Source organism: Lycium barbarum, chromosome 7 (assembly GCF_019175385.1).
Source record: "Lycium barbarum isolate Lr01 chromosome 7, ASM1917538v2, whole genome shotgun sequence".
Taxonomy (NCBI): domain Eukaryota; kingdom Viridiplantae; phylum Streptophyta; class Magnoliopsida; order Solanales; family Solanaceae; genus Lycium; species Lycium barbarum.
The window spans coordinates 91,682,209-91,732,798 of record NC_083343.1 but is presented as its reverse complement, the minus strand read 5'-3'; the positions used below and the strand labels follow the sequence as shown (position 1 = coordinate 91,732,798).

General features: G+C 33.0%; 2 protein-coding genes and 1 long non-coding RNA gene across 4 annotated transcripts; 1 reads left to right on the top strand and 2 right to left on the bottom strand.

Moving 5' to 3' along the window:
- Window positions 1-9,936: 9,936 nt before the first annotated feature.
- Window positions 9,937-13,447, bottom strand: LOC132603554 (uncharacterized). Of its 2 annotated transcripts, none has more exons than XR_009568390.1 (4): window positions 13,328-13,447; window positions 13,004-13,093; window positions 12,689-12,771; window positions 9,937-10,420 (listed from the first exon to the last, which is right to left on the bottom strand). It is a non-coding gene; the product is annotated as an uncharacterized LOC132603554 (long non-coding RNA). The 2 variants fall into 2 exon arrangements; XR_009568391.1 differs by having other exon boundaries at window positions 13,219-13,358.
- A 16,860-nt stretch (window positions 13,448-30,307) lies between these two features.
- LOC132603553 (uncharacterized) lies at window positions 30,308-32,663 on the top strand. The gene is made up of 4 exons (XM_060316684.1): window positions 30,308-30,357; window positions 30,449-30,600; window positions 30,885-30,951; window positions 31,784-32,663. The coding sequence occupies exons 2-4, from the start codon at window positions 30,470-30,472 to the stop codon at window positions 32,075-32,077; spliced, it is 492 nt and encodes a 163-aa protein (XP_060172667.1). The 5' UTR covers window positions 30,308-30,357; window positions 30,449-30,469; the 3' UTR covers window positions 32,078-32,663.
- A 5,674-nt stretch (window positions 32,664-38,337) lies between these two features.
- LOC132603552 (kinesin-like protein KIN-14P) lies at window positions 38,338-46,550 on the bottom strand. Its single transcript, XM_060316682.1, has 20 exons — window positions 46,416-46,550; window positions 46,181-46,338; window positions 45,987-46,097; window positions 45,628-45,772; window positions 45,154-45,281; window positions 44,982-45,065; window positions 44,811-44,888; window positions 44,641-44,733; window positions 43,253-44,128; window positions 43,083-43,164; window positions 42,862-42,957; window positions 42,596-42,775; window positions 42,357-42,463; window positions 42,096-42,274; window positions 41,725-41,889; window positions 40,773-41,026; window positions 40,214-40,377; window positions 39,647-39,767; window positions 39,075-39,137; window positions 38,338-38,626 (listed from the first exon to the last, which is right to left on the bottom strand). Exons 1-18 carry the CDS (start codon window positions 46,516-46,518, stop codon window positions 39,648-39,650), a joined length of 3,123 nt encoding a protein of 1,040 aa, XP_060172665.1. The 5' UTR covers window positions 46,519-46,550; the 3' UTR covers window positions 38,338-38,626; window positions 39,075-39,137; window position 39,647.
- Window positions 46,551-50,590: the final 4,040 nt, after the last annotated feature.

Sequence of the window (50,590 nt, the reverse complement as noted above, 5' to 3'; positions counted from 1 at the left end):
TATTAAGTGGGCCAGCGTGAATTCCTTCCCTGAGTTGTTGGCCACCAGCCGGAGGCAGGCCACGGCCCTCTAGACAATCGGACCAATCTGCGCCAAGGTTACGTCATAAGTCCAGCACATGTCTAAGATGACCGGATCGATCGGGGGATCGAGTTTGAGGGTGAAAGGGTAAGTATAGACATATAAGAAGCCCTCCCGATGGTCGGTGACTGATTCGTCTGGCCCGGGGGCAAAAACTTGAACTGAACGGGTGTCCTACCCACAGTCAACCCGGACTAAGTTGACTTTTTCCTCAGTGATGGATGAGGGATATCGTCTCACATCGAACCCTCTATCGGATACCGGAGAAGGTTTTTCGACCTCAAAATCTTTGTTGAAATTGGGTTTGGCTGGTATTATATCCGAGGCTGTGGGCTCGAAGGTGCTCTTTGCCTTAGTTGGAGATGCAGGCTCGGTTCCTTGAGACGAAACCCAGGGAATATCATGGGAAGTGGTTTCAGACATTTGGAGATTATGAAGAAAGATTTGGCAAAGTTCGAAGGAGGGCTAAGAACAGAAGTGAAGGGACTGTCAAATAAGGACTCGCAGTGATAAAAGAGTAAAAAGAAGAAGCAGTAACACACAAGAGCAACACACAAGAATGATTAGAGGGGAAGCTGGCAAAGTCGTTTCTTTTCACGCACTGTTAGCAGCGAATCAACAAAAAATATGAATGAAGTGTGAGTTGAAAGAAAAGTGAAGAATGGAAAGCAAAAAGGAAGTGAGTTGAAGAAGTTGAAAATGTTCAAATGGAGAGGTGAAGGGCCTTATATAGGCATGGGATCGAGACGGTTACCGATCCCAGCCAACCGGGGAGAGCCACGTGTCCCATAATTAATGAGGAATGACTTGAAACGACGTGCGTTACGGCGCTTGTCAGAGCTGACCGTTCGGAATGAGACACGTGGCCGATGAAGGTGGGACGTGACGCAACTGTTCCCGCCAAAATGAAAAGATAACAACGGACAAACGGAGCCGCCGATTTCTTGATTCATCCACTTCCCGATTACTCCGATAAAACTTCGGTCCGGAAAGTGTGGGGACTATCTGTATACGGTAAAAATCGGATATATGTTAGGCCGGTGAGACCTGTGAAGGAAGAGATCAACACAGGTATGGAGATCTACTTTCAGGATCGGAGGAGTGCTTGAGCCGGGGAAAGAGAAGAACATTATTTGGTCCGACTTTCCCATAGCCGAGTCGATCGTGGTCGTTTCCCCGTTAGATCGTGGTCGTTAGTCCATTTGATCGTGGCCGTTAGTCCGTTTGATCGTGGTCGTTAGTCCGGGAAGGTCCGTTACGCGATTGCCACGCGTCGATAACGTCCTGCCATGATCAACTGCCAGCCATACGGGTGTCAGACCGTACGGCCAACCTAACCCAACCTAATCTCAGAGTGTTTTCTTTATTTTTTAGTTTCTCATATTGTATGAGGCCCATGGGGTAACACTATAAATAGGGCTCATTGCTCTACCTTTAGGGGGTTGGCTTCCTCATATCAAGAACATTTTGTACTAACAAATATATGCAAATCTCTCTCAAACATCTGATTTTGGTCCGGATTCGTTGTGTTCATCTCTTAAATTTGTTCAATCAAAGCAATACTCATATATTATTATTAGACACATAGGTCTATAGTGAATCTCTGGTCATCATTACTTCCTTCATTTCGCATCTGTATATATCTTTTCCCACCAAATAGATTGAGGCTTAATCACATATCTTATACCTACTCACAAATTTAATTAATTATCCAAATTCGGGGTAAACAAATATACGTACATATGCACTACCTATACATTCGAAGTGTATAGGAAGTATATGCTTCCGCCCAGTAAACTAGATGGCCGAAGGTACATTTATGTAAGTTTTCCGAAATAAAAATTACCTTTTGTCTCAACTCTCAAAGGGGTTGGGTAGGAATCCTTACTTGGGCTTCTTCAGTTAGAGAGCTAATATGTCTTGGGTTTCTCTCTCTGTCCTTGGATGACCAAGCAATCCAGTGAAGCACTGGTCAGGAAATGGACTTCCCAGTGGCCATTAGCCAGTATTTAGCTTTGCTTTTAAGTTGTGTACAGGGCTCAATATTTTTTATTTTTTTTTGAGATACTGACATATATATTACCAGTCATAACAATTACTAACACTAAATTAGCCAAGGACTAAACTTAGAAATTGAAGACCAAAATAAATGGTTAGCACATGAGTCAAATCTTCCAAAATCTGAATATTCTCACCCTGAATTCACTTAATAACCCGTAAAATTTTGAAGGTAGTCATCTATAGGCAAAAGAAAAAAAGGCAGGTTGATGGAAAGTCCTTTTCCGACACATTTTCTGTTAAAAATTGATTCTATTTTTCCATTTAAATATACTTTTCCCTATTTTTTAGGGGGTGTGATTGAAATTGGTTGGAACACCTAGACAAGGCTACACACAAACTTCAAGGAAGATTAGAGGTGATTTGGACTGAAACGTCAAGTTTGTATTTCGTGTATATTAATATATATCACACATAATTTTCATAAATACACACTGATATACAGGACATACACAGATATGCAGGTGAGATATGGATATATACAAAGAGATATACGGATATTGATATTTGGCACAAATATCATGTTTTGTGTCGTATTACAGCCTACTCTTATGACTTTTATCGCTTAATTCATGGCGTAACCGTCTTATTTTAACTCATGTCGTTGTATTTCATGTGTATAGGTACGATGACGACAAATGATGGAGACTGTGCTTAAAATGACTGGAATTCGTAGCATATGGCGATTAGATGAGGTGACGAATCGAAGACCACAAAGGCTGAACTAGAAGGAGATTGAATCGACTGAAGAAACCCCGCTTTTCTTCCGCATCGCGGAACCATCGCGGGAAGCCTCAGAACATCAGGCCATCCAGTCGCATCACGTGAAGAAAGCGGACCAACCAACTCAGTCATCAGCATCTCGCGATCCTTCCGCATCACGGAAGGAAAGCGAGAAGCCTCAGTACTCTGCGCGATCCTTCCGCGATGCGGAAGGAAAGCGGGGTTCTGCGGAAGTTATCCCGATTAGACTAGGAATTGGATTCCTTATATGTTATTTTTACCCTAGCCTATATATAGACGTTTTAATAGCTGAGAACGGTGTGCTGGGATTATTCAAGGACTTGTAAGCCACCGTTCTATTTTTCTCTCTCTAGGTTATTTTCTTTTTCATCTTCTTCAACCCTAGTTTATTCATGGCTTCTTTTGTCTATGATCGAATCATGAGTAGCTAAACCTCTTAATTCTAGGTTTGTGGCGAAAGACTTGAAAGTTGGTTTGATGACAATTATTATCTATTGATTTTTCATATTTTGGGTTGCTTATTTATTCTTGATTTTAATTGTTTGATTATCTGGCCAATAGTTAGACACTATCTGTGGTGCGTGAATTGAACTTGAGAAAGGGAATTCATGTACGTAATAAGAATAAATAGAGTTTGTTCGATTTAATCGTTTCGCTAATGAGGATAGAGATATACCCTTTAGCCCTACTTAGTTGAATACGGAGAAATAAATGTGTTCTTGTTACCTCTGATGACCATAGAGATATAGGCATTATAGTAACATCTACAGGCTTGTGAGTAGTTCGAGAGAATATCACAAAGCATAATTAACTCGTTAACTAGTAACCCAGGAAATAAAATAGGTGTAATTGTCTGAAGATCAACTGAATTTTCGAAAGCCATAACCCTAGATCTTTCTCTCATCTGATAATTCTTACAATCTTTGTCAACATAGTCCCAGTCATAAAAACACCCATCACAAATTGTTTACTTTTCAGTTTTAGTTTAGTACAACAACCATCTTGATTTTCACTTTCTTGAATAGTTTCATGCGAATTTGAATTAGTTTAACAGTAGAATCTAAGTCTCTGTGGGATCGATATCTGGACTTAACAGTCTATATTACTTGTACGACCACGTATACTTGCGTGTGCGTTTGGGAGTAACAGATATACATGGTATACACATAGATATACACTGCCACAACAACTCTTTTCGGCTCATGTTCACACCGCTAGCAAAAACTACCATCGCGATCAGTCATTTCACCATAACAATACATAATACGGTATCAATCAGAAAAGAACGATAAGGTCGTCGTCAACCTCGAGTTATTTATATGAAAATCAGCTCAAATCCGCCTGAAATCATCTTCAAACACCTTCAAGATGAACAAACATTCCTTAAGATGTTTCCAACACCAATGAAAATAAATCATAATTATACAAACCAAAATTTTGAACAAACTTCAACGGTGTTCAATATTGTTTAATAGTCCTTCAAGTTTCTTCCACCCAAATCAATAGAGAATTTTCCTTATAAGCACCAAATAGTAGTTTTTAGATGATCTTAATAACAATAAAAGTGGTGATTGAAGCAGTTGTTGAGTGAATTTGTCATGACTTGGATTTTATTCAGGATTTAGTTACAATAATTGTCGCGTGGAGGGTCGAGATTGATCACGAGTTATTGAGCTTCAAGGACTAGGATTAATCAGTTTTGCCAGCTCAGCCAATTTGATTACACAGTATATGTAACGGACTAACAAAGAAGAGAAGGCATCGAATTTGCATTGATATTCTCTCCTTCTTCTCAATTTCTCTCTTTCTTCTTCTAATCCTCTTCTTCTCAAATTCTGAAGATCACCTCGGCTATGGCGGATTAACTCTATCCATTAGTTTAGTTTAATTCAGCATTTTCAGATCTATTGTTTAAGTTTCATTTTTCCAGTTTTATATATAAGAGAAAATTGTCCCAAAAAACATTGTTGTTCTTCATTTTCGTGATTAATCGAGTAATTTGAGTCGAGAACATTACAGAATTTGAGGTTAAAGAAGAAGTGTCAATTGGAGAACGAGCCACCGTTGCTAGATTTTGCTCTGAATAGTGAATCCTTTTATTTTGTTTTCTTTTGGAGATGGATGCGTATAATTTGCCATATGTTTAACTAAACCCGTAACCAATAAGAGTATGGGTTTGTTCGATATTGAGGAAAACAATTTCTGGAAAATACTTTTCAAATTTCTCATGTTTCCTTGTCAAAAATTTTGAAAAATATTATCTATAGAAAACAAATATTTTAAAAATGACTTCCTTAATGGAATTAGTGAAAACAAGTCTCATAAGTGACATTTTATATTAATGGTCTCCTCCCACGAGGCGCAGATCTAGGTTGAGCCCAGAGTGTTCACCCGAACCCCCTTCGTCAAAAAATTACACTGTATAAATAGGATTAATTTTTTATTATATATATATATTAAAGAATGAACCCCTTGAGAGCAATTGAAACCCCCTTCAAATCGTTCTTCTCTTTTTGTTTCGTTTCTTTTCAGAAAATGTTACAGATTGAGATTTGGGCTAAGTCTCTAATTATTTAAATCAAATTTTGCAAAAACAGAGGCCTTTTGCTCCCTGCTTCACCATAGGCCCCTATTTGCAGAGCTTTGAAATGGTTCTCACTTTCTCATAACTCAAAATTTGCAAAACTCTAAAACAACAGATGACTTTTTAAAGAAATGGGTTAATCACAGAGTATCTCAAGAATTAATAGAGTATCATTATTTAAGAAGATTTTGGTTCATATCTGATCCGACCGCTCATATTTGATTTGATCCGCTTATATTTGCTTTGCCCGCTCATTTACTGGCACTATTTAGTGTGCTTACATTTATTTATTTTTTGATCCCCTCGATGAAAATTCTGTCTCAGTCACTGCCTCCCACCCTCAAACGCACCTCATTTTCGCCCCAACCCTATCCCACCACTATATATATATAGTGTAGAATAGGGGCATCTTAAGCATTAGGCCAATAAGGCCATTGCCTTAGGCCTCGTAATTTGGGGACCCCACTTTTTCCTATGTATATATTTGATATGTATTAATTATTTTTATTTTTTATTTTTTTTTTATAAAAAGTACTACTACTTGTTGGGTTCATTTTTCACTATACAGTTAAATCTCTCTATAAGAGTATTGTTGGGTCCGAACTTTTTGGCTGCTATAACAAATAGTTGTTATACACCTATAATAACAGTGAGGTTTTAATAATATTTTGTTATTATAGGCAAAAAAGATGCATAAAAATTATTTTTTCATGTTTAATTGTCAAATTCTACATTTAATCACACTTTGTATAACGATGAAAAATCATTTAATGAGTATGTGTGTGTGTCTATATATATATATAATATAAAGGTAAACATAAACAAGGTGATGTGGCACCTCTCAATGGCCTCCATTCCTATTTATCTATTTTCTCCCTTTTTGTAATTTTTTTCTCCTATATCCTATTAGTTTAGCTTATATAAAAAAGCCTGAAAGTCTTGTCTCATTATATAAAGCTAGGCATAGACAAGGTAATGTGACACCTCTCTATGGCCTCCATTCTTATTTATCTATTTCTCCTTTTTTGCAATTTTTTCTCCTCTATCTTATTAGTTTAGCTTATATAAAAAAAGCCTGAAAGTCTTATCTTTAGTTAAACTGAACAATTAATACGTAATCATGATTATGCTTTTTCATCTTCTTCATCGGTTTTGCTCTCATCTCTTCCGATCATGGGTCAACAATTAGTTAGTCTCCCATTAAACTTAACAATTAATTCATCTTAATGTTTATGCGTTTTAGTCTTCTTCCATATTTGTTGGTTCAGCTGAAATTTTTCATTCTCATGTCCTGCCATGCTTCAGTTTTGTAGTTTCAGCTTATGCCTTCTAATTTTCACAATTTTTTTGTTTGCTCTCTCTTTCCCTCTCTGTATACTTATGGATGATAAAGCATCTGTAGTTGCTTTAATCGGTTGTTTGATTTGTTTTCAATTATTGTATTTAAATTGATATATTATGTATTTTGTACAGGAAGACATAAAACCAAAGGATGTCTCTGTATACTTATGTATGGTAAAGTATATGTAGTTTATCTGTTGTTTGATTTGTTTTCAATTATTTTAGGTTAAATTGATATATTATGTACTTTGTACCGGAAGACATATAAGCTAAATGATTTTTTTATTTTATTTTTACTTTGCATATTCGTTGTATTTCGTTTTTACTTTGTATAGTCACAATATGTGTCTTGTGAGATTCATGTATTATTGAATATTTTATTTTGATTGTACTTATTTGTTTGTGCTATCTTCTCAGCATATTCAAATGGACTCATTTACGGGCAAAGGTATGTCAACTTTTTGGTTGAACACTTTACCCTTTTGAGTACCATAATTATTTTTATTCAACATTTGCTACAAAATATTATTTGGTGCAATGTCATCTACATCGAAGAGTTTGGTAGATTCAGTAGTAGCTACCTCAATATTTGATGCATTTCTCCTAGGGTAAATAGATACTCTCTAAATTCTAACTTCTTAATTATTTTTACTATCAGCTTACTTATTTTTCATTAATGTATTGATGTCTTTAATTTTAGTTTACTAATTTCTTCGTAAATGTATTGATGTCACAATATATTGAGCGTTATTCTGAAATTGATACTGTTATAACAATTCTTTCGTAAATCTGAATCAGCTAATGAAATTGAAATTGATGCAGTATAAGTGATTCACTCTTTGTTTTGTGATTTTGTATTCGTAGGATTGGGAAGTAAAGATTTTATTTTCAGTCTAGGCTCAGTGATATGTTATATAGTTTAAAATTAATCATTAGATAGGGTGGACCAGTATGATGCTTGATCTCAACACTAAGTGCATCGTTTATTGCAATTTTCACATAAACTTTTTCTTTATTATTTGATTTTGTGCGAATTGTGAAATTTATGCTCTATGTTAAAGTAAGTTGATTGGTTCAAGCTTTGAATGGCATTTTCTAGCCAAATATATTTCGACGTATTACTTTAACCAGACTTATCATGTGACTTTAAATTTAATTTTTTGAGTTAAAATTTTGCTTAGCTTACATTGCAAAGTAGAGATCAGAAAAGTGATAGCTATTGACATTTCTAAGACACCAAAGGAATTCCCATTTCAAACAACAGGTAAACGTGAGAATAGCATGTTTAACTGATTTAATTAAGTTTTAAGTTTGTTTCCTTTTTTCTTTTTTCTTTTTTCTTTTTTTCTTTTTTTGCTCTTTTTATTTTTTCAAACTTTATTTTAGAAATCTCAAAAAACCTCCACATACTATTACTAAAAGTACTAGTTGTAATAATTAGTAGGAATAATACTTATGAACAACATGAAAATTACAATACCAAAAAATTTATGATCAATATTTCTTCGAAAATTTTTATGATCAATATTTACTTCTAATTACTGTTATTAGTATAATAAATTCTGTTTATCAACAACATTAACTCGGAAAGGAAGCAAAGAATGTGTTACCTAATTTTTTTCTTAGTGTAAGGGCGGATTAGAACTTTGCCTCATAAACGATAAAAATTATTTTACCCCGCGCTTTGATTAACTAGTGTGTGTGTATATATATATATATATATATATATATATGTGTGTGTGTGTGAGTGTGTGTGTGTGTGTGTGTGTGTACTAGCAAACTATGCCCGTGCGATGCACAGGCCTAACATGATTAATTTGGTTACTCAATTTAGTTAATCTTTATGATTTGTATATTTTGCAAGGGATATCGTGATTCTCCTTAGTGAGTCTCCATATTTTTTTTTTCTTTTTGTCTTATTTTTCCCCTTAATTTCTCAATTGTTATTAAAATTTGTCTTATTTCGGTTATGTCCGCCTCTTTTTATATTTTAGTAAGTTGACAATTCAAATATCTTACATGTCAAGTTTATAATCACAAGATTCAAAGGATATTTGATCTGTGTACATTTTACATTTGGAGTAAGACTTAGAAAAGCTTTTGTTGCATGTGTTTTGCAGATATGGAAGATGTTTTGTTTCATTCGGTTTAATGCTACTCCAAGTTAACATGCTTGCTACTACTGTATGCAACTGCCTCTATATTTCAACGCCCTGTTAAACTTGGTCTTGGTTTATTCATAAATCCATTTGTGTCTGTTTTGTCTATGGCTCTATGTTCCTGTCTTTCTCACTTATACATGGGAGAAGTTCATTCATTCTATGAAAGGATATGATGAAGGATCGGTTCCTTCTTTATAAGATTATTTTGAATTCCTTTGTCTTTCCTCTAAATTTTGAAATGTATTTCATCACTTAGAATCCCCCCCCCCCCCCCCCCCCGTCTTCCCTCTAAATTTGCTACTGGTGAAGATTGGAATATATTTTTGTCGAAATCAACCTTCTTATAAAGACTACTGTGCAACTTATAGATTTATTGAACCAACCAAAAACGGAACTTATAGATTTTTTAGCAGGTTGGTCTTCAATTGTTGCGTGTGCACATAACTTTTTATGTAAATCTCTTTTTTACATAAACGTCCTTACAATATTGGGCCCGTGCTAATATCTAGTCAACTAATAAATAGTAGTAGTACAATATTTAAGGATTGTGGAAAAATGTCCGCAATCTCCTCGGTGGTTTGTGAAATGGTCTACTTTTACCATATGTTTAAAATTGGGGTCAGTCGTTGTCAGAAAAATGTGGCACTTTTGCCCTTATTTGCCAATTAATTCTAACTGAAACATTACAAAATAATTATAAAAATAAAAGAAGGAAAAAGGACCAAAATTACCCCTGTTATTTGCAGAATTCTCCAAAAGTTGCCCCTTAGTTCACGAGTTGTTTTATGTGGCTGATTATCTTACTTCTTGTGCAACGTATGTACTGATGGTCTTTAGAGAGTTCTATGATAGATCCTCGAATATCTTAATTTAATCTTTTAGGAATTACTTTTGGAGCAATTCCTTGTTACCATATCCCCAACTTATGTAATCTGTGCCAACTGATTCTTCAAAAGCACTGCACACAGAATGAATGCTTAGTCTGCCATACAATATTTAAAGCCTAACAGTCATGCATACACCATTTTCCATGAGAGATGATTTCTCAATTGTTTGTTTTGTTTCAGTTCAGAAGCAGAGCGCCCTCCATACTTCTCAAACCAGACCAAAGGATATACTTTTCCATGAATCTTTCCGTCTTACATGGGCCCAACATGACTTATTGCTTTTAGCATTATCACAAATCATTCACAACTTTAGACTTCATACTGCAGCAGAGAACAATCTTCGTGAATAACTTAATTCTACCACATCAAATAAAAGGCATCATTCAGGCATTCTTCTTGAATTTGAATCTAAGCAGTTGCAAGTGGATTACTTTTACATAAACTCGCATGGCCTTCTTCGCTTCCACCTTGGCTCTTGCCTCTAACTTCAGTTCAGAATAACACTTTATGTAATCATTTGCTAACTTTGTTTAGCTTCTTCGGACCATCATCAGCATAGACACCTAGAGGGTGCCATATTGATATCACATTAGATGAAGGCAATGTGTAAAGTCAACAAACTTACTGAACAGGTAGAGTTTATAGCAGTGCGTTACTCTATATTTATTCATAAATGCAAATTAATAGCAGAACAGTGTGGTACTCAATATGTACTCGAAAAACATTGTGTCATTGAACCTTATTAAACATTATTGGTGGACTCATAAACCTAAGGTCATAACTATCCAACATGCTAGCATCCACCACCTTTGTCACCCTCAAATTAAAGCTTTCTGAAGATTTAGCTTCCAGTTTTGAGAGCTAAGTAGCTAATTATTGCTACCAGACTGGTTGTGTCATCCACTGTATGAATCACTTACATCCATTTTGCCCGCAGATTTAAATAACTCAAAGCATGACCTTATCTTTCTTATTTATCTTAGTTGTTAGACTGAAATCAGTAACAAAGCATTTAAGCATAATAAGTTATATGAGTCAATGATAGAAGCAGGTCTCCAAACACCATACCAACCAAACAGCTCACTGAGATCAAGCAATGGAAACTCATCCATTTTGACAACTTGTGATACTTTTTTCAGTTAGTTTTAACTTTTTTAACTACTATATCTCATAAAAAACTGCTGCTATTACCATAAAGATGATACCAAAGTTGCTGTTGTGCAACCAACAGCCAAGTTATTAACTAGTACATTTTTTTACCACATGGAACAACCAGTAGCTAATCTGTTTCTTCCTATCAGTGCAGAACCAAATTGCAATTAGCAGATCAAATTTGCATTGATTAAATAATATCCACCAAGGCAAATAAATACATTGTAAAATTGCACATACCAGATGATCAGATTTCAGCAATTAAAAGTAATCACTGTAGGATTCAATTGAAGAAAAGAATTAAGCACATTAATCAAGCACCAAATGAATGAGAAATTCAAGAGCAAGAAGAGAAAACAAATTCAATAGAACAAGCCCCCAAGGATGTGTCAGGTGATTATTCTCACATACTAAGTTAGCGTTTGGACATAGATTTGGTTGAAATTTGAAAAAAAGGAATTTTCGAAGATGAGATGAAAAATGGCTTTTGAAAGTTGAAATTGTGTTTGGACATACATTTTACTTGAAAAGAAGTTGAAGTTTTGTAAGTAGAAACCTGAAAATTCATCTTCAAAAACTGCCAAGAAACTGGTTACTTTTTATAACGAAACAATGTCAACAAAATATTTTTGAAAAAAGTGAAAAAAACTCATGGCAAAACAGGAGCTAACTTTCTATGGATAGAGTTACCAGTACTTGTGATGGCGAGAGTTAGCACGTAGGTACCTCATGGATTAGACTCCACCCAAGCTAGTATACAAACAACAACATATCCTTATCTAGACATCAAAACATGATATCTACAGAGAAGAAAAATTAACATTCTACTCCATTCACACAGATGTTTAATCCTACCATAGGAGTTGTTTATGAGAAAAATTAACATTCTACTCCATTCATACACAAATTTAATCCTACCATCGTAGTTGTTTATGAGAAACTATTTGAGAAAATTAACAAATTAGCCTATCAACAACTATATCTCAGTTCCAAATCAGTTGGGAACCACTGTATGAATCATTTAGAGTATGGGCGAAACATCATCCAATTTAAAGTATCACGAGCCTCAATGTAGATACTGAATTCTCTTTACAACATTACTGACCTTAATAACTCATAAGCTTTGATATTGGCATACCTTCTCCTGCACTCTCCCTCTGTCGAGTAGAAATTGACCATTTTGCTATCAGAAATTTAAAATGCAAAGGATGGAAGCCTGCAACTCTTATTAGTAGAATGTTCCTTTTTAAGAAAACATAAATATTCCTATAGTATGTTAAAAGTCTTTTCTGTTCCTCCAATGGCAGACATTTTTCTATCCATATAGTCTAATAGCACTTGCGTCAATTATAAAGCTTCACAATCAGGCCATGAAAAAGAAGACACCACAGTGGTAAGCTCAAGCCAACCAACATTCTAAGTTTTTAGCAATAAAAAATGACTTGATGAAAGCACAAACCAAAAATAATCACATATTTCAAATAGTCATTGAACAAAATCACTAATTAAACAGAGTGGTAAAATCAAAAAAAAACTTTCATTTCTTGTATTGTCAACTTTTATGTGTTCTAACTATCACCCAGTGTGCATCTGAGAGGAAGCAACTCAACAAAACAGAGAGATTTGATACTAAAAGGGAGAAGATGAAAAGGAGCACAAAACAAAGTCAAGAAACTCACCAAGATAGAGAGATCCAACTTTGAAACTTAATTTGTTTTAACTTGAAATGTCCAGTGTCCAACGCCCAATGCTTCCTATTAAACTTGAAATGTCCAACTTTAAATCAGTTTCGTCACGAATTCAACTTTAAATCTTTTTCACTAATGTTGCTAACATTTTGCTGCAAACTTAAACCATCCGAAATAAAATAGGACACAAAAAGAAAGACCCTTTTTATTTTGGGCCAAAATATCACGACTTCCTACAATATTGAATCATAATGCATCTAACATTTTTACCGCATTATCAAATATAGCGTGTAAAGAAGAAATTACCGTGTGTGGAAAGCATAGAAAGAACTCAGGGATAATGCTTCATCCATCTTTTTTCCTCTCTTAAAGTTAATGCCTTAAATATTGGCTCAACTACACAACAATAGAGACAAAACAGAGAAAAAAGATCAGAAAAAAAGAAAGTAACACACACACACATCATAAGAACTATAAGAAGGGATCATACAAATGAACCCTGAAGAGAAAATGAACCATACCTCTGACAGTAGTGTATACTGTTTGCTTTCTTGTGAAAGAGTGAAAGACCCATATTCTAATAACGAAAAAGAAATGCAAGAAACACAGAGAGATTGCAGTAAAACTCACCAAAGTGAAGAGGTTAATTGAAAGAGGAATGAGCAGACAGAGGAGGAGAAATGCGAGAAGTGATGATGGAATAGATCAAAGTGAACGGGGATAGATGGGGTACACGTGTGCTCCATTAATGATCTAATGAAATTACTAATCTAGCCCTGTCTAATATCCTATCATCATGTATGCCCCACTTCGTCCCTTGTTCGTACCTTTAAACTCCCATTTCTAATGTAGTAATAGATGGGCCATGCGCACGGGGCCAACACTTCGGATTATAGTGTATCTATATATACGTAGTTGTGTTTAGATAGTGATAATATATATATATATTCAAAATACGATTAATATAACATTGTAGTTGGTGCTCCGTATCTAAAACTTTATTTTATTCGTGTTTGCTACGAAAATTTATTAATACTTTTTAAAAGAGAAGACTTGTTTAAAAGAAAACTATTTTTCTCTCTTTGAGATAAAATAATAGCAATATTTAAGCATCAGTTGATACTTTCAATTTTAATTCAATTAATTTAAAAGTGTAAAATACTTATTATTTTTTATCAAATTTTGATTTGGATAATTCTAATTCAAATTATTAAATTAATTTTACATGTTTAAAACGAAACAAAGTAGAAATTAATTTTCTATTTAAACGAAGAACTGTTATTTTTTAATTTTTGGTAAATATTCTCGTTTTAACTCATTTTACTTGTCATGTTGTCTTTTGCATGGTTTTTTAAGGAAACGTGAATTAGAATTAGAATTTGACTAATTTACCTTATTCATTATTTGATCTTCATTTGATATTAATCTCTTTTCACATTTATTAGAATAAGAATAAAAATAAAAAAAGTAATTAAATTGTATCTTATTTTTTAAATATATATATTTTAAGTATATTTATTTTAGTAAACATAACAAATAAATGACATGGCGGAATAGCAAATACAGCAATTAAATCTTTTGAAGAAAAGTAATAATATGGGGTCCATGTTTTTTGCTGTGCAATAATTTCATTTGCTCTCACTAATGGGTTAATATGCATGTGACAATGAATCCACTATTATTGACTTGATGGGGATACTTTGGGAATTACATGAATATTGTTTGATTTTTTAATATATGGGGTGCACATTTTTTTTTTTTGACGTTGCCTTTTTTTTTTAATATGGAGTCCACTTTTTTTTTATCAGTTTGGAAAGGGTGGGGTCCACTTTTTTTTCATGAGTTTGGAGAGGGTGGGGTCCACCTTTTTTTTTTAAGAGTGACTGTCGACGAAACATGGGTAAACCGATGCTTCTATATAGTAGAAAAATAGAAATATAATAAAGTATTTTTATCTACTTTTTAGAAGTGTTGGTAATATAAAGTATAAAACGTCATTTTTTTGCTCTTAAATAAAAAAGTGAGTGGGACCACAAAGGATTTTTTTACCCTTAAATAAAAAAGTAGGACCGAACACAGACGACGATCTTGCCTCTATAAATCGGCTCTTCTATATAGTAGTAATAGTAAAGTAATACACATAATGTTTTTATCAAATTTTGATTTGGATAATTCTAATTCAAATTATTATATTAATTTTACATGTTTAAAATGAAACAAAGTATAAATTTGATTTTCTATTTAAATGAAGAACTTCTATTTTTTAATTTTTAGTAAATATTTTTTGTTTAACTCATTTTACTTGTCATGTTATTTTTTACATGGTTTTTTAAGGAAACGTCAATTAGAATTATAAATTCACTAATTTACCTTATTAATTAGTTGATCTCCATTTAATATTATTTTTTCTTTTATGACATTAATCTCTTTTCACATTTATTAGAGTAAGGAAAAATGAAAAAGTACTTAAATTCTATCTTATTTTAATATATAAGTATTTTAAGTATGTTGTTGTACAATAATTTCATTTGCTCCCACTAATGGGTTGATACGCATGTAGCAATGAATCCATCGTTATTGATTTAATTGTTTGATTTTCTAAGCACTTTTTTTTAACATTGTTTGTTTTTTTAATATGGGATTCACTTTTTTTTTTTTAATATTACTTGATTTTGTTAATATGGGGTCCACTTTTTTTTCCTGTGAGTTTGGATGTGGTGGGTTCCACTTTTTTTTCTTCTCTTGTTTTTTTTTTAATACTGATTGGTGTTTAATATGGGGCCATGAAGAACTTCTATTTTTTAATTTTTAGTAAATATTTTTTGTTTAACTCATTTTACTTGTCATGTTATTTTTTACACGGTTTTTTAAGGAAACGTCAATTAGAATTATAATTTCACTAATTTACCTTATTAATTATTTGATCTCCATTTAATATTATTTTTTTCTTCTATGACACTAATCTCTTTTCACATTTATTAGAGTAAGGCAAAAATAAAAAAGTAATTAAATTCTATCTTATTTTAATATATAAGTATTTTAAGTATGTTGCTGTACAATAATTTCATTTGCTCCCACTAATGGGTTGATACGCATTTGGTAATGAGTCCATCATTATTGATAATTGTTTGATTTTCTAAGTATTTTTTTTAACATCGTTTGTTTTTTTTAATATGGGATTCACGTTTTTTTTTTTTAATATTGCTTGATTTTGTTAATATGGGGTCTACTTTTTTTTTCCCATGAGTTTGGATGTGGTGGGTTCCACTTTTTTTTCTTCTCTTTTTTTTAATACTGGTTGGTGTTTAATATGGGGCGCACATTTTTTTTTTAACATTGTTTGTTTTTTTAATATGGGATTCACTTTTTTTTAATATTGCTTGATTTTGTTAATATGGGGTCCACTTTTTTTTTCTCGTGAGTTTGGATGTGGTGGGTTCCACTTTTTTTTTTTTTTTTAATACTGGTTGGTGTTTAATATGGAGCGCACAATTTTTTTTTTTAACATTGTTTATTTTTTTAATATGGAATTCACTTTTTTTTAATATTGCTCGATTTTGTTAATATGGGGTCCACTTTTTTTTTCCCGTGAGTTTGGATGTGGTGGGTTCCACTTTTTTTCTTTGGTTGGTGTTTAATATGGGGCTCACAATTTTGTTTTTAATATTAGTTGTTGTTTAATATATATGGGGCCCATAATTTTTATTTTATTTTAGTTGTTGTTTAATATATATGGGGCTCACAATTTTTTTATGGGGCCCACAGCGGACGACGAAAAAGGAGCCCAACCGGCTCTTCTATATAGTTAGAAACTAGACGACCTATGCCTGTGCTGCGCACGGACCCAACACTTTAGATTATAGTGTATTTATGTGTATGTAGTTGTTTTTTAAATAGTGATAATATATATATATATATATATATATATATATATATATATATATATATATATATATATATATATATATATATATATAAAGTATATATTATGTTCAAAACACGATTAATATAACATTGTAGTTTGTGCTCCGTATCTAAAATTTTATTATATTAATGTTCGCTATGAACACAAAATCGGTAAATTTATTAATATTTTTTAAAAGAGAAGACTTGTTTAAAAGGAAACTATTTTCTTCTCTTTGAGATAAAACAATAGCAATATTTAAGCATCAGTTGATACTTTCAATTTTAATTTCATTAATTTAAAGGTGTAAAATACTTATTATTTTTTATCAAATTTTGATTTGGACAATTCTAATTCAAATTATTAAATTAATTTTACATGTTTAAAACGAAACAAAGTAGAAATTAACTTTTTATTTAAACGAAGAAATACTATTTTTTAATTTTTAGTAAATATTCTCGGTTTAACTCATTTTACTTGTCATGTTGTCTTTTGCATGGTTTTTTAAGAAAACGTCGATTAGAATTATAATTTGACTAATTTACCTTATTCATTATTTGATCTGCATTTGATATATTTTTTTTTACGACATTAATTTCTTTTCACATTTATTAAAGTAAGAATAAAAATAAAAAAGTAATTAAATTCTATCTTATTTTAAAATATAAATATTTTAAGTATATTTATTTTAGTAAACATAACAAATAAATGACATGGCGGAATAGCAAATACAACAGTTTAATATCTAGATTAGATCTCAGGCTAATATAAAAAAAATTGTATGGTTTGACTACTTAACCTTTTGAAGAAAAGCAATTTCATGGATTGACACGCACGTGGTAATGAATTCATCATTATTGACTTAATGAGATACATTGAAAATTACATGAATATTATTTGATTTTTTAATAGGGGGTGCACTTTTGTTTTTGGACATTATTAATTTGCACTATTTTTATGCATGTGTATATATATATATATATATATATATATATATATATATATGTGAGGACTTTTGTAGTCCTCACAAGAGTTTCCCAAATTTTTAAAAACTTTTTAATTAATTACTTTTATGTCCTAATTTTATTTATTTAAGTAAATTTTTTTATTTTTTATTTTTAAGGTCTACTTTTCAAAAGCTATCGAACCTGGGGACTTTTGTAGTCCTCACAATAATTTCTAATTCTTTAAAAAAAAAAAAAATTAATTACTTTTAGGTCCTAATCTTATTTATTTAAGTCAATTTTTTTATTTTTTATTTTTAAGGTCTACTTTTCAAAAGCTATCGAACCTTCTACCTCATTTTTCATGTTCTTTGATTTTCTGGTTCGTGCTCGATATCCGCATTTAAGCCCAATTAATCTAGATAATTAGCACTGTATCGCGCCTAGTCGGAGGGAACGCTTCCTCCAAAGATTTTTTCCATATCCATGTTCGAACCCCTAATCCTTAATTAAGAGAGGAGCAGCTCCATCCGTTGCACAAGTTAAATTATGTATTTGTCTTAAAAGTTCATTAACTATGTATAGATTATTTATTTAGAACTAAATAACTTCAGAAAATTAGGATACATTGTCACACCCCATTTTAACCGGGTTGATTTAGGGAGTATGACGTATTGGTGATTCCTATTTGTTTTGTTTTAAGGAGTCGCCACCTAATTAATTTAACGGTGAATTAGGACACCTAAATGTTAACTAAGGTAAAATTGAAATTAAACCTCTGTTAATAGTCTGCTTAACCAGTGTGATTGTAGGTAAGGGCTCTATATTATCCTAAAGGGAAGGGATTAGGCATCCTTTAGGATCCGTTAACTTACGGTTATCCGACCAAATTTAGGTTAATTAATTTAGATTAAATATAATGCTTAAATCGTAAGAAAAACAGGTCGTTAATGTTATTAAGGTTTTAAAGAAAGAAAAGAAAACATAATGATGTTATTTAAACTAACTTGAAGAAATATATAGTAATCCACCAAAAATGAGACTCATAAATGTTTTGTTAAGCTTTAAATAATAATTTTTATTTTAAAGTGAAACTTGCAAAATATAATGATTTGTATATAAATAGACTTTTAAGAGAAAATCTAGCCAATTTAACTTAGAATAAAATGACAGTATATGAGTATAGTGATATAGAAAATCTAGACTTGTTATGAATGGAATGCAAAAAAGATTTCAAAATAATGTAAATAAAGCTTTAAAATTCAATTGATTAGATATGCTTACTTAATCAAAACTATTTTTATATATAGAATTGCAAAAGGTCATGGGTTTTCTCTCTCTCTTATGGACTTTATTTCACTATGTTCAGCTCAAGATATGCATAATCAAATTAATCTAAAATGTTTATAAAATATACTTGGATTAATATTTATATATCGACGACGTTTTGAAATGTTTAGGTAATAAGAATAAAATGATTCTCTTTACTTGATATACATACATACATACATATATATATATATATATATATATATATATATATATATATATATATATATATATATATAACCATCCTATTTTGTAAATTGATTTTTTAAATATAATAAATATTAGACATTGTAAGGGATTTTACGTGAAAAGGAAGGAGTGGTACTTATGAAACTAATGTTAATACCTCACTTAAATTTAACTACCCGCGACTAAAACTAAACCTACTAATTAATCACGATTTATCCAAACTAATAAAAAAAAGGGGAGTTAGTTACATGATATAAATTAAGTGCACAAGAAAAAATAGAAGAAGAGATAATTTAAATGGGGCTCAGCCCATTTTTAAGACAGGCTGTTGTGATCCGTTCACGCTATTGGGCTTTGGCCCAAAATTCATTTATTTCTTTTGAATATATGCTGCTGTATATTCTGTCCTTTGGGCCTTGGCCCATCATCGAATGCGGAAGAGGAACGAGTCCTCGGACTCGTACACGAGTTTCATGCATAAAAGAAAATGAAGGAAAAGGATTAGCATATGATCAATAAGGTTAAACATGTAGAAATATAAATTCAAACACCTCTATAGATCATATGTATATATTACATATACTCAAGTATAATCCATGCATACGCAAAATAGCCACTACATACATATAAACAAGCAATACTCAAACATGGGCAAAATCAAATGGTGTGGCATTCATTGTTCTTAGACGTTTATAGAATTTGGACATCTGCAAAGGGTGATATACACTTAATATTCAGAGTACACTTGATATACCTGAAAGGTATACACTAATGTACAACCCTTGTATACACTCGATGTATACTAAGGCTCACATACTATGTATACTTCGAGGTATATCATACCATAAACGAAACTAGATGAGGAACAGATGAAGATAAGTCAACGAGTGTCGGGAGCATCAATATAACCAATCAGACAACGGGCATGAAAGATTAAATTCCGCTAACTAAATGAGTAGCCATTTATCAGGAATGCATATGAGATTTTAAACCAATTTTCAGACAAAAGGGTTAAAAGCTGCAGACAAAACAAAACAGAAACCAAACGGGACTCAAAACACCCTTTCGCATAAGTTTTAAAGAATACAGCTACAGTAAGGAATTAACTGGAGACTACTCTTTCCCTTTTGACTTCTAACTTTTATATCAAATTCCAAAAAAAACAGTTATCCTTGGTGAGAGTATAAGATTAACCCTCTGAAGTCCTATTCTCTGCCTAATCAGTTAATAAAGATAGTTTCTGATCTTAAGCTTTGCAATCATTCAGTTCTATTGATTGGATGTCATACTTTACTAATTACTGATACCACAAGCCAGATCTAGATTATAGGAAATGAGTTATAGGAATCATATATTTACACAGACCATATCAGCTTGCTCAGGTAACCCCCTTTTTGACTAGTTTAATACTTAACCAAGTCATATTAATCATTTAGGATTTTACCAACATTATGAACCATCAAGCATCCAACCCTAAGGTTTTATATATCTCGTCTATCTTAGGAATTAAGCTCAACATCAAAATCACATAGCACAGCTTTAGCTAAAACAGGCGACTTAATAAGCCAAATACAAGTCTAAAATCAAGTAAACTCAACTAATCACAAGCAAGACATCATACAATAATGTTGGACTAGAGGGTGACCTAATACAGAATAAACGACAATATATAGCAGTGTGGGATCAAGGCCTAAGCTACTCCAATATTAACACAACTGTGTCAGAGGGAAATCAAAACGAGCAGAAAATACAAGATAGCATAAATTTAGACAGACTTTAAACAGATTGATTACAATGACACTAAACTAGACTATATAAGACATTAAAATAGACACACTTAATCTGAATATCAATAATGCCTTCAATTAAAAATTTACCAAGCAAAAGACTGCATAATTAAACAAACTATACTAAGCATACACAAACACCAAACATGAATATGAACTAAACTACACTAACACCAAACTACCAATATCAATCACATAACAGTGAAATAAAATACAGAAAACTAAAAGGAGGAAAGGATGAAAGATTACCTTCTTCGGGTGCAGCGAAGTGAGGCTTCGAGTCTTCGATCTACACTCGAACACTACCAAATTCGAACTCGTGGGTGCTCGAATTCGAACGAACACTCGAAGAAAAACAGAATGGGATCTAATATTTTTTGTGACAATATATAGCAAAATTAAAAGCGGATGTTTTTTAAAAGAGGAACTGGAACAAATACAGACCTATATTTTAGAGGAGATTTGGCGATTCAAGAACTTTCTTCGGGTTTTTCCTCTCCCGATTCCACTCCACCACTATTTATAGGATTTTTTAGGTTTTGTGTTGAAAAGAGAGAGAGAGAGGGGCGGGGACGAGCGAAGATGGAGGGAATAGAAGCGTGGTGGATGGCAGTGGTCAACGTGGGGGACAAAGTGAGTGGAAATGGCAGCGGTATGGGAGAGGCGCGGGAGGTGTCAGAGGAACAAGGATGAGTGGGTGTAACGTGGTGAAGTTGAGTGGAGCGGAGGAAGTGGGATGTCAGAAAGCGTGAGATGGAGCGAAGGGAGTGGGGTGTCAGACGAAGGTGGGTGGAGACAAGATGAAGTGGCGAGGACAGCGGCGTGGGTGGTGTCAGAGGTATAGTGGGAGTGGCGTCAGACGCGTGGTGTAGTGGAGTGATGGGTGTGGAGGTGTGAAGGTGACGATGGGGAGGTGGAGATGTGAAGGTGACGATGGGGAGGTGGGGATGTGAAGGTGACGATGGGGAGGTGGGGAGGCGGAAGAGAGAGTGAGAGAGAGGAAGAGATGAGAGTGAGAGGAAGAGGCGGCGATGATGAAAAGAAAAGAGGAGAGGGAACCCTACCCGTTTTCATTTAATTAAGAAACGGGTCGGGTCCATTTTTGGACTGGGTTAATTCTTTTTAGACCGGGTATTAAGAGAATAGGTTAATAAATTAAAACACGAATTATTCTAAAAATTGAGATAAGAGGTGTGGACTAGTCCAAAAAATATTAGAGATTAATCGGACTTTGATTTGGGGTCTGGTAAGTCAAATCACGGACTGAGTGCAAGAAATAGTTCGGCTTCTAAATTTGAATAAGAGACCTATTTAAATAACTTGTGTTAAAATATTGATCGACATGAAATATGCAAACATTAATGCTCAGATAAAAAATAGCGTTGTAATAGCCATGCAATAATATTCCGAAAATCCCCGGTAAGAAAAATACTATTATTTAATTATGCAAAGATAAATGCGATGTGTGTGCGTAAGCTGGTAAAAACACTGAAATGATAAAAAATTATGAATTATAATAATAGTAATAAATAATAATAATAATAATACTAATAATAATACTAAAATGCGGTAATAGTAATAAGAATAATTAATAGAATAATGCAATAGCGGTATTGATAAGAGGCTAATAATTATAGTAAACATAATATATATATTTTTATTTTTTCCAAAAATATTAGAAGCGCAAAATAGGCATTTCGGAGGAGAGGCGGGACAAAATTGGGTGTCAACATACATAAGTTATAAATGTCAAATTCTGGCTCCGCATTTGATTTGAAGTAAATAATTTTATCAAAATGGAAGTTAAAATATTAAAGCAGTGGAATGAAAATTTTGCTTTTATATAATTACCCACTTGTGGGACTACAATGGGTATATGGTTGTTGTTGTTGTTGTTGTTGTTGTTGTACACTTGTACTAACACAGATTATATTTTTTTAGTTAAAATATCTACTTTTATATCTTGAGTTTGGGCCCGGGCTTAGCACGGGCCTCACATAACTAGTATATATATATATATATATATATATATATATATATATATAGTGTGCTAGTACTCTTTTAAAACTTATAGGAGTATTAGATTTTACGAAACTTACGGGAATGTATCCTTCAGCCATCTAGTTTATCAAACATGGCCGAAGTATACACTGCCTATACATTTCGGTTGTATAGGTATGTATAGATATGTATATTATATGTCTATTTAGTATAAATTATACGATGCCTATACTATGTGTACATATTTTATGAACCAGATAGTCAAATGGTATTTGCTGTAATTTTCCCCGGATTTTAACCCATGAAATTATATTTTCGAAAAGAGAGGAATATTGAGTTCATTGGTAGAAAGTGGAAATGGTCGTGCCGTATATTTCTGGTATGCATAAATGTTGGAAATTAAAGCCAAAATCGGTAGTTGGTGCTAAAAAGCGTATTAGTAAAACCAAAAAACAGCTGGTGGTAGCTTTGGAAACTCACCAAACATGGAATCATCTTTATGGAACATTACTTAGTTGTTCCTTGCTATAATTTCGTCCACACATTAAATTTCCCATTTTAATCTATCGTCAGTTAGAAATTTCCCATCTTCCCGTTGAGCCAGTTGCCATAGCATAATAATGCAACATCATAAACACTTTTTTTTCTATAATACACAAGAGTACTGAAAAGTGAACGTGTGCTTCCATTTCATTTTATTTACACGTATGAGTTATTGAATAAAACATAATTAATTAAAAAAAATGCGTTCAAATAGTATAAACTAGTAACAGAGAAAAAGTCTTTTATATTATCGCTTTATTTAAATTACAGGAAATACTACCCGTGCATGACTAATAACCTGAAAATAAGTTAAATAATTCTCTATAGTTAAATAGCACTAACGATGTTTAAAATATCATTACACCAACAATGTATATTTTTGTATATTAAGTTTAAATATAATATACACTATATTTATATAGTATACACAGATATACATATTATATACATAAAGAGTGTATATGTTTTGTATTTATTTCTCAAATACATAAATTTAGATAGCTCCCCTCCTTCCTCTTTTTTTTTTTTTTTTGTCAATTGTCAAATGAGCACTCCAAAGCTAGCTCAAATGGAGGAAGATTGCTCAAATCATATAAGGAGTCCATAGATCTTAGCCCTCGCCGGTGTGAGACTCTTCATCAGATATGCACCCAAATGATATTAACCTTAGTGATAACGCACTAAATGAAAAATTTCCATTCCAAACAACAAAGGAAAAAGGGATAGAAGACCAACTAACTTAGATAAAATCAGTAAGAAACTAGTTGGAGATAACTTTGGTCCAATAATCTACAAAGAACTCGATGTTGGGTTAATAAAGCCGGTGAGGACTTAGCTAGTAGGTATGAAAGTATCATGACAAGGAACATTATATCGGTAAGCTATGATTTTGACCTAACAATCGGTTTGACATGATTCCGTTAGATCGGTTCTGTCCTTTTTTAAGGAATCGGCACCTCTATTGCTAAGGGTCCGTTAGGCCATGATTTCAAATCTTCATTGAATCATTAATTTGAAAGCAGGTTGATTAAAAGTTGAAATTTTGTTTGTACATGTAATTTAGATCTTAAAAATTGTATTTTTCTTTATAAATATGAAAACCTCTTAATATGTGAAACCTATCAAAATTTCTCCAACTCGCACATAATCTTACCAAATGAGCAAATCAAAATTCATAAATAAAAAATTGAAATATTCTAAGGCCGCCCATAAGAAAATCGCATATTCTTTGTTCCTTTTATAAACAAATGCTTGCTATTACAAATTTTCAAATACACATAAATTTACAAAGACTACTGGTCTAATAAATCAAAAATAGTAGTAACAATCTATTCTCTAATATAGTCATCCTACATGGTATGGATAACCTCTTCACGTCAAACATTAGACTTTTTTAGCAATATTTAAAATTATGAATCTTTGTTTTACAAAAAATAAATTTGGGTCATGTTTTAAAGTTTAAAAAAGTTAAAATCACAAACTTGGAATTGAAATCCTACTTTTTAGAGAATACTTGAAATCAGATTTGATATTGAAGTTGAAATTTTTGTTCAAATATCATAAACAAACGCTAATTTTAAATCGAAGCTTCAAATTTGAGCTTGAAATTGTTTGGCCGAATGCTAGTTTCAGTCATATTAATGCCTGGAGAGCTCAAACCTCATCTCACTCGCAATAAAATTGTAGATGATGGGCAGCGTTTTTACCAAATCCAACCTCCTACATTAACATAAATTTAGGGATGTAACTATTTGTATGTTTCCTACTTTGCCCTCCTTAAATATTTAAAAAATGAATAGTGTTTTTGTTTTCAAAGAAATAAATAGATTAGGGTGAATCATTAAAAATAATAAAATAGGATGTAAATCATAAAAGGGAATACACATTAGGGATGCAAAACGCGAAGAACCCACTAAGTACTATTTTCTTTTCTTTTCTTTTTTCAATTTATGTGACATAGTTTAATTGAACACAAAGTTTAAGGAAAAATTTATGGTGCAAAACATGTCATGAGATTATGTGATTATTAAAAAATTAAACAATAAATTAAAGGGATAATTTCAATAATATACAATTCAATATAAAATATGATACGAATCGATTTGGGGATGAAGCCAAATCAATTCAAACGCGGAAAATTAAAGGATACGAACAAAAGGGATGAGAAATAGAGATAAATACTTGACCCGAATGGTAGAATTCTATAGACAAACCTAGGTATATTAAACCTAAATCCTTCTAATATGAACTCGAATCCACAAGAACCAAAGTAATATGAATCAAGGTAAAAAGTTCACTTGAAATCCACAAATGAACAATCTTCATGAATTCATTGGAAATAAAAGGTTCACCAACCAACAATGGATTCCACCATCATATTGACTAAACTAGCCCTAGAATCTACCTAACAATCTATCACTCAAAATATGAGTATCTCTCAAATATTCATCATCAAAATCTAAGTGATGAAAATGGCTAAGTCTAGTATTTATACTTCTAGACTAAAGAAGACTAAGTTATTACAAAAATGTCATTAATGAGGCAAGAGTCTTATTTGGCTAGTTGGGAATGTTGACTTGGAATTTGAAATGTTTCTTCCTTGCACAAATAGTCAACTCCCAATCTTGTCCAAGTTTGCAAGTGTAGCCAATTTCCAGAAATGCCCCTGTTTGCATGTTTGGCCACTTTGCGTTTATACCCTTATTGCACTTCTAGCCACTTGCGCATTTGGTCCCCTTTCTGTTAGCTTCTTCTTCAATCAACTCACAAGCCACCTTCCACACATCATAAGCCATCTTGTGTGGCTTGTAGGAGCCTCCAAAGGCCTTCAATGTCATCCTTATCATCCATGCCGCTTGTAGAGCTTGAAGTTTCATAACTTGGCTTTGGATGTAAGTCTTTAAATGAAGTGTGTCATGTAGGATCATATCAAAATATTACATCCTTGTAGTCATATTTATAAGGCAGAATGGCTTGGGACCTCCCTGAACTTGTCGATTTTTATTCGGTGTACACTTAAACTATGCGTTGGCTTAATTACCCCCTGAACTTGGTAATATGATAGTCTCGACCCCCCTAGACGCTGATGTGGCAAAGAGCGTGAACACACTCTCTTTTAGGCGCGTGGAAGGGTCAAAAATCGAAAAATCAGCTTCCAAGTGGAGTATTTTTCAACTATTAATCGCCATATAATCAATATAATGATTTATTTTTTCCAATTGTGTTTCTTTTTGGTTTTTCTTAATATTCATTGCATATTTTATCTCAATTGTATTTTTTTTCTTTTTAGATATAATGATTATTTATTTCAAATATTTTTTTTTTCTTTTTTTTTTTTGGATCCAAATCTAAATAACTTAGTTCAAACTTTATTATTTTAGCCAAATAAAAAGAAGGTTTAGCAAAAGTAATGAAGTTTAGACGGTGTATTTTCTACAAAAAAAATCGTGTTTTTTTCTTTTCATGCAATTACTATTTCTTTCAACTCTGCATTATTTTTTTGGGGTCAAATTCTTAAAATATTTGGTTGATATTTTATTTATTTCTTTTTAGATACAATGATTATTTGCTTTAACTGTGTATTTCTTCTTTTCCTGGCCAAATGTATAAAAATAACTTGATTAGAATATCATTATCTTTAGCCAAATAAAAAAAAAGTATGGTAAAAAGATTGTTGTTTCAAGTTCTTTTTTTTTTTTTTTTTTACAGATTTGGCCCAAAAAAGATGATCTAAATAATTGGAGAACTTAAAAAGATAAAAAAATATATATTTTATCCTTAAAAAATGCCACATGGACAAAAAAATCCATGTGGCAGCGCGTGCGTCACACGTCCATGGGTTGTCAGCGTCTAGGGGGGTCGAGACTATCATATTACCAAGTTCAGGGGGTAATTAAGCCAACTCATAGTTTAGGTGTACACCAAATAAAAATCGACAAGTTCAGGGGGGTTCCAAGCTATTCTGCCTATTTATAATTTACACCCGCATAGTTAATTTTTCATGGTATATAACATTATATAACAATGTACAACTTTATACACATATTGTAGACAATGTATCAACTTTCTATAAAAGTGTATAATAGTGTATAAGAGACGTTTATACACACTTTTACACTATTATACAAAATTATACAAACCTATACAAAAATTAATTTTGATAACTTCAACTAATGTTCCCATCCTCCACCGCCGTACCAACCACCACATTGGGCATCACCTACTTTCCCGCCGCCAACTCCCCACCGTCGGAGCATGTCATCATCACCCTTCAATCTCCCAAAATCTCCGATGTCCGCCTCCTTAATTCAAACCCAACTTAAATCCAGGCGTTTTCCTACTCCAACATCTCCCTCCTCCTCATTGTATCCAATTACCTTGTCCGTTCCTTCGCCTCCAATCGCCGACGATGATGATGGCTAAGCAGGAAAAAATGGGCTAAAACGGGTAATTAGTTTCCCTTATTATCATAGAGTGTAAAAATTCTTAAAATAAATAATTAAAAATTAAATTATTTTTAAATATAACGACGGAAATTGCTATTTCCCCTTTTAAAAAAGGAAATGCGGAATAGCTTGGGAGACCCCTGTACTTGTTTATTATTATCATGTCGGTGTTCGTACTTATGAGTTTGCCACTAAACTCCTCTACCCTTAAAAATTGAGCATTTTAAATCCTCTGCTCAGTTTTTAAGGGTAAAGGGATTTAGTTTCCAAACCTGTAAGTGCAAACACCGACATGAAAAAAATTAATATATGGGCATACCATCAGGGGCAGAGCTACAGTGTAATCGGAGGGTTTGGCCGAACCAGTAGCTTTTGCGTAGATTCAGTATTTGCACTAAAAAATCCAGCAAGTATATATAAATATTTACATCCGAACCCACATACAAAATCCAGCTGACGGTTTAGTGCTTTGGGCGCGGCTAGCAAAGCCCTTTGTTTCCTAGAGATGTGGGTTCGAAAACCCACCAGTGTGATTTTTTATAGTTTTTTCTTTTGTTTTGCTATATATATGCTATTTTAAAATAGCTCACTCCTGCATTAGTTTTCCCTTGGCTTAACTCGTAAGCTTATTTTCTTTTTCGTTTTCCTAAATGTAGGTTTTTATTTAAAAAAAAAAACAAAACATAAAATTAATAATTTGAAAGTGTACCTAATGATGCGATCATTGATCATTTTCAAAAGATGACAACTTGTCAAGTGCAATTTTAATGATAATGCTTATATTTATGTAGTGTTTAAGTAGTTTGTCACTTTTTTAAATATATAATACCGGTACTTGTTCGTTAGTTTGGCGGTAGTTAGACCATTTGTTCCAACTCAACACCATTTCTTACACCAAATGCTATTTTGGTGTGATATTTGGTGTTTTGGTGCTCCAATCCAACACCATTTCTTACACCAATTTGGCGTGTGAATAGTGTTACACCAAATTTGGTGTAACACTATTCACGATCACCATTACTATTCATTAATATTTTTTTATTTTTTTATTATAGAACACTTTTAATTTAACATATTATAAATTTTAATTTTTTCATTTAGGTCCCTAATATACCTAATTATTTTTTATGTAATATCTTTATAATATTAATTTTACATCATAATTTTGGAGTATAATTTTTATAAATTAATTTTCATATATATTATTTTTATATAAAATTATAAGTTAATTTTATTATCAGTTATAAATGTATAAAAAAATATAACCCTCACAAAAATGAAAAGTGCCAATTTAAAATATAATATGTTGTTAATAAATAACACAATGTTCAATAACATAATAATTTAGAATTGAAAATACATTAAAATTATAACACAATGTTCAATAACACAATGTTCAATAACATTATAATGTTCAATAGATTAAAATTGAAAATACATTAAATAACATAATAATGTAGAAATTAAAATAAATTTTAGCACAATGTAATATTTATTTAATTAAATTTTATCAATGATTTCACTTTAATTTGAATTATCTATTAATATGTATAATATATAATATTTGCTTACAATTTATGTTATTTAAAAATTTATGGTATAAAATAATTATGTATTAAATGGTTATATAAGAAAGGAATATGAATTATATGAGATGAATATGTAAAAGAAAAAAAGAAAGGATTTGTTTTATGAAATAAAAAAATAAAATTTAAATAAAAGAAAATAATATAATATAGAAGAGAGAGAAGAATATAAAAGAGATATTTTTTTTGGTGTAAAAAATAGTGTAATGGGTTGGAGTAATTTCCACCATTTTAGTGTAAAAAATATTGCTTAGCCCTCAAACCTCAAATTCTGGCTCCATCTCCGCCTACCATGCTATTCCGCCAAAAGAAAAACATTACTCCCTCGTTTCATAATAAGTGACTTTTTACGCTTATGTACACCCTTTAAGAGAGTGCTCACTCCTAGAAAATTAAGAATGTTTTTATTAAATTTATCCTTAATTAAATGCTTAGAAAAAATAAAATTTAATAATTTTTTATTATGTAAATAAGAGTCATTTTAAAAGAAAAGAATTAATTTCTTCTTAAAATTCTAAAGCACCATTTATTTTAAAATAAAATAAATAACCTAAAAAAATAACTTATTATGGAATGGAGGGGAGTATTTCATCAAGTAGGGGTAGATGTGCATCCAAGTGCACGTGCATTACACATGAATAAAGTCATACTAAATGACAACCTAAACCCCATCCCCATCCAACAGACAAATCATTAATTTTCACGCGTTGCTTCTTTCCTTTCTCTCTCCTGTTTCCGTAAATACATAAAATCTTTCTACCCATCACATCATCTACATATCTCTCTCTCTAAACTCTACAAAAATCTCCTTTTTTTGCTTCTTTCTCCCTCATCCATTCAACCACAAGGTAATATTCCACCCATTCGCCGCATAACCAATTATTTTTGCGAAATTCTCTTTCCACCATACAATTCTTCTATGTTTAGATTTAGTAATATTCATTTATATATATTAAGTACTTTTTGTGGGTATGAAGAGATAAAGATCTTTTATGTTGATAATATTCTTGTTTTGTTTTCCAGGCTTTGTACAGTAAAACAAGAATGAATAAATTTTCATGTAGTCAAAATGCCTTGGTGGGTTTTGGAGAGATTTCTGAGTCTAATGGTGTTGTTTGCCCTAAACCTCGTAAGGGTGGGCCCTTCATCACAAATCCTCCATTGCTGCAAATCAAGTACGTCTTCTTTTTCTTCTAGATTGATTTTTGTATGCAAATATCATTTGGCCATCTAGTTTATACTTTATAGTAAATATACATATGTTATACATATAATATACATACAATATACATATAGGAAGCATATATTTACACAACACATACTCTGATAATGTATAGGGAGTATATACTTAGGTTAAACTAGTTGGCCGAAGGGTACATTTAATTTAAGTTTCCCTGGATTTTTTCTCCTTCTTTTGTTGCGTTTATTGATTTGGTATTTCTACTTTTGGGTGTTTTAGCAGTCTAGAAGTGGAGGATTGTGATTTGAAAGCTGGAACTGAGCTTCTGGATATGATACTCACCAAGGTAATTACTCACTTATGAGATAGTTTTTCTAATCTCTTGATTGGGATTTGGGACTAGAGCTTAGGAACAGAGTTTAAGAATTTAATTTGATTTATATATTATATTATGACTGAAAAATTATTTAAGTAATACTAGTTGGTAAATTATTTTGAAATTTTGGGAAGTGCACAAAATGAAGTGATTTTAGATATAAGATGTGCATAATAACATGAAAAGAGATAATGGTCAAAAACACACCTCAGCTATCACTTTTTCGCGAGTTTCACATCCCAACTATCAATGGTTCCCTTTTCCTACCTGAACTATCATCAACTATGTATTCACCATCTATATGTTAAAAGGTGATAGTTCAAGTAGGAAAAGAGAACAACTGGAACAACTGATAGTTGACCTAATCAGCTTCGAGACGTGTTTTATTACATAGATGGTGATAATTCAAGTAGGACAAGGGAACAGTTGATAGTTGAGGTGTTAAACTCGCGAAAAAATGATAGATCGTGTGTGTCTTTGACCATTAACTCAAATGAAAAAGAGTATCATATATAAATTAAGACAGAGGAAGTCCATTTTATTTTACTCTAATAACCACTAATATATTCTAGTATCATATATAAATTAAGACGGAGGAAGTCCATTTTATTTTACTCTAATAACCACTAATATATTCTTCTTTCTCCCTTAAGATTCATGTTTTCAGTTGAATTTTGTTGATTCACTAAACCTGTTTAATTTCTTTATCTACTAATGGTGTAATTTCACTTAGCAGATTTAGTCTGTTAGCTAGTTAATTCAATTGGTCAAGCTGAAAATTTCTGATTTGTTTTGTGTACAGGGGAGGTATGATGTTGAGGATTCCAATTTTCAGTTGGATTCATCTCCACCATTTTTTTGTGGGTCCCCACCTAGTAGGGCCTCAAATCCCCTGATTCAAGATTCGCACTTTGGTAACAACAACTTTTTACCTATACCTATACCAGCAATTCCAGAATCACCTTCACCACCATCACCTTTCTCCTCCTCGGGTCGTGTGACCAGAGGTGGCTGCATTCGTGTGAAGTTCGGTAACAATTCAACTCCTGTGAGGATCGAAGGTTTCAATTGCCGCGGCATCTCTGCTGTCGCTTAGGTATATAATGACGAAAAAGAACGAGGAAAGAAGAGAGAATTTTGGAGAGAGTGTGCAAGAAACCAAGTCCGATTCGGTTAGCTTTGTGTATATATTATTGAGTGAAAAAAGAGGGTGGTCAGAGTCTTTTTTGCTGATTTGCTGATGAATTTTGTTCTGCAACCATTCAAATACCTGAAAAAAGTGTATATTGTAATGAGGTGATGAATGAGTGTCAAATTGAGAATAGGAAGCGATAACTTGTAAACTTGAGGGAGCTCCAGAGGCTAAAAGATTGTAATCTTTACTCTGGGAGTATTAGGATTCTTTCCAGAATTAGGCTAATCTATGAGCTGGGAATATTTATAGTATAGTGTGAAGACTCATAAACACTTCTTTGATGCAACATTTTCACAAGAGAAAAGATGGTCTTAGAAATTCTTTTTATTCCTTTCCAGTAAGCTACGTAGTATTGTTAATACTGCAGCTGTTTTGATGGAAGCAGCATGCCATAATGAGTCATGTAACTATTAAAGGGTTTGCTAATAGATACAGTTATCAAATACTCAATGTAGTGGCATCCTATGTCTTCTCTTTTCTTTTTTTAGTTATTAATTCACTTAGACTTAGCTATTGGTACTTTGGCTTTATTCACTGTTTACAAAGAGCTTTAGTAAAAGTCCATCTAATGACGTTATTATCCTCACTTGGGGATTTTGAACTGATCGACAAGGTATCTCTCATTTGTTTGATGTATGGAATAAGTAAAGATACCAAATTGTGCAAGACAAGTTGGGAGGGAAATAATTATTTCTGATGGTGAAACATTGGAAACTACGTGAAAGGATTTGTTTTCTTAGGTTATTTGATTTTAGTATTGGTGGTATCCTAGTCAATGTGTCACTAGTTCGACTCATCAGGTATATATTTCCCACCAACACGTGCATTTTATTAATTTCCATTTGGTGTCCTTTTTGAGGACTGGTATTTAACTTTCTTCTCTGTTTTCAGTAGTTTTGCAAACTCGTCTTCTCCTTCCTCCGGCTCGTCGTTGCAAGTAATTAGCTAATTTTATCGTTGCAAGCAATTAAACATTGAAGTTGTCATTTGAGGATAGTGAGATGAATCACAAGACTAAAGAAGAAAAGAATTTAGAGATATGAACAATTGAACAATACAGATAAATTTTGCCAATTCGACAAGATTTATGAACAATTGAACAAGATAGTAATAGTATAAAATATTGCTAGTCCGGCAAAACTAATTAACAATTGAACAACATAGGCTAGTCTTGCCATCAGGTAACATTTGTGAATAATTTAACAAGATTGGTTAAATGAAGGTAGTACCAAGTCTTTTCAATTTGGAAAAACTTGTGAACAATTGAACAAAACAACCAAGTTTTCCTATTCCAACAAAATTTGTGAACAATTTAAAGATAGCTAAATAAAAATTATACCAAAGTCATGTCGCCTCACCATAACTTGCGAATTAGGCAAGTCTTGGAAATGGGTAGAATGAAGATTGTACTAAAACGTCCTCCCAGCATAACTTGCAAAAGTGTAACTTTTCATTCTTCCGAGTCTGTGCTTGGTTACTTTTGCACAAATTTCTTAAAAGGGGATAAAAGTTAAATAGCAATCGTAAATGATCCTATTTGTGCAATCACCCCAAATATTAGATAACTATGCCCAGCAAGACCTTGGCAAATGGTGAATTTCACTTTAACATTTTTTATATTAAGATTTGAATTTTATTTTTTCATAGTTTTTAGTTTTACTCAACTGATCATATATGGGTGCAACTAAACCCGTCAACCGGTCCGGTTTTACCGATTCAAACCGGTAACCGGTAAAATCGGAACCGGAACCGGTTTACCGGTTTCGATTAACCGTATATTTTGTACCGGTCCGGTTTTAATTTTTTTGAAACCGGAACCGGTTAAACCGGTGGATTTTTTTTTTTTAGTTTGTAGCTGTTGCGGCTTGGGCCCAAATTGGACCGTTGGGCAACGGTCCATTTGCAAAAATGGCCGTTGCCAAATGGTCCCCAACTCTTTTTTTTCCCCCAAACCCCCCAAACTTTTTTTTAACACTTTAATCCATTCCCCACCCCTATATAAACCCCTCTCCATTTCTATTTTAATCCACACCAATTCACTCCTCTCTTTCTCTCAAATCTCAATCTCTCAATTATAGTTACTTTGCAACAATTAGCCACTTTAAATTTCTCTCAAATAAATATTATAAAGTCTTATTATAGTTTCAATTATTAATTTTGCAATTATAATATTGTTGGTGGAGTTGGTGATTTTGCAACAATCCGAAGTAGCTTTGGTGGATTTGCAATTATAGCCGCCTTCACTTTGTTGGAAATTAGTCCGGCAATTTGGTACCTTCGTTCCAACCGTATCTTTATTTTTCACAATTTAATTTACGCAATTTAATTTGTTGCAATTCATTTTCTTGTGATTTATTTGAGTGTAATTTAAATTAATTCTATTTAATAATGACGAAGAGATTTAGACGTGGTGCCGGTAGTAGTGGTATTGTTAGGCGCGGGCTTAATGAGGAAACATTTGTGGAAGAAACACCTAATTTAGGTATTGATATTGGTGGAAATAATTCACTTTTAGGTCATGAGGCAATGCAACAACATTATACCGACACTTTTAATGAAATTGATGATGATGATGATGATGATGAAACACAACCCCCCGAAAATCCCATAGGAGATACATGTCCTGCACAATCACATACACAAGACAAACCGCCTAGAACTGGTAAGTCAACCGCTAAAATTTAAAAATTTATGACTAAGGATAGGGAAAGCCAAATAGCTAAATGTACCCTATATGGACAAATATTTACTTTTAAGCAAGAAACTAGTAAGGATGGTGGAACGGGTACACTAAATGGTCATATGAGAAAGAAACATATGGATGTTTGGGGAGAGCAAACGAGTTCAAATGTGGGGGTATTCAAATGACGATAGACCCACGAACCGGTAAAAATTTTAAGTATGACAAGAAAAAAGAGCGTGTAGAAATAGCTAAAATGGTAGCTTATGATTGTTTACCATTTTTCTTTCCTTCGGGTTTGGGGTTTGTTACTTACATTCAACGTTGTTATAATCCGTTATTTGAGAGTATTCCTAAAAGTACTTGTAGAGCGGATGTTATAGATTTGTATAAAAAATATAGATTTTATTTGCGCCATGTATTTAATTCTTTAAATTGTAATGTTTCTCTTACTGCTGATTTGGGTCTTAGTCTTAACAAGTTAGATTTTTTTGCTATTACATGTCATTGGATTGATGACAACTGGGTTATGCAAAAAAGAATTATAGCTTTTTTATATGATGAAGGAAAAGGTCGTCACGATAAAAAAAATTTAGCGGATTCAATGTCTACTATTATGAGATTTTTTAACATTTATAGAAAAACACTTTGTATTGCTTTAGATAATGCTTCTAATAATACAAAGGTGATTGGTCTTTTAAAAAGAGAACTAAACCCTCCGCTAAGAAATATTTTTCATGTAAGATGTAGTTGTCACATTTTAAACTTAATTGTTAAAGATAGTCTTGTGCGTTTTGACGATTCAATTAAAAAAGTACGAGATGCGGTTGCGTTTCTTTTTTGTAATGCTAATAGGGGAAGAATTAGAGATTTTAAGAATGCTTATCGGGTTTAAAAGTTTTACATTCACATCCAACTCCTTGTAATGCAAACTTTGATGAATATCACTTTTATTTGATGCAGCCAAATGTGGATATCAAGGAACTAGATGAGCTGGACGTCTTAGCATAGTGGAAGAAATACAAGGCAAGTCATCCGATACTCTCAAGAATGGCTCGAGATATCCTTACGGTTCAAGTATTAACCGTGGCTTCGGAGAGTGCATTTAGCCAAGGAAGACAACAAATTAGAGACCATAGACATTCATTATCCGACTTTAGCTTGCAAGTACTAGTGTGCATTCGCGATTGGATTAGATCGGAGCGACGCAACCAAAACTTAGAAGCGGAGGAAGAGATTGAAGATTTGATAGCAAGTGGACCGGACCAAATGGAAGACTTTGAAGATATCTCCATGGCCGAATATGATATGGGGGAAATTAACCAAATGATTGAGAATTGGTGATTTTATTATTCTACTATTTCTTTGCAACTCATGTATTATTTGCAAGTTAAAAAAAACTACAACTTGCAAATAAATGTTATCCAAAAATGAATAAAATATATGGCTCATTGAGCTTTCTTCTATTTACTTGTGTTCATATTTTTACTTATATTAAGTTAGGAATATACCTAAAATATACTAAGAACATACTTATAATATACTTGATACATCTGCTTAAATTAAAAACTAGAAAGTTATATATAGGAAAAATAACTAAAATATACTAAGAATATACTTATAATATATATATATATATATATATATATATATATATATATATATATATATATATATAAGTTATATAACCTAAGTGTATTGATATATATAAGTATATTCTTACTATATTTTAGGTATATGTAGTATAACTTAAGCATATAACTTTATATATATATATATATATATATATATATATATATATATATATATATATACACGTATATGCTGTATTGTTGACTTGCTGTTAGCCTGTTAGTCAGTAAATATATAAACTTTACTTATAAACTTATATAACATATGTAAATATACCTACAATATATTAATAAATACTATAATATATATATACTATACAAAAAAAAAAAAGGTTTTGGATGTTTTGAACCGAACCGGTTCCGATTTCGGGTTTTTAACCGGTAAACCGGAACCGGTGGCAGGTTCCGGTTCAAACCGGTTGACACCCTTAGGTGCAACGTGCTTTTAGAATTTTGTTGATTTGATTTGGTTGACAACTCAAAGATGGACCTTCCCTGGGATTAAGGGGAAAGAAGGGTAGGGCATGGGGCACAATGTTTAGCAATATAATACACCTATAAGTTAAGGATGCAGAGTCATTGAAAGGGAGTGCTAATTGCTGACAGCTTTGTCCAAAAAATAAGCTGGCTTTTTGCTCATGGTTCTAGACAACAGATAAAGAATAGCAAATTGGTGGGGGCTTCTCTTGGCCCTTTGTACTTTCCAAGAAGGGTACATATACCAGAACAAACTTTTGAGAATGCTGTGTGCCGACTATGTTGTCGTATAATCTGCTTAGCATGTGTGTTTGCATGTGGAGTATTTATGAGAAGATGCTAATACTAGACTCCAATGATCTCTTCAAAATAAAACTATACCCAATGGCATTGATCGACTTGGGAACAAAAGTTAGATCTATAACAAATTGGCTTAATACATTGATATCCCCCTAAAGTTAGCTAATCAAGGCAGGTCGAACAGAGTCAGTCCGGGGGTAAAGATCATCGGATGGAAAAATGGATTGAGCTGGCTAATCATTTGATGACCTGGTGGAGAATGTGAACAGAGAGTCGCTCCCATAAACGAATGAATGGGACTCCTGGTCCTGATCAAACCAGAGATTCCGACAACCCGAGGAATCGGCAGAAAGAGATGGGTCGGATACTGGAATCTGCCCAAAAGTCCTGACTTTTTCGAGGCAGGGCTTCGACCCGTATCTGGCCAACTCCTCAAACAGCAAATTTCGTTTAGACACTCGAACTACGGCTTGTTCCAATTGAGCACCTAAACACATTACAAAGTGTTTTTATTAGACACCTTCGGTTCAAAATTGTGTGCGTATTCTCAAATGCTCATTACGTAGATAAGTTAATCATTTAAATATATTACATCTTTTAATCATATGAATTAGTCTCAATAAATCGTAAAACCCCATGCATGTTCCAATTGAGGATGATGTGTATAATTAAAGGACATGATATATTTTATGCAGTTAACTTATCTACGTATTGGCACGTGAGATCATTTGCAAAAGATTTTTCAAAATTTGAACCGAAAGCGTCTAATAGGGATACATGTCTTCAGGTGCTCAACTGGAACAAGTTATAGTTCGAGTGTCTAAACGACAAATTTGAGGGGACGTTGATGTATTACTAACAAATTCAGTGGACAAATAAACTTATTACCTTCAGCTTGAATTACATATCCATAGTACCAAAATTGTCCTTTCAAAAACGTAAATTATATTCAAAATCTTAACCAGAAGATAAATGGCTAATAAAACAGCAGTTGTATGTTACAAACTTCATACAAGCTTTACTCAATAGTAGAAAAACAAGAAACCTATCAATAATAATTTTACTACAAGATCCTCTACTCCCCCAAACCCATCTCCCCACCACCCTACCCCCACCCCACCAACCAAAAAAAGGATGAATTAAAAAAAAGTACTATCTTACAACCCTTTACACTAAATGAGCCTCTTTAATTTAATCAAGAAAGAATGAAATATGACAAGTACTACAACTACATGTTATTTGCAAGTTTTGGGAGGTTTGGCCAGCCAAATGGTCACTTTTGATCCAATTTCAAGAGAAATACCAATCACAACACCAATTTTTAAGACCAGCAGGTCTACAAATTTTAGATTGTTCAATGATCTGCAAAAAAGGATCATATAATATGCTAGTCAAGCAGTCAGTTCAATTTAAACAGTTCAAAAGTGCAAGTTCAACAAACACTAAATAAGCATCTATGTCCAGATAAAGTGGAATTCCTCTTGTTCAAAAAGGTGATGATAAATTGAAAAGTTTATCTCATTAACATGGAATTTCCAGGTTTTTATCTCTAGGCAGTTTGTATTATCCGAACGTTTGAAGAACTTGATTTATTCTTTCTAGATTCTTTCTAGTTAGACACTTTTCAGATGACAATCATGTTTCTATAAAGTGTAGGTACGTATAATGTATGGCCAATGAAGGTATTTTGATGTACTTGAATAGGAAAAGAGGAATCCCTGTGGTTTTTATAGTATCAATTGCAAACACGATGGAATTTTACGGAAAGCATAGGCATGTTGAGATGATATAAACATATAAACTTACTTACCTGTGTCCTCTGTATTTTTGGCTCCTTCAGAGAAAAGATTGTTTTCAGCACAGCAATCAGTTTCTGTGTCCATAGAAAGACAACCATCAGATATTATATCTCTCAGTTTTTCTACAATATCTGCATTACAAAATCCAAAGATCTCAGTATCTGCAGACTTAGTTTCGCGCAATTTCAGAGGGATCCTTTAGGTGTCTAAATTGATCACTATAGTGCAAGGAACTAGCTACATAATGCTCATCAGTCTCCTTTACGTAGTTCAACTTATAGAAGCTGCTTTCTCAGTAATTCCAATTTGTTCTTACCAGAAAATTTTCAGCGTTATCAGGAATCCTCACAAAAACAAAATTGAGGTAATTACATTTTTGTGCAACTGTAGAAAATAATAGAGGGCAAATGTTGTTTTGTATATTAAGTATAAATAGACATATTGTATACATAAATATACATCTTATATACATATCAGTGTGTATGTTTTGTATATTTTTGCTAGCGCCGGTAATTAATTTTGGCCGATGGGCTAAAAAAAAAAAAAAAACCTCAAACAAAATCTAGGAGATGACGGGACAAACCTCAATCAGTACTATGTGTCTCGCTGTCGGCTCCAGTGTAAACATTTTTTTTATCTTTGGTCAGCTGAAGTTTCTCAATCTCGTCATCTTTCTGAGATATCGTATCCTTGAGAGACACAACCTGGAAGATTAAAAATTACAAGAGACTCCAATTCACACCCTACAAAGTAAAGTCAGGCTGCATATCATATCTCTCAGTTTTCTTGCAAACGCAAACCAAAACGATAGCCACAGCATTATACTAGAATGGAGCTGCATAGCCCAAAAAACACTTTATCTATCTCCAAATTATTAAAACTCTAGTGTTTCTTTTTTTTTTTTTTTTTTAAAATAAAAAGAATTGCGTGTATGAAGATGAAGATGACACGCTTAGTAAGAGCACGTGCTCCCAAAAATAAAAATAATTGTGCATCTAATGCTTCTGATCCTCATACATACAACTGATTGGCAACTGACATCATAGATTTATGCAGAGTACGGGACCTAAATGAGGAAGCATAAAATAGTGTTTCAGTTCTAGCACAGAAATTGGAAGTTTGTAATATGCATTTAAAGTTAAAAGAACACCTGCTCCATTAAATCTCTTACATCCCTGCCCTCTTTACCACTTCGAGCAGCGCCTAGCTCTACTCCAGATGCTCTTTCAGCAAATTTTAATGTGCTCGTGGTTTCTGAATATGAACCAACTTCAGGATTAAGCTGCACAAACATAAGTGTCTTTGCTTGACCACCTGTACAACAAAATAGAATAATGAGTAAGTATGCAACAATTGAGCACATTAACGAGGAAAGAGAGTCATTCAAACTTATTACGGAATTGCAAATGCTGGAGTAATTTACATCCTAGCTGGTACTCAAATATCATAAATACACAGTTCAATACCAAAAAAGCAAGATTAGTTATCAGAAAAAGTACCCGAGATGTAGAAGATAATATTGCACGGAAATAGCAAGTACCTAGTGTGGTCAAAATCTTTTTAAGATTAAAACTATGGAGGTTCTTAACCATGTCAAGCATATTCTATTTTGCATTGAAATATCTCCAACACTACTTGCTTATGATTCATGCTCAAATGTTGCTGAAAGAATCAAAATACTAACTTGAATAAATAAAAAGAAGAAGTACCTAATGAAGTCTGAAGGAGTTGAGTGAGCTTGCTGTTTCTGTATGGGACATGAGCATTCTTTTGTGCCAAAGCAGAAATGACATCTCCTAAGGCAGATAATGACTTATTTATATGTTGCGCCTCTTTCAGTCTATCTCCTGTCACCTCAGAGCGGTTGACTCTTTCACTTCCAGCGAGATCCACCAAATTAAGACTACTATGCATGGATGAACCGCTCTTTATATCCATCCCGCGAACATGAACAGTGACAATACTGGGCACATATTGCAGCTAGTTTCAGTATGCTATAGGAAAGCACCCATCATAAAAAAGAGAAGATATGTACTTTAAATATAAGTTGCTCGGACTCGAGTGCAGGTGTCTGATACGGTTCGGATCCTTCATGATCTTAAATTTTAAGATCCGAATGGGTACGGGTGCGGGGTTGTGGCTAAAAATAATTCAAATATCTAAAACATAGAGCTATAAATATATGCCTGAATTATGGTGGACTATTTGGAAAGAAAGGAATGCACGAATTTTTGAGAGCAAGTTTTACAGATGCATCTCCTTATGTTTTTCTGGTGTAACATGGCTATTACAAAGGATATAGAAGCTATGACAGACTTCTTGAGTTCATTGCACATTCAGCAGTGATGTTGACCTTTAAATATCTTTAAATCACCTTCTGGTTGCTGACTTTTAATACAAATATCTTTTAATGATAAAAAAACAAACGCCTAAATTATGATTTCATCCTAGCTTTTGTTTTGCTTCTAGAAATCATTGTATTTGTCCCGAATTTCTCTATCTATTTTGGTCAAACTACCCAAAATCAATTGACCAGATCCGGTACGGATCCCACACCCATGCCGTGTCGACACGGGTGCGGCATCGAAAATGAAGAGTCCGAGCAACTTGCTATAAACTTCAAAGTATAGAGATGAATTCTTTAAAGTTGTTATAGGGAACCTGTGTGATCGACTACTTCTTTCATTCATTGCAGTGGAACCTTTTGCTCGATTTCTTAATCCAATATCCATCAAATCTAAGACATCAGAGGTCTTGTTTACTGGATGCATGCTTGCTTCTGGAACAGCTAATCCATTAGGTTGGGAGGTTGATAATATCCCAAGTGTGTGCAAATCAAGGAAAACAGTTAACCGGATGCATGTTATATGCAAGTCTGAGATTGTCTTTCTGGTAATTAATTGTAAACATAAGACAAAATAGTATCAACAAAGAGGAAGGAAGAAAGCACAACTGAAGAAGATTTCAGTGTGGTCAATCATTTAATGTTTGAAAATAACAAAGCAGATACCATGCAGAAAATAAAAGGATATTTCTTTTGTGAACTATCACTTGAGAGTAAGTCACGAACTTGTTCGTTATATATTTCCATCATTTGAACTGTAATTTCATATGTGAAGGTGCTCTCTCTCACTTGAGAAATTCTGAAAAGATCATTTAAAGCTCGATAATTGACGCCCCAATTCACCTCAGTCGCTTTGTCTGGGCCAGTCTGGAGGTCAATTGTATTTGACTTCAGGAAAGTGAAAAAATATATAAAAATATTTAATAAATTTATATACAGAAGTTCTTACCATGGTGTATGTTTTCCCTGATCCAGTCTGACCATAGGCAAATATACATACACTATATCCATCAAGTACGGATTTTATCAAGGGCTGAATATCTGAATATACCTCAGCTGTAGAAGAATTGGAACGGTGAATTCATTTTAGAGTTCATTATGCATAATGCATAATGCATAATGCAGCTTTGCAGATCAGAGATATAATAATTAATTAAGATCCGCAATCATATGGAGGAATCTGAAAACCTTGTGTTGCAGCTGGACTATAGACCTTATTAAACTTGAACGACCGGCGGCCTTCCTTTCCTTGTTTGGAAGGATTTACAACAATAAGTTCCCCATTTTCTCCAATGTATTCAACAACTGATTGTTTTTCCTTTTGTCCACGAAGGAATGACCTAATTCGACAATATACTCTGATATTTCCTAATTGAAAAATAACCATAAGTAAATGAACAAGAAAGACAATTAATTCAGTCCTCGAAATTACAAAAATTCGTTATATATCACACCTTTTATCTCCTGCACCTCATTGTGCAGTTTGCGATTCTCAGCAAGGATTGTAGAATAGTTTGCAGCTGCATGTCCTAATGCTCCAACTTTTTCACCTGTAATCGAAATTTGATTTCATAAGTGAAATCTATTTAAGTTACTGTTAAAACTTCTTTTGATATCTTACACATACTTCCATCATAAACGACATTACTATAGCACTTCAAGTAGCTGAACTGACCTAGTTGATTGAATTCCTCTACATAGCTGTTTTGTGTTTTCACCACTTCTTGCCTTATTGACTGAGAAAAAAATCTCAGTTCCTGAACATTCATGGAGGTCTAATTTATACATTCTACATTAATGGCATGTTAGGAAAATTTTAAAAAGAAGAAAAGAGACCAAGCATACACGCAGTGCGCCCAACTGGAAATCTGTAAATATTTGGTAAATATGCTCCTTCTTCTTCCAATTGTGCAATTTTGATTGAGAAAATGTCTCAAGTTCCTTTATCCTATTTCTTGATTCCGCCAAAAGGCCCGTGGCCTCCTTCAACTTCTCCTCAAGTTCTTGTTGAGCTTCTGTTGCCTTTTCTTCCATTTCTAGGGTGTGTTGTTCATATAATTTTTTAGCTATTTCCATTTCTTGCTTCAAAGCTGCGATTTCTTGCCTATGATCTTCCTTCTCTTTCAATTCATACGAGTTCTTAGCTATTTCCATTTCTTGCTTCAAAGCTGCGATTTCTTGGCTATGTTCTTCTTTCTCTTTCAATTCATACAACTTCTTAACTATTTCCAGTTCTTGCTTTAAAGCTGCGATTTCTTGGCTATGTTCTTCTTTCTCTTTCAATTCATACGACTTCTTAACTATTTCCAGTTCTTGCTTTAAAGCTGCGATTTCTTGCCTAGGATCTTCCTTCTCTTTTGATTCATACGATTTCTTAACCATTTCTAGTTCTTGCTTCAAAGCTGTGATTTCTTGCCAATGACCTTCCTTCTCTTTAGATTCATACGATTTCTTAACTATTTCCAGTTCTTGCTTCAAAGACGTGATTTCTTGCCTATTATCTTCCTTCTCTTTCAATTCATATGATTTCTTAACTATTTCCAGCTCTTTCTTCAAAGCTGTGATTTCTTGACCATGATCTTCCTTCTCTTTCGATTCATAGGAGTTCTTAGTTATTTCCAGTTCTTGCTTCAATGCCACAATTTGATTATCCTTCTCTTCCAATTTAGGCACATCCTGCTCCTCATTTTTCTTTTTCCCCTCCGTTTTGTTTTTCTCATTCTGCATGTGATTTCAAAACCAAGGAATAGTAAAATTAAAGATTGTTGAAAGGAATGATGCAGCTGAATTTTTTTGGAAGTACCTAGTCTCTGACATCATATCATTTGCAATCAATAACAGACTTTACTTGACACGATTAACGAACAAATTCTAGGGGACACTTCTAATCAGAAGCACAAGCGACTATCAATCTGAGCAAGTAATGATAAATGTCCGCGATCTCTGCACTACTTGCGATAAGAAGCAAATGGGATGAAGCATAGGTGGTTTAATGAGTGTCAAAGCACACAAAAGAAGAGGAAATGGAAGGGAGAGAAAGCAAATATAAACCTCAACTGAAAATTGAGCTAGCAATGCGCAAAGAAAAAAACTAGAAAATTACCTTAATCTGCTGAAGCTGATTCATGACAATCAGAAATGCAGAAGAATTGAATGTGTAAAGGTAAAAACTGCGGAAGAGTAAAACGTGGCAGACTTTGCAACTTTTCCTAGAATTTGAGGTCCATAACTACCTGTGTCTCTTCACTAGTCCCAGTTGCACGGGCTTCCAGGACTCTGATCCTTGACTGGTATTTCTGTTCACGAGTCTTGAATAGATTGTTTTGCTGCAGGCATAGAAAGAAAAATAAAATGAACCATATTCACTGAAAAGAGAAATTGAGAATACAGCTACATATTATACCGTTCTAAGATGTTCAGCTAGAGTAGTTATCCGCCGCTCAATTTCTTGCACCACTTTTCTCAATAAGCACGCTACACGCTGACAGATTTAGACACCCAACTAATCTTAAACCATATATTCTGTAATGTATTCATATAGAACAGTAATTCTATATGTAATTTAAGTGCGTACTTGAGGTATCTCCCCATTCTTCCGCTCAATGCTTTCATCAAGAATCCCATTTACAACACTTAGAAGTGACTGCGTTGGGGCAATCTGAAAGCAATAAAAAATGAAATGAGTGGAACAACTATAAACTCAAAGAATTTGTTGACAAAAGGGGTGGGGGTGACTTGTTACTAACATCCAAACTATTAGATCTCATCATTTCTGAAATCTTTGCAGCAGGAATTTCAGTGTGGCTCCCTTGTTTAAGCTGAAATACTTCATGGAACTTATGTCCAACGTGATGTATTAACGCGGCCGATGGCTCTACAAAGTTCACAAAGAAGAACTTAACAGTCTGAGGAAGGAAAATGGCCTGTGGAGTTTGAAGAAGTAGCGAGAGCAAACAGTTATATACCTAATTTAACAATTGATTAACTTCTTAATACTAAGGAGAGAAAAAGACGATTGATGTTTGCAAAGCAAATATCAAACAGCTATGCCATGTTTATACGTGCTTTTATGTTGCATATTACATGGTTCCTAATTGAATCTACACAGAAACTCAACTGAAGCAGTTCAATACAGCAACTACAATCTCCACTGGTCCTATGATGAAAGAATTCATGGTCCTTTCTTAATTGTATTTGGGAGTTGAAACAAACATCAATACCTGTCATTATAGGACTTCTCAATGCACGCTGGAATTTTGAATCTGATCCTGTCTTCTGCCGTTCTCCTGGGGATGGGGAAGACTGAGTTCTTGAAAATTCTTCCTGAAGTGTTAAAAGGCACTCCAGTACTATTTTCATAGAACCCTGGACAATTTATCATTATTAAAATATTTTAAATAAAAAGATGGCAGTTCAATATATAAAGGTAAAGAAGGATAAAACATTTCGGCATATGGAAAAAGATACACAACTCAAATGGCCTACAAAGTTAAGGGATACAAGAACTTTCTGTGATCATAAGTAGACATGAAACTCCATAAGTTAGTCATGACATGAGCAGAAGTTTGTAGTCATTAACCTTTTCCAAGTCTGATGCCTGAAACCTGGGCAAGCACATTTCATCCATAGCAGACAAAAACCTTTTAATATTTTCTGAGTGTAGCTCGGGAGAGTGTACTGTACCGCCACACTAGAACAAAAGATTCAGTTAAATCAACAAACAAAACCATACTTACTCCTGCATACTGTAAAATCAAAAATGTTATAAACTACCTCAGGTACAGAACCTGGTTTCAGCTTATTCAATAATTGGCATAAGACAGAACCATCAACCAAGAATGCTCGTAAATCCTCATCAGAAGCATTTATAGGCAAACTCAAGTGAGGAAGAACGCTGTTTAACCACTCTACCAATTTTGCCCGTTGCTTAGCTGCAGAAACAACAAAGCGCAGTGAGGGGAATTAGCCAGCACTATAGGGAATAAATGTTTTTTCCCTTCAGCCTCACCATTAATACTTGATAAAGGCTCGAAGATGTCCCCGCTACTGTACACACTTGAGCTGTTCCCTCTACCGTAATCTTTGGAAACACGATCCGGGATGGAGTTCATGATAGTAAACTACTGCACAGCATTCAATTTAGAAGATATCTGCATTATAAAGCAGAATTGCTCAAATCAAGAATGTCTCAACAAGGGAATTGCATCATCTATATGCAACGTGTCATCATGTTTATGTTGTGAAAAAAATGAGTTTTAATATCTCAAAAAGAAGTATTATCTAGGTGCATTTTTGGAGTCATGTTAATGGGTATTAATATCTTTTTAATGCAAATACTAAACATTAACTATGGCTATTATAACAAATTATTACCCTTTACTAATCATAATTAATAGTCATTATTTTATATATTTTCTAACGTTTGCTGATTTGTATATAATGAGTATTTACTAATTTATTAATTTGATACATTAATAGCTATTATCACTAAGTGACCGTTTGGGGCATTATTTGGCTGCAACCATTTTTGAGTTCTTCTACTATATATACTAGTAGTAGTTTTTTCCTTATGATGATATATACAAAGAAATATTATTTCTTCTATATTATGTTGTGCTGGGTTTTTACTTTATGTTAATTTTTGTTAGATTCTGACTCTTAGTTTTTTTACTAGAAGAGCTTGTTGAATCCTGGGGGATACACTCATACCGGTGAAATATCCTTAAGGACAGTGTCTTAATTGACATGCCTCAAGCTTTGAAGAATTTCCGACAAGGTTCGTGATCAAGTATTAAGAGTTTGCTACAAGTGTTCGTGATCAAGTATTTTCCGTAAGATTTCCAACCGTTTAAACCATCATGGGTGGCATCACAAGAATCCAAAAGGAGTTACCATCACTGTCCATATCCACTTCAAACATAATGCAATAGGAGTAGCTAGGAAGGGACAAGAAAGAGTTGCATCTTGTTCTGATACTAAGTGAGGCAGCCCACTTCATTCCTAAAATTACTATCTTAGTCTACAAGTGAATAAATGGATCAAGACATATAATGTGTAAATGTACTCAGGAAGGGAGAAACAATGACCGGAAGCAGTGTTTTTGAAGGGAAAAACAGCAACAAGGTCCATGGGGCTTGAAGCGAAAAGCAAGAAGTGAAGCGTACAATCTATGGCAAACTAATAAATGTCAAATACAATTGAATAATGAATTTAGTACTATAATAATCAAATTGTAGTTAAAATAACTGATTTCAGCATCCAATATCCAATAATATAAAATATTAATCCTCTCAAAGTTGAGATTCAAAGAACCTCCACTTTACTTTTGGATCACTTCGTGTCATAGATTGACACGCATGACTTCCCCCGAGAAGCAATAACCCCTCGCTTTGCATCACTCCAAGAAGAGTCTACAAATTTATGAGGAACAAGAGCCTTCTACAACAGCTACATCGCTTTCTAAAAGCTAATATGACTGTTTAAACAATTAAAGTTTAAACAATTAAAACTCTTGATAGCTGCCTTCTAGCACATAATCAATTGCAAAAGTAATTAGCAGAACAAAAACCAAATAGCGTTTATTTTACTTTAACCAATGCAAGTAGGATGAAAACTTGATTAGCTAGTTAAATCTTGCAGAATTTAAAAAGGCCCCCATTTCGAATAGTTCAAGGACAAAATTGGCCCAATTTCCCTTGTTTTGGAGAAACGGTTAGTAGGAAGCGTTTTGTTTGACTAGTTGGAGGGTATCCTTGAGCTAGTTGATTAATAGTAAGGGCATTTTTTTAGCCACAAAACATAGGGTAAAGTCTATCTATTTTGAATAGATCAGGGTATTTTTGGCCCTTTTCACATCTTTAAATGTGGTGGTCACAAGATTACATGGAAAGAGAGCAGGGATCATGAGTTTGAGTTTCACCGTCATTCATAAACAAAACAAAAATATCACCAACTTGGCCAAGAAAAATAACTCAGGCGAAACCTCAGAGTGTATGTTAATAGGCCTAAAGTAAATAAAAGTGATATTTTTCTAACCGTTTAACCTTTTAAATGAGGTGGTACAAAATTTAATAGTAGTAGCAATTGCATAAGCAATCAAGAATTCTACTTCAGCTTATTCAACCAATTGGACGCAGTCAGTGAGGTCTTTAATTTGCCCATAGTTCATGACAAAAAGAAGGTTAACTCAAAGTGCAAGTTTAGATATACTACCCATTAATCAAATCTTCAAACGATATTCCATACCAAGATTCAACTGCTGGAGGTTAACATGCAAATGTGGAAATCAAGAACACAAAAATCCATGAACAGAATAGCTAAAAAAAATCGGGTTAAGAAATATACTTTCAAACAAAGAAACGGCTGAAATTGCGAAAGGATTATGAAGAAACAGAGTAAGAACCTGTGAAAGGCATAAATTGGGCACGTTCTTATTTAGAGAAGATCAATGACAATGAGTATCATCTTTTTATTCATTTGGTATTAGCAAAAGTGATGAATTTTTCATAGTGAGATGTAAGTATTAGAGCTTTCAGTTAGTATTGCATGTTGTGTAGCGTTGGTTGAAAACCTGACCGCTTTCCGTTTACGTAGGACATCTCAGGTCCATCTTTTTCCTATACTTTTTATTTGCGCTGATAGCGTTCGTTATATGATCAGTGATCTTTTATTTAGGTAAATGACCTTATCTGTTTTCCCCAAATTATAGTATTAGTGATACAACTAGTGAAGTCATAAAATGATCTTTTACTCATTTATGAAATAATCTTCTACTTATTTATGAAATGGTCTTTTTCTAATTTTTAGAGAGTGTTTGGATTAACTTTTTAAAAATAGTTAATTTTCAACTTTTGGCTTTTGACTTATTTTTGTATTTTTTAGCCTAAAAATAAATGCTTAAAAACACTTTTTGTCTTTTTCAAACACCATGAAAAAATATAAAAGAGCTTAAAAGCCAATAAGCACTTAAATAAATCAATCCAAACACCCTCTTAATCTTAAATATACAAAGGATTGATTTTTACAAAAGTTACAAATGTGTTCAGGTTTCTGTTTGAGAAGATGGTATAAGCACTTAATAATTTATAAAATTCATGTCAAAGATATTTTGCAAAATTTTGAAGTTTCAATAATGGATAAATCTATCTTTTATTTGGTTGAGTTAAAATAAGGATAAAATTTATACTATAATCATGGGACTTTTTATCCCGTATAGGATAACCCTATTTTGAGCAAAATGTCCAAGGAGATGAAATTTTGAAATCAAAAAAGTTGCCACGAACAAAAAGCCTAAAGAAAAAGTGTCAAATTTATCCCGTATAGGATAACCCTATTAGAATAATTGAATTATGATGAAAAATTAAACAAACGTTCTCACATAAAGTCATGCTTTATCATCTTCTATGGATACTTCATTTTTCAGGCATGATATCACAATGTTATTCCTGCAAAACATTAATGTTCAAGATTCACTAATAATTATCTTGGGAGATGGAATTCACCAACAGCAAGAAGTTGGTCCGTATTAAAAATATAATGTATAAATCTCTTAAAAAATTTAAGAGGCTTATGGAAGTAGTAGTGATTTTTGCCAAACGCATCCTCATAATGGAATTTTTTTAGAAATGTTGTGCCACGATACCTTCCAATACTATCGTCAACGTGAAAGCCAAGACCCTTCTCAGATTTTGTCGGTTTATGCATTTCAGCAAGCTTTGTTCCTAATGTAGTTTGAAAAGCAGTAAAATGATCAAATATCTTAATATTGTCACCAAATTAACCAAAAAAAGATATGAAGAAGACGCTCTCTATGGGAAAAGGGTCTGTAAAATATGTCACCTTTATTAACAACCATCAATATATCTTTGAAGTTATTAGTCTGGCCAAAGCAACTGTACAAATTTATGGTTATGATAAATCTAAAAAATTTACCCCCTAAACTTAATCATGATAGACCCAAACCAACAAATCTTAAAAAGGAAATAACATGATAATACTTTTCAGCATAAATACATACAAATCCAATGAAACAATTAGTACAGTAAAAAGAATGATTACCTACAATATTAACAAATAGGAGCCCGTTTGGATTGGCTTATAAGCTGTTTTCAGCCTTTTTGAGTGTTTGGCTGGCCAGCTTAAAGTCATTTTGTGCTTAAAATAAGCTCAAAAAAATAATTGGGC

Coding starts and splice junctions, on each gene's coding strand:
- LOC132603553 (XM_060316684.1), top strand. CDS start 30,470: ATGAATAAATTTTCATGTAGTCAAAATGCCTTGGTGGGTTTTGGAGAG. Junction 30,601..30,884: donor CCTCCATTGCTGCAAATCAA/GTACGTCTTCTT, acceptor TGGGTGTTTTAG/CAGTCTAGAAGTGGAGGATT. Junction 30,952..31,783: donor TGGATATGATACTCACCAAG/GTAATTACTCAC, acceptor TTTTGTGTACAG/GGGAGGTATGATGTTGAGGA.
- LOC132603552 (XM_060316682.1), bottom strand. CDS start 46,518: ATGAACTCCATCCCGGATCGTGTTTCCAAAGATTACGGTAGAGGGAAC. Junction 44,734..44,810: donor TAGCTGAACATCTTAGAACG/GTATAATATGTA, acceptor CTATGCCTGCAG/CAAAACAATCTATTCAAGAC. Junction 40,378..40,772: donor ACTCCTTCAGACTTCATTAG/GTACTTCTTCTT, acceptor TTTGTTGTACAG/GTGGTCAAGCAAAGACACTT.